Raw genomic sequence first — 72089 nt, forward strand, 5'->3', positions numbered from 1 at the left:
AGGTGCAATATTCTTTGCAGCAATTTCCTTGCATGTGAGGCTATTTTGATGCAAAGCGATGATGGCTACACATCTTTTTTTGGAGGTAACCATTGCTAACACAAGAACACAATGATTGGAAGCACTTCTTCCCTCCTTTTATAGCAATCAGTCTGCTCTTATAATCCAATCAGAATGATAGTGATTTCACCTGAGTGGTACTCATTGACACTTTCCCATGTGCTGATGATATGATTAGTGAAATCATATGGTCATTTTGTGCCAGGGCCAAAAATATTTGTCATATTTGGGGTTTTGTGATAAAGTTCTCTTTTTTTTTTCTTTGCCCAACAATGTGAATGTGAATCAACACCACAACAACTGAAGCAGCAAACTTTGCGAAACACAAAATTCATGTCACTGCCAATACTTTTGGCCATGACTGTATATACGTTAAATTTGTTATATTAAGTACATCCCATGGAATTTCTTTCTTTCTTTTTTTATTTTTATTTTTTTTTATACATATTTGGACAAGCAAACATATGATCCTCTTTGAAACAGTGCCTATTAATAAAGGTGTTACACACAATCAGATGACACAAAATGACAATTTGTAGTAATTTTTACAATTTAAATTAACAATAACACAGATCAGTCAGATAGTAAAAGTAAGTACACCCCTGCATTTATCACACCTTCTAATGACTAGCACTTGGGTGCCAGTGATTAGAACCTGCTTAGAGAATGCAGGTGGAGCTTGTGGTATTTATACCCCTCTCATATCTAGTGTTCCTTTTGCTATTGGGGTGTGTGGTCGGCGTCATCATGCCAAGATCTAAAGAGTTCTATAAGACCTTCAGAAAAAAGGTTGTGGATGCTATGAGTCTGGCAAGGGATTTAAAAAGATCTCCAAATTATTTGCAATACATCATTCCACTGTAAGGAAAATAATCTAGAAATGGTGCATATTTCAAACGACTGCCATTTGTCCAGGACTGGTCGTCTCAGCAAATTTAGCCCAAGAGCAGACATTCTGATGCAAAAAAAGTCACCAAGTACCTCACAATTTCATCACAGGATCTGTTAGTAAGTCTTGCAACTGTTGGTGTCAAAGTGCATGCTTCTACAATCAGAAAGAAATTGCATAAAATTGACCTGCATGAGAGGCATGCCAGGAAAAAGCCTTTGCAAGACTAAAGTTTGCCAATGAGCATATAGGCAAAGACCAGGCCTTTTGGCATAATGTGCTCTGGACAGACAAATCAAAGGTAGAGTTGTTCGGCCAAAGTAACAGGAGACATATTTGGTGCAGACCAAAAGGCAGCTTTGCAGTAGAAGCATCTCATACCGACTGTGAAGCACGGTGGTGGGAATATTATGGTTTGGGGTTGCTTCACTGGTTCAGGGACTGGACAGCTTGCATTCATTAATTCAACTATGAATTCTGCATCATATCAAAGATTGCTTGAAGATAATGTGAGGCCATCTGTTGAAGTTGAACCACTGAAGTGTACCTTTTAACATTATAATGATATTACATTATAATGATGGTTTTGGAATGGCCTAGTCAAAGCCCGGATTTGAATACCATTGAAATGTTGTCGGGGGATTTGAAATGGGCAGTACATGCAAGAAAAACCTCAAACATCTTGCAACTGAAAGAATATTACATTTAAGAGTGGTCAGAAATTCCAGCAAGCCTGGTGGACAATTATGCAAAATGCCTGTAAGAAGTTATTTCTGCTAAAGGGGGCAATAGTAGCTTCTGAGGCTAAGGGTATACTTTCTTTTTCCATTGAAGAATATCACATCTATTGATATATCTGTTGAATAAATGATTGAAAAAGCCATTTTTCCTTGTGGGTTTGTTCAAGTATATCCACTTTATTAATAGGCACTGTTTCAAAGATGAAATATAAATAATAAATAATATACAACCTCAATTCCGAAAAAGATGATATGTAAATGTACTTTGACTTGTATTGAAACAAAAAAATTATAAAGACAAGGTATGATGTTTGATGTTTTACCTAATCAACTGTATAGTTTTTTAAAGATAAACATTTATTTTGAAATTGATGCAATTTAGGACTAATAGCGACATAACAAGTGAAATAAGAAGGTGATGTGAAACAGATGATGCAATCGTCTAATCATAGTATATAAGGAGCCTCCAAAAAAGGCCTAGTCCTTCAAGACCAAGGATGGGTCGAGGCTCGCCAATATTCCAGCAGATGCGTCAGCATATAGAACAACATTCCCCAAAGACAAATCGGTAGGATTTTGCGCATTTCACTTTCTACAGTGCACAATATAATAAAAAGATTCAAGGAATCTGATCAAATCTCTGTGCATAAAAGGCAAGGCCGAAAACCACTACTGAATGCGTGTTATCTCCGATCCCTCAGATGTCACTGTCTTAAAAACCATCATGAGTCTGTAATGGATATCCTGACATGGGCTTGGGAATACTTTGGCAAACCTTTGTCAGTCAAAACCATTCGCCACTGCAGCCACAGATGCAAGTTAAGGTTTTACTATGCAAAACAGAAGCCATACATCAACACTGTACTTCTCTGGGCTCGGTTTCATATGAGATGGGCAGTAGCACAGTAGAATCATGTTTTGTGGTCCAACGAGTCAACATTTCAAATAGTTTTTGGACAAAACAGCTGTCATGTTCTCTGGCCCAAAGAGGAAATTTTTTGGAGTGCGTTGCAGTCATCAGATTTGAAATGAATGTATATTTTCAAAAAATAAATTAAATTCACAAAGTAAAACACCAAATAATGTGTAAATAATGTGTTTCCAATATAGTACAGGGTGAATAGAATTTTCAGATGACTCTTTTTCTCACTCTTTTTTAACATATTATCCCAACTTTTTCGGAATTGCCGTTTGTCACCAACCTTGAGACGGTACGGAAGCAGGAGCGGGAGGCGGGCGAACAGAGTAGGATCGGGAAGTTCCGGAAGCGTAGTCGTAGAATCAGCAAGGGTCAAGCGATCGGGCGAACAATACAAATGGGGATATCCAGAAAGCGTAGTCGAGACAAGAAGCGAGGGTCAAGGATTATAAGCAACAACGAACTAGATAAGCTTGGTAACGCAGCAAACTAAGCTACTGAGCATATACTTCGCGTAGATTCTGGGTGGATGTCTTCCCTAAGTACTAGTGTGTGTGTGTGTGTGTGTGTGTGTGATTGGTGCCAGGTGTGTCTGATCAGAACTCCGGGGATGGTGAGCACATGCGTGCCTGAGAAGTGAGTATTGCATCTTGGGAATTTGAGTTCTGATCGGACCGAGCTGTGACAGACCCCCCCCCCAAAGGGCTCACTCCGGGAGCAGAGTTCTTTCTTGGCCTCCCCCGGGGTCGTGGGCCTGGGAGATGAGGATGAGTGACATGAAAGTCCTTGGTGAGCTGCGGATCCAGTATATCCTGCTTGGGAACCCAGCACTGTTCCTCAGGTCCGTAACCTTCCCACTTCACCAAATACTCCAGCTTGCCCCTCCTGCGTCTAGATTTGAGGATGTTCCTGACGCGGTAAGCCGGTTGTCCATCAATCTCCAGAGGGTTCGGAGGAGTTTCAGCTGGTACTTTGGTGGCTAGAGGACCGTTAACAACAGGTTTGAGACGTGATACGTGGAATGAAGGGGAGATGCGGCTGTGTCGTGGCAGTTCCAGACGGTAGGTGACTTCATTGACCCGCTTGAGGATCTTGAATGGTCCAGTATATCGTGGCGCTAGTTTTTTACAGCCGTGAGCTTGTCTCAAGTCCTTTGTGGACAACCATACCCGATCGCCTGGTTGGCAGTTAGGGTATTCTTTGCGGCGGCGATCTGCTTTGTGTTTGTACGTGTCTGTCGTCTCCTTCAGGCGTCGATGGGTGTCAGCCCAGACACGCTCACTACGTTTGAACCAGTGGTCAACAGCCGGAGCTGCGGTGGGGGTTGCGTTCCACGGGAACAGAGGGGGTTGGTAACCGAGCACGCACTGGAAGGGGGTGAGATTGGTAGCCGAATGGCGTAGTGAGTTCTGGGCGTACTCGGCCCATGGCAAGAACTTGCTCCAATCCTCTGGGTTGTTGGCACAAAAGGTGCGGAGGAATCGTCCCAGTTCCTGATTGACTCGTTCGGCTTGCCCATTGGCTTGGGGGTGATAACCGGAGGTGAGATTCACTGTCACTCCCATCTTCGTCATGAAGCTGGACCACACTCTGGAGGTAAACTGCGGGCCCCTGTCACTGACAATCTCCTCCGGAATGCCGTAATACCTGAACACATGCTGGAATAGAAGTTCAGCTGTCCTGAATGCAGTGGGGAGAGCGGGTAAGGGAATGAAGCGTACGGACTTGGAGAACCGGTCCACTGCGACTAGAATTGTGGTATCTCCTTGGGATCTAGGCAGGTCTGTTACGAAATCTACAGATACGTGTGACCAGGGGCGTTCGGGGATAGGTAAGGGCTTGAGCCTCCCGGCGGGGAGGGTCCGAGGTACTTTACTCTGTGCGCACGATGAACAGGATTTCACCACCTTGTGTATGTCTCCTATCATATTGGGCCACCAGTACTTCTCTTCCAGGAGATGGTGTGTGCGTTGTGTTCCAGGATGTCCCGTACCGAGTACCGTGTGTGCCCAGATGATGAGTTCTTGGCGGTACTCTTCAGGTACGAAGAGTTTGTCAGGAGGACACTTTACAGGTACTTGGGACTGGGGAATCTGCTCTAGTTCCGCGTCCAGCTCCCACTCTAGTGCACTGATAACACATGAAGGACGAATGATGTACTCCTCCTGCTCGTTGACCCGTTCTGTCTGATCAAGACGAGACAGAGCATCCGCCTTTCTGTTCTTGGACCCGAGTCTGTAGGATAACGTGAATTGAAATCTAGTGAAGAATAGGGCCCATCGGGCCTGGCGGGGTGTGAGTCGCTTTGCAGTGCGAAGGTACTCCAGGTTCTTATGGTCCGTGAAGATGACAAATGGATGTGTAGCCCCCTCTAACCAGTGTCTCCACTCTTCCAGCGCTAACTTAACTGCCAAGAGTTCCCGATTCCCCACATCGTAGTTTCTCTCGGCTGGGGAAAGCTTTCGCGAGAAGAAGGCCACCGGGTGAAGTTTTGGCCTTTCTCCAAATCGTTGGGACAGAATGGCTCCTACCCCGGTTTCTGATGCGTCCACCTCCACTATAAACGGTCTGGATGGGTCTGGATGTTTGATGAGGGGTGCAGTGGTGAAGGCCTTCTTGAGCTTGTCGAAGGCGGATTGGGCAGTGGAATTCCATGCCAGACATTTGGGTCTCCCCTTTAGCAGGGATGTGAGGGGGTTGGCGACGGCACTGAAATTCCTGATAAATCTCCTGTAGAAGTTTGCAAACCCCAGAAACCTCTGTAGTTCCTTGATGGTCGTGGGTGTGGGCCAGCTTACTACCACCTGGACCTTTTCTTGGTCCATGGAGATTCCCTCGGGGCTGATGACGTAGCCCAGAAACGTGATGGTGGTTTTATGGAATTCACACTTCTCTGCTTTCACATATAGCTGGTGACGGAGCAGTCGCTGTAGCACTTGGCGAACGTGGTGAACATGTTGTTCCCGGGAGTCAGAGTATATCAGTATGTCGTCGATGTAGGCGATCACATGGCGTCCCAGCATGTCACGTAACACATCGTTAATTAAACATTGGAAGACCGAGGGGGCGTTAGAAAGCCCATACGGCATGACCTGATATTCGTAGTGGCCTGAAGTTGTGCTGAACCCAGTCTTCCATTCATCTCCCTCTCGGATCCGGACCAGGTTGTATGCACTGCGCAAGTCCAGTTTCGTGAAAATGGTGGCCGTGCGTAATTGTTCCAGAGCAGCTGGTACTAGAGGGAGTGGGTAGCGGTACTTGACGCAACATTGGTTTAGTCCTCGGTAGTCGATGCACGGTCGTAAGCCTCCTCCCTTCTTCTCCACGAAGAAAAATCCCGCGGATGCTGGAGAAGTGGATGGTCGTATATACCCTTGGTGCAACGCCTCCTGAATGTACTCTTCCATGGCCTTTTGCTCAGTGATCGTTAACGGGTAGACCCTCCCTCGTGGTGGTGTAGTGCCTGGGTGCAAATCAATAGCGCAGTCATAATCACGGTGGGGAGGTAGTCCGCTCGCCTTCTTCCTACTGAATACCTCTATGAGGTCGTGGTAAACACTGGGGATCTGAACGTTATCTGCCTTATCTGGGCTTTCAATGGAGGTGGATGCTACGGAGATCACCGGGACTTGAAGACAGTGAGAAATGCAGTGAGGTGACCAGCGCGTGATTTCCCTTCGGTTCCATGAAATTTGGGGATTGTGATGTTCGAGCCAAGGGAGACCGAGAACCACTGGGTGTCGAGCCGTCACTATGACATGGAACGTGATCTTCTCCTGATGAAGGGCGCTGGTTCGGAGGTTAACAGGTTCGCTGCAGTGGGTGATTATGCCCTCTCCTATGGGGGCCCCATCAATGGCTTGGACTCGGCGGGGGGTGCAGAGAGGACGAACGGGGATATTATATTGGTGTACGGTCTCTTGGCTAATGAAATTCCCCGCCGCTCCCGAGTCGATCAGTGCTTCTAAAACACAAGAAACCCGTGAGTAACCCAGTATAACGGGCAATACGAAGGCAGACTGAACAGAGTGCTGGGTAATGGGTTCGGAACTCACCCCTGCCTGAAGTGGTCTGGCAGTTTTGGCTTCCCCTCGGGTAGAGCCCTGTTTGAGAGGGCATTGTGGCACGAAGTGGCCCCTCTCACCACAGTAGAAACAACGGTGTTCACGGCGCCGTCGTTCTCATTCCTGCATGCTCACCCGAGTCTGTCCCAGCTACATGGGTTCACTAGAGTGCTCAGGTGTCAGTGCTTCCGCCTCACCACGTCCGGGGCGGCGGCTACATAGTAGACGATCCAGGCGGGTAGCTACGCTGATGAGTGAGTCGAGGGTCAAAAGGTCATCGCGGCACGCCAGCTCCGTTAAGATGTCAGCATTTAATCCCCGGCGAAACATGGCTTTTAGAGCGGGTTGATTCCATCCGCTCCGGGCGGCAACAGTGCGAAATTCGAGGGCATAATCCGCCACACTCCGTGATCCCTGCGCCATGGACAATAAGTCCTCCCCAGTCTCCCGGCCGTCTGGAGAGTGATCGAATACCGTGCGGAAGCGTGATGTCAGCTGCTCAAACGTGCTGATACTGTTCCCTTCCTGTTCCCATTCCGCGGTAGCCCAGAGGAGAGCTTTCCCGGTTAAAAGTTCCATGAACTGGATGATCTTCTGACTCTCCGTCATGTCTGGGTACGTGGAAAAAAACAGGGAGCACTGGAGTAAAAAACCCCGGCAGCGTGCGGGATCTCCATCATACTTCTCCGGCGCTGGAGTGGGAGGGAAGCGTGGGGTCGGCACCGTAGCAGGCTGCGCAGCTTGATTTAACCGAGCTACCTGCTCAGTTAGGTAGGCGAGACGTTGATCATGTTCGCTAAGCATCCGGCCATGTCCCTCGATGGCGTTCGGCCAGCGATTTCCCGCTGCCTCCATTAATAGGCGAAGTATTCTGTCACCAACCTTGAGACGGTACGGAAGCAGGAGCGGGAGGCGGGTGAACAGAGTAGGATCGGGAAGTTCCGGAAGCGTAGTCGTAGAATCAGCAAGGGTCAAGCGATCGGTCGAACAATACAAATGGGGATATCCAGAAAGCGTAGTCGAGACAAGAAGCGAGGGTGGAGGATTATAAGCAACAACGAACTAGATAAGCTTGGTAACGCAGCAAACTAAGCTACTTTGCGTAGATTCTGGGTGGATGTCTTCCCTAAGTACTAGTGTGTGTGTGTGTGTGTGATTGGTGCCAGGTGTGTCTGATCAGAACTCCGGGGATGGTGAGTGCATGCGTGCCTGAGAAGTGAGTATTGCATCTTGGGAATTTGAGTTCTGATCGGACCGAGCTGTGACACCGTTGTGTGTGTGTGTGTGTGTGTGTGTGTATATATATATATATATATATATATGTATGTGTGTATATATATGTATGTATATATATATATATATATATATACACACACACACACACACACACACATATATATATATATATATATATATATATATATATATACATACATATATATATCAACAATTTAGCAACCTTGCTTAAGCTGTGCAGTCACTCTGCATTTTCAAGAAATGCACCCTTCTAGATTTTACTATTCTTCTCCCAGTCAATCAGAAATTCGGCATATTTAAAACACAAGAAGCACAGAGATGCCAAAGGTTTTGGGGATGGTATCTGGAGCCATTGGTGCTCCAAAATTACTATAAACGTGTAATATATTCAAGAGTCATTTAATTGCCATTTTCACAGTTACAATGAGTACACTGGGTATTGAAATGCTTGTGACAAGGCGCAGATTTAAACATTGACAGTACAAACACTTATTGACATTGTCACAGTCTCCCCTTTAGGCAGTGCGCTTGGAGAGCCGGAGGGCGCGCGCGTACATGAGCAAGGTGCGCGAGCGCCCGCTCTTCAAATGTGGACAACCGTGACATTGTTTACTATGGACACGTTCGTTTGTTTTGTTTCTGTTCTGTCTCCTCCTTGTTCTGTTATCGGTTGTTGTTCGGGGATGTGGCGATATTGTTTTCAGCTGCCAGCGCTTAGCACTGATTATGTTCGGGATATATACCGCTCGCATCCCTGTACACCTCGCGGAGTATTATAGTTAATATAGTTAGATAGATTATTTAGGTTAACATTAGATTAGTTCACTTTGTCCACGCTGGTGTTTTCCGCTCCCAGTTCCCAGTCTCGTTGTGAGTTCCGCTTAGCCCAGTTTATGCCTGTTTGCCGATCGCCTGAACCTTTGCCTGTCTTGACTACGTTTTTGGATTACGATTTGGATTTGTCTGCCTGCCTCCTTTAATAAAAGCTCTTAACTGTAATTGCTTCCATATCCTACTCCCTTACATCTCGTGACCTTACAGAATACTCCGGCTAAACATGGAAGCAGCAGGATAACGAAGAGAGCAACATAGCAGTAAATATATGGATTACTGGCGACGTTTCTTATCAGTCCAGTTCCCCCAGAGGACTGCCACTGATCTCCCGTTGGAGACTTATAGGTTGGAGAGCTATCTGCTACTGTTCCTTTTCCACAGAGTACTTCTCTAGCCTGGCGCATCCCAAGCCTGACAAGAAACAGTGGCTTGGGTTCCTAGTGTCCCGGGTTTATGGCCCAGCCCGTGACTGGGCAGAGCAGCTGGTCCGTACAGGGTCCAGTGCCCTCAGTAATGTCACTCAGTTTACGGAACTTTTTGTGGAGGAGTTCACGCAGCCCGGGCAGCTACACAACCTGGATTTACTGGGGGGGGGGGGGGGGGTCAATGGGATGACCCAGGCTGACCCGCCATTTCACCTCTATTACAAGTGGATGGACATGGTAGAATCCACAGCTACGCTACAGGTTCTGGCCAACGTGGTGGAGGTGACAGTGATCTGCATGGCTGAGGGCTGCTGGAAAGAGCTACATGTCCTACATGCACAAAACTAGGTATCTCGGAATCATTTTTCTGCTCTCAGCAATGCTTCAAGAGCAGCTGGCGTAACACGGACAGCTATACAAGAAAGCACCTGCAGAGCTCCAGCCCGAGGTCAACGTGGTGACCTCAGAGCTCCAGCTTGAGACCCTCGAGGAGGTCTCGCATGCTGAGCTCCAGTCAGAGGTCAACGTGGCAACCTCAGAGCCCCAGCTTGAGATCCACGAGGAGGTCTCACTGGCAGAGCTCCTGCTAGAGGTCAACATGGCGACCTCACAACCAGAGCTCGAACCTGAGACCCATGAGGTGGTCTCACCCACCGAGCTTCAGCCAGAGGTCAACATGGCGACCTCAGAGCTCCAGCTTGAGACCCATGAGGTGGTCTTGTATGCTGAGCTCCAGCCAGAGGTCAACATGGCACCTCAGAGCTCCAGCCTGAGACCCACAAGGCAGTCTTGCATGCTGAGCTCCTACCAGAGGTCAACACAGCCACCTCAGAGCTCCAGCTTGAGACCCTCAAGGAGGTCTTGCATGCTGAGCTCCAGCCAGAGGTCAACGTGGTGACCTCAGAGCTCCAGCTTGAGACCCTTGAGGTGGTCTCACCTGCCGAGCTCCAGCCAGAGGTGACCTCAGCCCCAGAGTTTCAGCCGGAGACCCATAAGGGGGTCTCAGAACCAGAACTCCAATATAAGGTCAAGTTCCTGCTAGAGGTCAATGAGGTGACCCCCCCCAAGTCCAGTTCATGTCCCAGGTCAAAGAGATGACCAACCCAAGCACTGCTCATGCCAAGTTCCTGACCCAGGTCAAGGAGACAGCCAACCCAAGCTCTGCCCATGCCAAGTTCCTGACCCAGGTCAAGGAGACAGCCAACCCAAGCTCTGCTCATGCCAAGTTGGAGATCACCTCTCACCATCCCAGAGAGCACAGCACAGGAGGATTTTTCTGATGTGTTCTCACCTTTACCCAGTCTCACATCGCACAAAACTCCAGGGGTAGTTGTTACCATACATACTGGTAACATGAACTCAAGAAAAATATGGTTCGGGATGAACTCAAGGCTATTATGCTTGACATAGGAGTCCCACAGTGACTGAAGCAGCCCAGGGGTTTTGGTTCCCAAAGCCTATGGATCAGTCTTTTTTGTGTGGACTTCAAAAATGTCAATGTTGTGTCTAAATTGACGCATATTGGATGCCTCGCATTGATGAACTGCTCGATCAGTTAGGTGCAGCTTGCTTTTATTCGACACTGGATTTAACCAAACAGTATTGGCAGATTCCCTTGATTCTATATCTATATAATATCTCATGAGAAAACATCCTTTTCCACTTCTTTTTGGGTTACACCAGTTTGTCACCCTTCCATTTTGTGGTTTGGATCCTCAGTAATGTTTCAACGACTCATGGACAGACTCCTCCGCCCGCACATGCCGTTGCTTATTTAGATGACAATCATTTATAGTAATGATTGGCAGTGGCATTTGCAACATCTGAGGGTTATCCTCAGATCTTTGAGATTGGCGGGACTCACAGCAAACCCAAAGAAGTGTGCGATTGGGAGGGTCTAAGTACAGTTTCTAGGCTTCCACTTGGGTCTGATGTAAACTTTTCTGGATATTAAAATGCTGCCATTTCACCAGAAGTAAGATGTTTGAAGAATCAGGAGACGAAGAGCTGGGGTACAGTTAAAGAGATGGTATATTAAGCACGCAAAGACAGCCTGGGCACTCAATAGTCTAAACATTTGATGTTCCCAGTGAGCTTACAGTTGCAATCAAAATTATTCAACTCCCATTGCAAATACGCTGCCAGAAGCTATGCATCTCATTTGCAACAGGTCATACAGCAAAAGGGTGCTCTACTAAGTACTAAATATGCTTGCAGATGAAGGGGTTGAATAATTTTGAGACTGGAGAAATCATTATAAGTTGCATTTTCAGTTGAATTTGGGGAAACCACTTTCCCCAAATTGGGAAGCATTCGTTGTGTCAAAATATTTCAATTGCTTTTGTTTGATTTGATCATTGCAAACAGCTGAAAGTCTATACATTTTGACAATAAACCTGATTTGCAATGGGGGTTGAATAATTTTGATTGCAACGGTATATACTGAGGTGTACGTGTGAAGAGACAAGGACAAGATAAAGAACAGACATAACTTGAGTACTCATAAACTAAAAACAAGGACAAATATATAAAAAAGAGACATGTATGCACTTATGAAAAGACACATATGCATTTACCCATGTACATTTTATAATTACAGGTCAAACATGCATACATTGTATGATCATTTTATGAGGAACAGAAATCACATGAGGTGGATCCACTATGATTAACCACCATTATATGTTCATATAATAATGGAAAATAAGAGAAAAACAAGCAAAAATAATTCCCCCTTTGGATGCCCTTTCTAAACTTTCTATACTGTTCTATACATATTATAAACACTGGCCAGGTGATTACCCATCTACATATCCTAAAATCAGGATAGGTCTTACTCGTTTATCCACATACCAGGCATAGTGAATAAGAGTAGTGTCAGATTAAATAGGCATTAGGCCTATCAATAGGAGTAAGCATAATTGTAGTTTCTGCTACTTGAGCCTGGGTCATGCTCTTGAAGACACACAGACAACAACAGTGAAACATGACATAAATTAACAGAAGAGTGATAATGAACACCTGGAAACACAGTAGAATTTCCCAGCCATATTGCCACCAGGAACGTAGCCAGGCATTTAACCAATCACTGTTAACCTGATCGATAGCATTAATACAATCACATAACTTATCTAGGTCTTTAATGTACTGCCTCAAATTTAGGTTGGACACATCCGTACAGCACTTAGGACCTACCACTACACAAGTGCCTCCTTGTTGTGCTAGGGTATAATCTAAAGCAACCCGATTTTGCAAAATCATCATCTGAAGTGATTATAAAATGTTGGATATGAGGCCTAAGGCTTGTGCAGTATCATTAGCCAGTTTCTCAACTTCAAGAGATAGCGTACGAATCTGAATGAGGGAACCATGACACCATAATTAGGAAAAAGATCACCTATAAATCTGCTCCAAAATGTTTGACTTCAGGTAAGATACTCAACACAAGTACTTGGATCAGTTGACAATGTCAATGAGATACTGAGGGGATGTTTCTTGTTATAATGTTATAAGGACCAGGTTCAGAGATACAATCCTCAATTGAGTGTGCTTTGAACATTGTTTGGTGGCTCACCCTCGGTAGGTGATATTTCTAAGGCATTATGTAGTGTCACCACTGAGTAAGACAAATATGTGCATGATTTTTGATTTGTCGTCCAACCAAAGAGCAATGTAGAGTGGATTTGTTAAAAGTTCTTACAATGCTTACAGAAAATGGTTATAAAGTTAGCTGGGACAAATTGCAGTTTTGTAAAGAAGAAGTGGAATACTTGGGCAGGATGTTGCATGGAACGAATAGATCTCCTGCCCCATGTGGAGGCCGTAAGAACTGTAAGACAAAACTTCAAATGGTAAGACAAATGCTTTCTTTTTTGGGGATGGTAGGCTATAGTAGACATTGGATCTGTGACTTTGCACTAAAAATGGCCCCTTTACAGGCTTTGATATGAGCAGCAGACCAGAGGAAAGAAAACACATCCCTTGTTTGGACACCAGAGGCATTAGCAGTATTTGAAATGTTAAACAGCGATCTCTGTTCTGTGCCAGCTTTGGCTGGGCACGATTATAGCAAGCCCTTTCATTTGTATGTCTCTGAAAAACAGGGATTTGCTAATGCCACGTTAACCCAGCAACAAGGTCCAGGTAAACAGCCTATTGCCTACTTTAGTACTGCCCTTAACAATGTAGAACAGGGTATGCCACCATGTTACCATGGATTAGCGGCAGCAGCCTTTGCTTATAAAAAAGCTTCTGCAATTACTATGGGCCACCCCACTACTTTATACACCATCCATGACCTACACACGCTTCTGATATGCCCAACATTTGTAATTACTCATGCACGTAAGACAGGATATGATGTAATACTCTTTGCACCAGAATTGACTATCCAAAGGTGCCAGACAGTAAACCCAGCAGATGGAATGGTAACTCCATTAGAGGGTGAGCCACATGACTGTCATGTTGTGTCTAACAAACATTTGAAGGCATATCAAGATCTCCAAAATTACAGTATAATGGTCCAACAATAGCTACACCAATTTTTTTTTGATGGAGAAAAGGGCTCAACAGCATGTTTGGGTTTATCAGTGATTTCACCAGGAGACATTTGCAGCATGATAGGTTAAGCAATTTCATGGAAATTTAGACAAACATCAGTAAACTCATCCTCTCAGGTGCAAAAGTTTTATTAAAGAGAGAGATGAATACAGGATAGAAGATGAGAGTGCTCTGAAGCACTTGTCTCTCACATGCACTATATAAGATTAAAATAAGGAGAGCTGGACATCTGCGAGTCTCGAAAAGGGAGTTCTAGGAGGTTTGAGCCAGTTTGGTGGTTTCAAGGTCTTAGCAGATGTGCAGACATTCCTGAAGACAATAACATGTTTGTGTCAGTGTAAGAGGAAAGAACGTTCTGTACTAATCTCCATGACATGACCGCAAGTGGCATTATTCACTGAACAGAGCTATTACAGAGTAGGAAATTAATATTTTCCCTCACAGCCATTAACCTATGAGATGAGATTATAGAGAGATTATAATGAGCCACTTGGAACAGCACTTCCATGTATGTAAGAATTGGACAGTTGAAGAGTGTAAAAGAACCAGGTGTTTTTTTCTAATCTTCCATCCAGTTTCAATGAGGGTGTACTCATGATGAGATGATTTTCTGCTCAACACAGTTGTAAAGAGTGATTATTTGAGTTGTTTTGTTATCTTTCCCTGGTTGCACTTTCACAAAGTGTCCATTTTTAAAGTGGTTAACACATTTGCTCACACCTCTGAGGTTGGGGGTTTGAATCCCACCTCTGCCCTGTGTGCATGGAGCTTGCATGTTCTCCCCATGCTTTGGGGGTTTCTTCTGGGTACTGCACTTTCCTCCCCAAAGACATGCATTGTAGTCCATAGACATGCATTGATTGGCATTTCCAAATTGTCCATAATGTGTGTGGATTGTGTCCTGCAATGAATTGGCGAATTATGCTCCGAGCTCTGTGGAATAGGCTGCAGGCTCCCCCATGACCCTGTATAGGATAAGTGGTATGGAAAATAGATGGATGGACTATATAGTACACAGTTATAGAAGGAAAATTATTTACAAACCACACTATCCGGTGTCCCCCAGATGAAGATGGTTCCTCTCAAGCTTTCTTCCTCATATTGTCTCAAGAAGTCTTTCCTTTCCACTCTTACCTCTGACTTGTTCATTAGGTATACATTTATAAATGTAAAACTTATATCTGGAATTGATATATTTCTAAAAATATGCTTTGTCACAATGTCCATTGTAAAAAGTGCTATGTAAATAACGTTTTATTGAATTGAATAAACGTGCAATTGTACACGTGTATCTAATAACGTGGACGGCAAGCGTACACTGATCAGCCATAACATTAAAACCACCGACAGGTGACCTGAATAACATTGATTATCCCATTATAATGGCAGCTGTCAAGGGGTGGGATATATTAGGCAGCAAATGTCAGTTCTCAAAATTGATTTGTTGGAAGAAGGAAAAAGGGGCAAGTGTAAGGATCTGAGTGACTTTGACAAGTGCCAGATTGTGATGTCTAGATGACCGGGTCAGAGCATCTCCAAAATGGCAGGTCTTGTGGGGTGTTCCCAGTATGCAGTGGTTAGTACCTAACAAAAGACGTCCAAGGAAGCTGGTGACCCAACAACCGGTGAACCAGCAACAGGTCAATGGTGCCCAAGGCTCATCGGTGCATGTGGGGAGTGAAGGCTAGCCCATCCGGTCCAATCCTACAGAAGAGCTACTGTAGCACAAATAGCTGAAAAGTTAATGCTGGCTATGGAAGAAAGGTGTCAGAAAACACAGTGCATTGCAGCTTGATGCCTATGGGGCTGCATAGCTGCAGACTGGTCAGCGTATCCATGCTGACCCCTGTCCATTGCTGAAAGTGCCTACGTGAGCATCAGAACTGGACCATGGAGTAATGAAAGAAGGTGGTCTGGACTAAGGAATCACATTTTCTTTTACATTATGTGGATGGCTGGGTGTGCAGAAATACTACTCAGAATAACAACTCAGAAGTTAAAATCTGAAAGCCAGATTGGAATTCACAGGTAAATACAGATATGATCCACAAAAGTTCTGGAACCAAGATTAACCTCTACCAAAGTGATGAAAAGGCTAAAGAAAGCATCTGCTGATGAGCCAAAACATACAAGCTAATCTGTGAAACATGATGGAGGTAGTGTCATGGCTTGGGCTTACATCGCTAATTCTGGAAAAGGCTAATCTTTATTGATGATGTAACTCATGATGATAGCAGCAGAATGAATTAAAAAGTTTACAGGAACAGTTTGTCTGCTAATTTATAGAGAAATTAATCCAAATTAATCAGGAGGAACTTTATCATGCAGCAAGACAATGATCCAAAACAAACTGCCAACTCAACAAAGGACTTTATCAGGGGGGGAGTGGAAGGTTTTAGACTGACCAAGTCAGTCACCAGACCTTAAAACAATTAGGCATGCATTTCACCCCCTGAAGAGGAGACTGAAGGGAGAACCCACCGAAACAAACAACAGCTGAAAGAGGCTGTGTTAAAAGACCTTAAAAGCATTTTTTGGTGATGTCAATGAGTTGCAGGCTTGATGTAGTTACTGCAAGCAAAGGATATGCAACCAAATCCATCCATCCATCCATTTTCTGTACTGCTTATCCTACACAGGGTTGCAAAGAGCCTGAAACCTATCCCAGGAGACTTGGGGCATAAGGCAGGGGACACCCATTCAAATACTACGGACAATTTGGAAATGCCAATCAGCCTACAACGCATGTCTTTGGACTGGGTGATAAAACTTGAGTACCCAGAGGAAACCCCCTGAAACTCAGGGAGAATATGTAAGCTCTGCACACACAGGACAAAGGTGGGAATCAAACCCCCAACCCTGGAGGTGCAAGGCAAACATGCTAAGCACTAAGCCAACATGTTCCACATGCAACCAGATATTAAACGTTATTTACTTTAATTTACGTCATTTACTGTTCCTATACTTTTGCTTGCCTAAAAATTGGGTGGTCTGATACAAAAGGTTCTATGTTTTATGTTGTTTAACATATCTAGCTGTAAATACAAGGAAATAAAAGATGAAATCATAAACTCTCATCTCATATCCTTCTTTTGACCTCAAACCTAAATGTCTTTGGTGTATAGCACAAACAAATGAATTGGCCTTGCCATTCCAATAGTTTCAGAGGGGACTATACCACCTACCAAAACATTGTTGCAGAACAACTATACCCCTTCATAGCAATGGAATTCCCCAATAGCAGGGGCCTCTTTCAGAAGGATAATTGCCCTGCCATACTGCCAAAATTGTTCAGGAACAGGTTGAGGAACATAAAGAGTTTAAGGTGTTGACTTGGCCTCCAAAATCTCCAGTTCTCAATTTGATCTAGCATCTGTGGGATGTGCTGGACAAACACGTCCAAACCATGGAGACCCCACATCTTAACTTATAGGATTTGGCCCTGGCCCGTCTTGATGCCAGATACCACAGCACACCTTCAGATGTCTTGTGGAATCCATGTCTCGATGGGTCAGAGCAGGACCTACACAATAGTAGGCAGGTAGTTTTACTGATCAGTGGATATGTTACACTGCAAATGTTATTTGCAGAAACAGTCACTGCTTTAGAGCTTTAAAACTCCATAACATTTACATAATGTTTTAGTAGATTTCAAATTTACAATACAGCAGATAGTAGACTTAGAAAAACATAGTGAAATTTCTATATTTCTGGATAAATATGACCTAAAACATCATATAATTTTCAAAAGTCCTAAAAGTAAATAAAGGGAGCCCAGTTAAACAAATGAGTCTTGCTGCATGACCCACTTTCTCTTGAGATTTAGTTCATGGTGAGATATCCTGATATTTTGGGATAAGGTTGTTATGCTGGAATGTTTTCCTTTCTCCTAACAAAACCCTTCTAATCTGTTCACAAAGTATTGTTCCAACAGCCTTCTGGCTTGTCCATGTGATCTTTAGCAAACTGCAAGGCTGTTTGCAACCCTGCCATGCACACCATTGTTGTTCAGTGTTCTTCTGATGGTGGACTCATAAACATTTACATTAGCCAATGTAAGATAGGCTTTTAGCTGATTAGAGGATACCCTGGCTGCTTTGTGACCTTGCAGACTATTACACATCTTGCTCTTGGAGTGATCTTTGTTAGCCAACCACTATTGGGGAGGGTAACGATGGTCTTAAATTTCCTATGTGTCTGACTGTGGATTGGTGGAGTCTAAACTCTTTAGAGATGGTTTTGTAACCTTTTCCAGATGAGCTTCAACAACTCTTTTTCTGAGGTCCTCAAAAATATAATGTGTTCATGTCATGATACCCTTCCACAAACATGTGTTGTGAAGATCAGACTTTGATAGATCCATCCATCCATCCATCTTCTACCGCTTACACCTTTTCAGGGTCACAGGGAGCCTGGAGCCTATCCCAGGGAGCATCAGGCACAAGGTGGGGTACACCCTGGACAGGGTGCCAGTCCATCGCAGGGCACAATCACATACACACTCACACACCCATTCATACACTACGGACACTTTAGACACGCCAATCAGCCTACCATGCATGTCTTTGGACTGGGGAGGAAACCGGAGTACCTGGAGGAAACCCCCGCAGCACGGGGAGAACTGCAAACTCTGCACACACATGGCCCCGGCAGGACTCGAACCCCGGACCCTGGAGGTGTGAGCCAAACGTGCTAACTACTAAGCCACCGTGCGCCCCCTATGATAGATCCCTATTCTTTAAATAAAATAGGGTGGACATGCACACCTGATTGTCATCCCATTGATTGAAAACACCTGACTCTAATTTCACCTTCCAATTAATAATCCTAGAGGGTTCACATAATTTTGCCACTCACAGGTATGTAACATAATTAATTATACTCTTTAAAAAAATGGCCAAGTATAATATTTTTCTCTTATTTGTTTAATCTGGTTCTTTTTGTTTACTTTTAGGTTTATGTTGTTTTAGGTCATATTTATGCAGATATATAGAAAATTCTAATGGGTTCACAACCTTTCAAGCACCACTGTAGTATTTGGATGTATATATAGCAATCAACCATAAAATTAAAACCACCTGCCTAATAATGTGTAGGTCCCCCTTGTGCAGCCAAAACAGCTCTGACCCACTGAGGCATGGACTCAACAAGACCTCTGAAGGTGTGCTGTCATATCTGGCTCCAAGATGTTAGCAGCAGATCCTTTAAATCCTAAAAGTTGTGAGTTGGGTCCTCGTTGGATTGGACTTGTTTGTCCAGAACATCCACAGATGCTCAATCAGTTTGAGATTTGGGGAATTTGGAGGCCAAGTCAGGACCTTGAACTCTTTATTATGTTCCTCAAACCATTCCTGAATAAATTTTGCAGCATAGCAGGGCGCATTATCCTGCTGAAATAGGCCACTGCCGTTAGTTGTACCAGAACGATGAGAAGAGAAGAGTATGGAGAAGGAAAGGAAGGGCTCATGGTCAAAAGCATACCACATCATCTGTCAAACATGTGGAGGAGGTGTTATGGTATGGGCATATATGGCTGCCAGTGGAACTGGGTCACTGGTGTTTATTGATGATGCGACTGCTGATCGAAGTAGCAGGGTGAAGTCTGATGCACATAGATCTACAGTTGCAATCAAAATTATTCAGCCCCCATTGCAAGTCAGGTTTATTGTCAAAATTTACACACTTTCAGCTGTTTGCAATAAACAAATCAAACAACAGCCATTGAAATAGTTCAACACAACGAATGCTGTTGGGAACAAGTGGTTTCCCCAAATTCAACTGAAAATTCAACTTATAATGATTTCTCCAGTTTCAAACTTATTCAACCCCTTCATGGCAAGCATCTTTAGTACTTAGTAGAGCGCCCTTTTGCTGTTATGACCTGCTGCAATAGAGATGCAAAGTTTCTGGCAGCATTCCTGAGGAATCTTAGCCCATTCCTCATGAACAATGGCCTCCAGTTCAGTAATATTCTTGGGTTTGCGTGCTGCAACCGCCTTGTTCAAATCCCATCAGAGATTTTCTATGGGGTTCCAGTCAGGTGACTGTGATGACCCTGTAGAATCTTCCAGGACTTCTTCTGCAACCAAGCCTTGGTGGAATTTGAGGTATGCTTGGGATCATTGTCTTGTTGGAAGGTCCAATGACACCCAAGCTTCAGCTTCCTCACAGACGGCATGATGTTTTCACCTAGGATTTCCTGATACTTCAATTAAGCCATCTGGCTTTCCACACACTGCAGGTTTCCAGTGCTAGAGGATGCAAAGCAGCCCCAGAGCATCACCAAGCCACCACAATGCTTCACTGTGGACAGAGTGTTTTCTTCTTCATTCTTCTTCCTCTAGACATACCGCTGATCCATCATGCTAAAAAGTTCCAGTTTTGTTTCATCGTTCCACAGAACAGAATCCCAAAACTTCTGTGACTTATTTATATGTTTTCAGCCAACTTTTCTTGTGTTTTTGGGTCAGTAGTGGTGTACATCTTGGAGCTCTGGCATGGAAACCTTCTGCGTTTAGTATGTGCCTTACTGTGCTCACTGAAAACTCAGTGCCTGTTGCCACCAAGTCTTGCTGCAGGTCTTTTGCAGTCATTTGAGGGTTTTTCACAACCTGCCTTCTCAGAAATCTGGTTATAACCATTGATAGCTTTCCTTTTTCTGCCCTGTCTAGGATATTTCATACATTTTCTGCCCCTAGTTAATTCATGTATTTCATGTGTTCAGCTCAAGCACACCTGGTGCAACTAATGAAGCCCTTAATTAGTTGAATCAGGTGTGCTTCAGACGACACTTGTTTTGCATATTTATGCTGTTGTGAGGGATACTATAAATTATTGAATAATTTTGAAACTGGATTTTAAATTTTGAAAGTTACATTTTTAGTTGAATTTGGGGAAACCACTTGAAGCATTCGTTGTGCTGAACTATTTCAATTGCTTTTGTTTGATTTGTTCATTGCAAACAGCTGAAAGTCTGTACATTTTGACAATAAACCTGATTTGTAATGGGGGTTGAATAATTTTGATTGCAACTGTATACTTTCTGATTCAGTCAAGAGCTGCAAACTCATAGGTGGTATGTTGGGTCATTATCTACCTGTATTGTGAAGACAATACAGGTAGATAATGACCCAACATACCTCGAAAGCAATCCAGGGCTTTTCAAGGCAAATAAATTAAATGTTCTTAAATGTCCAATGCATGGGGCGGATTGAATTCCCAAGTACAGGAATGGCTGCCAAGATATTCCTGTACCTCAGGCTCCTTTGCTGTCTTAAGAAATCTCAATTCTCTGCAAATTTCAATCCACAGTCCAATCGTAGCTGCTTGGCAGGACCATGAAAGGCAAAGAACCTTCACATGGCATTTGTACAACTTGAAGTATCCAATTATTCAACTATTTGCACAGCTCCGGTGCTCAAACAAGTAAAAAGTATGGCCCAGTAATTGCTCTGAGCACGCCCTCCTCTTGTATGACTTGCTGTTACTGTGAAGAGGCCAAACACATCCAGTTCAACATATGTGAATGGTGGACATGTGCTCAGACGTTCTTCTGGTAGTTCAGCCATTTTCTGACATTCCATAGTCCCACAGAGCTTTCTGCATGTGAAACATTTGTGTAAGACACTGCTGAGACTGCATCTCTTACCACCAACTAGCCAGAATCCAGCAGTGCGTAAAGCTCCCTCTGTAAAGAGGTGACCCTGGTGTTTGACTTGGACGTGGTGGTGACATATCAATAAGGAGGAGATGTAGTGGCGGCCAGGTAAGATGATGGAATTCTTTTCTTCACTTAGAGGAGGGGCTACTTCAGCATGAACTGCTGTTTCATTTCTGGTTTCTTCAGCAAAGTGTGCCGCAGTGAGGAGAGACAAGTGCTTGTTCTCTGTTGTTAGGGACTCGGACTACTAAAGGGAAGTGAGGCAACCCAGTTTTTATTTTTGTCCTTGTAGAACTCTTTGTCCATGATCTACAAGAAGACATCATCCTCAATGGAAAGTGCATGATTGTTGTCCTCTGCAGGAGGCCTAGAACACCGAGTGGACAAAGTGATCTATCTGCTCCACCGGTTGAGCTACCCTTGAAGACTCACTGGATGGCATGTTGTACCTTTCTAATGCTCAGCTTCTCTTTCAGATGAATGTGGCTTTGACATGGAGTAAAGAATGATGGTGTGCCATTCTCTAGAACATTCCCTAAATGCACATCACCTACCAGCACACATCTTAAGTCCAGCCTGAGAGCAAATGGAGTGTTATGAAGCCCATTTATCTGTTGTCTCGGCTTGTGAACTCTTAGGATGTCATGGCCCAGCAGCAGTAAGATGTGAGCATTTTGTTCCAGTTTTGGGATCTCTGAGCTGATAGACTTCAGGTGAGGATGGTTCTGAGCTACCTCTGGTGTGAAATACCAGACATATTGGTTCTGAGCTACCTCTGGTGTGAAATACCAGACATATTGTCTGGTATTTCATTACATTCAATTAGAGGTGGAAGCACCAGTCTAACTCCTCCATCTACAGGCTCTATTTGGAAACCATCCACTCTCCTCCCTGTAGTTTCAACAACGCCAGCACAGGTTTTTAGCAAATAAGGAGAAGCACAAATATAAATGTAAAAGTGTTTAAAAAAAAACTCTGACCTTGCCATTGACTTACTGTTTTTGCTCTGGTCATCAAGCATTGCATACAACTTCAAGGCAACCTAAGGCTTCCATTGGATAAACTCGGACAAAGCACATTTTGGAACGAGACCTGGGTGGAAGACTCTTGCCACAATTTTCAGTGCATGCACTATTTACCAAAAGTACTGGGGATGAAGGTTCACCCTCCCTGCCATGCTCTGAAGACAGGTTGGAGGCCTTTGAGGTCCAGGGTGGTGGACCTGGGAGGAGTGCTTTACTGTGGTCTTCACTGTCACACTCGGTACATATTATTGGGGCTTTGCAATTGCATGCGAGGTAAGAGGTAAGATGCACAACACCTAAAGCAAATGCCATGATCCTTCGGGTAGAGTTTACACTTCTCTATGGACTTCATCCTGAACCCATGACATGTTCTTAATGGATGCAGTTAACCATGAATAGGGCAGTATTTACTGAAGTCACTCTCATTAACAGCTGAACCTGTGCTGGAAGAGGCCTGCTGGAAATGGTGAAGCTGGGGTCATTTCTGGCCTTTGCTTTGTAACAGATGAAACTAGTGAAATACCAGAATGGAGGGAAGCAGGCATCATGTTCTTCCTTGTACTGAATGCCACGAGAGATCCACCTTTCTTGCAGATAGTGAGGCAGCTTTTCCACTATGGAGTTGATACCTGTGGCAGTATGCAGGTATGCTAAGCCAGGAAAATAGCCATCTTCTTTAGCAGCCTGGAGCTCCAATAAAAGGTCTACCAGTTCTCTTAACTTGACATTGTCTTTACTTGAGTTTTAAGGGAAGGCCTCTAGTTTCTTAAAAAGCGCATTTTCAATAATCTAAGTGCGTGTGTGTGTGTGTGGTTGTGTGTGTGTGTGTGTGTGTCACGGTGAGGAGCATGGCGGCTCCGAGCACGCGGCTGTTTGAGAGTTTAACTCGCCGGCACGGTGTGAGGTTGGTGTGCAGGGCGAGTGTGGAGGAGTGTGTGTTAGCGATAGAAGTGGTGGGGCATGAGAACATTGTCTCGGACTCCCGCATGAACAATGCAATCGTAGTTTTTGTGAATGACGTTGATAGGCTAAACAAGTTAGTTCAAAAAAGAATTGTACTTAACAATGAATTTACGATGGTCTCTTCCCTAGGTTCCCCATCCAAAAAGTTTATATTGTCTAATGTTCCTCCTTTTATCTCTGATGATATAATATCAAAAGAACTGTCTAGATACGGGCAACTGGTCTCCCCCATAAAGAAAATCCCCCTTGGCTGTAAGTCCCCACTGGTTAAACACTTGGTGTCTTTTAGAAGAATGGTGTTTATGATTCTGAAGAATGGAGAGAAGAATTAAACCTAGTGTTTAAATTCAGTGTAGAAGGATATGACTACAGCATTTTTGTATCTTCGGACGCCGATATGAAATGTTTTAAATGTGGTAAAATAGAGCATCTTGTCTGGGCCTGTCCTGAGAGAAAGAGTGACCCCGGTGTTTCTGAGCGACTGGGGCAGGATGTAGCTGGGCCTGCTGGAGCCGTTTCCCTTGCGGCTGCAGCTCAGCCCGCTGCTGAAAGCCCCGGAGATACTGCTGCACCAGAGCCCAGTCAGAGCGAACCCCAATCCCAGCCTACAGCCCAGGAACCCACGAGGGCTGCACCAACCCCAGAGAAGCCCTGCTTGCCTGAACTTGCACTGGAGAGGCCTTGCTTGGCCGAACTGGACCTGAAGAAACCTTGCTGGACCAATAAAAACACAGTGGATTCTGGCGCAGTGCTGGAGATTCCATGTGCTGGCAGAGGCAGGTACAGGGGTGCAGAGCAGTCGCTCAGAAGCACCAATCACTACGCCGAGGCAGGCGGATGGGGGAGACGTGAAGATGGAGGATGAACCCATGTTTAAAATACCAAACAAAAGAAAAAAAACAAGGTAAGGGACAAGGGAGCAAACAGGCCAAAAAAAGACGTTAAAGTAGATTAAAAAGAATCAGACAGTGATGATTATATGTCAGATTCTGTTTTTAACTTTGGTTCTCAGGAAGAACAGCAAGAAGTTGTATATCATGCTGAGGACATTAAAGAGTTCCTAAGAAGCACCAAGTGGCAAAAGAACGTTGTAGTAGAAGAGTATTTCCCAGATCGGAAGCATGTTTATTCACGATGTCAAACATTTTAGAAGGGAAGGAGCTTTTATTGACACAGAGATCTATCGACTGAAGAAATTGATTACTAGAATAAGCAAAGAAACTTCTGATGATGACCAGTAGAGTGTTTGGTGTGTTTTATATTAGAATGGGTTTTATCATCTGCTTGTTTTATCTAAACTTTGTTCTTATGACTGGGATTCATATTGCAAGTTTAAACATTAACGGGGCAAGAGAACACGAAAAGCGTGTAAAGTTTTATCTTCAAAGGTGAAGCCATTTTAGTTGGAGAGTGGGGTGATGGGAAGCCCACATTACCAGCTAGTTTGGTGTGGAAAAAGGGTGGTTTTAAGTACTTGGGTGTTTATCTGGGCAGCACTGAGTTTTTAAATAAAAATTGGGAGGGTATTGTTGAACAGGTGAAGGGCAGACTGAGCAGGTGGAAGTGGCGGGTCTTACAGGGGACGAACGCTGATCATCAACAACTTGGCAGCATCAACCCTGTGACACAAGCTGGCATGTGTGGATCAGCCACCAAACCTGCTCTCAAACATCCAGTCTCTGCTAGTGGACTTCTTCTGGGAAAAACTACACTGGATCCCTCAAAGTGTCCTTCATGTGCCCAAGGATGAGGTGGGGCAGGGGGTAGTCCACGTAGCCAGCAGAACTGCAAACTTTCGACTCCAGTTCATCCAGAGACTCCTCACTGGACCCAGGAGTTTGGTATGGAGAGCAGCAGCCTATAGGCTGTTGCACACAGTAGGAGAACTGGGGTTGGACAGAACTTTGTTTTTAATGGACACAAGAACAATAGACTTTGCTGGATTACCAGTTTTTTATAGTGGGCTTTTTAAAATATGGAACCTTTTTAAAAAACAAATCAAGGGGTGCAGAACACCACACTGGCTGCTGGAGGAACCCCTGGTTCATGATGGGCGATTGGACATCTTTGGTGTGACCACTCCTTAATTATCTAGGTCTCCTCAGGGATTGTGATACTCTGGCAGCTGGTGAACATCACAGGGACCGACCTGTCACGGGCAGAGGACTACGGACCCTACGCGTTGTAAATAAGCTCTTACATCGCTGGAGGTCCACCCTAATGTCAGAGGAGCGTGCTCAGCTGATGGACAACAAAACAAGCGAGACTGGTCCTACAGAGGGAGGATCTTTTCCCCAGCTGGGCATCGCTCCAGGGAGTTCAGAGGTGACATGAACATTGAGACAGTGTCCGGTAAGCTTCTGTACAAAGCCTGTGTGAAAGTTTTAAATAAGAAAAAACTGAATGGGAGAGTGGACACCGCATGGCGAAGTGTACTGGGTTTTAATGATGATATTAAAACAGATTGTCATATATCAAGGAGGTAACTTTGGACTTCAGTTCCCATCAGCCACTGCACTGTACTACAATATGTCACATGACCACCTGCACCTGAATCACGTTTCTGTTAACGAGCACTCCTATATATAGCCACTGTTTGTACTGCTTCCTTGTCTCACGCAATTGTCTTCTATGCTTTTGTCCACGCTTCCATATTTAGTTTTTGCCACAGTATTTTGCCAAGTTGTCATAGTGTATTTGTTTTGTTGTTTGTTGGTTTATTAAACTGTTTGAAAATCTGTGATTGCTTCCGCATCAACCTTGAAACGTGACACAGAGTGGAGGGCACTATACAAACCACCGTTAACCAAAAAATTTGCTGACCTTCACTGGAGGATTTTACATGGGATTGTTTCTGTAAATTCTTTTATCTCCATTTTAAACCCTGAGGTCACACAGGAATGTCCATTTTGTTCAAAGAGAGAGACTGTTTTTCATGCGTTTATACATTGCTCAAGGTTGCAGCCATTGTTTGTTTTTAAAAAACAACTTGAGGTCATTTTATGTGGATTTTACTTTTGAGATTTTTATCTTTGGTTTTAAGTACGTTAGAAGAAACAGGTTCAAGTGTCAGCTGATCAATTTTATCTTTGGCCAGGCAAAAATGGCGACATACCTGAGCAGGAAAAAGAAAGTGGCACAAAACACAGACTTCGATGCCATAAAAGTTCTCTCCAGACTGATAAAATCACGAATTCTGATTGATTTTAACTTTTACAGAAGTATGGGGGACTTGGAGATGTTCAAGGCAGTGTGGTGTTGTGAGGAGGCTCTGTGTTCTGTAGTGGAGGGAGAACTTTGTTTTACACCAGCATTAGGCTGATAATGTTCATAACAACTGTTCGTTGTTGTGTTGACTTATTTATTTATTTATTTATTTAATGTTTTTTTTGGTACTCCTTTAAATATTTATTTATTTATATATTGAGTCACCTTGACTTTAATGCGTATAGTGTGACTTTTGCTAAATAAAGGATTGTAAAAAGTAAAAAAAAGTCTCTCTCTCCACACACTTTCTCTTCTCTTCTATTCCACAGTCTGTCCTTTTGTTCATTGTTGTCTTGTATATATGTAGATGCTGACAAATTTGTGTTGTTTTCATGTTGTGAAACTGAAGATAGTCAACTGTTGGGAAAATGTTTATTTTTGGGGTGTGTGTGAGAGATTTTGTGTTGAAAATGACAGGTTCTGTGTTATTGTACCCATCACAGGACTGGGATATGCTGCTTCATCTTGAACCCAGGTTTTCTATCATATAAACAGAACAGACAGACTTTCAAGGAGAGGTGTGACTTACAGTTCTCCATGTAGTCTGAGATTAAGGTTTTTCTCTTCATTTTAATCAGATGCAAAGTAACTACTAACTTGCTACTTGAGTAGTCTTCTCTTCGGATACTTTTTTACTCTTACTCAAGCAATAACAATAATAATTAACATTATTACTTTTATTGTTACTTGAGTAATTATATTTATAAGTAGTTTTACTTGTACTTGTAAAATATTTGTCTACTCTACCAACCTGTATGAAAATAATTTCAATCCAGTACAAACCTAAGAAATAGTAGTTTGCGCCAGTGGAATGAACACCATTGCCACAATTACACAATTGTTTGTAGGGCCATGATAACAGAAATCGCTTTTGTTTATATACAGAAATACAGTCTAGGAATCAGAGCTATAATTCAGAGTTGTTTGTTTTGGTGACAGTATAACAGTAAAATATCTCCGAGGAATACACGGCAATTAGAATGGCTAAGCAAAGCAAACAGGGTAATGCAAGGAATGATGTCATCTCAATCATATATAAATACCTCTGATATTTATGTATGGCTGGCAAATTGTTTCATCTGCACAAGGTACGGTATTAGAACAATAGTTGTTTCCACTTCTATTGTGCTGTCATATATAAAATACTTTTTATTTAGTGAGACTAGATTTCACTGCAATATACCATTAATATTTGCATATAAATTACTTTAGGGGGTTTGAACTCAAGTCATGTTAATATTTGATTTTTCACAGGTGTTTTCTAGCAGCCAGATGGCTGATAACATTACTTCCATTCTTTCATTAACATCAACAAATGCAACATTTATTCGCCCCTCAACATTTTACATCACTGGACTTTACAATATCCCACATGCAAAGTACTATTATTTGTTTCTTTGCTTTGTGTATACTGTCACCTTTTTGGGGAATTCTTTTATAATGGGCACCATCTACCTGGCACGCAGTTTACACACAGCCAAGTATATAGCTGTCTTCAACTTGGCTCTCTCTGATCTGTGTGGAAGCTCTGCTCTAATTCCAAAGCTCCTGGACATGTTACTGTTTGAGAATCAGAGTATATCCTATGAAGCCTGTTTGTCAAACATGTTCTTTGTTTATTGCTTTATGACCCTGCAGTGTCTTACTTTGCTTGCTTTAGCTTATGACAGACTAATTGCTATATGTTATCCTTTAAGGTATCATGCTATTGTTACCAAAGCAGCAATGATTTTCATTATTGGTGTCATGTGGGTTCTATCTGTGAGTGTCAATGCTGTCCTTGTAGCTCTAATTACTAGATTGTCCTTTTGTAGATCTACAACAGTTTATAGTTATTTCTGTGATCATGGCCCTATATACAAATTAGCCTGTAATGATAATACCATAAATTCCATAATGGGCAATGTCTGTACTGCTACCCTGCTTTACTTTCCGTTAATACTAATAATTGCCTCATATGTTTGTATTGGTTTTGCATTACAGAAAATTGCACATGGTGTTGAGCAAGTCAAAGCTATGAAAACCTGCACATCCCATCTTATATTAGTGGCCATGTTTTATCTCCCAATAATTAGTGTTTATACTGTAGCTCTTACCACACGTATAGACACAAATATCAGGATAATTAATACTGCCCTGACACAAACTATTCCACCCATGTTAAACCCCATCATATATACCTTAAAGACAGAGGAGGTAATGCAGGCTATTAAATTACTCTACAAACATATAAGATGAACTTTGCAATGGAAAGAGCTATAAATAAAATTATGATGAATTAAAATGCCACATTAAGTGCACCTTAAATTAAACAAAAGTGGAATATATTTAGTTATAACTGTTTCTGCTATTAAAGTGGTTCCGCCAGTTAAGACCACATATTATAATGTTGATGCTTCCTTTATGTGTAATTAATTTGTATATGAAATAATGCTGATGTTCACTTTCTAAATAAATTGTAATTATAATATTGGTATAACTAACTATTTGAAAAACTATAATTACTGTTCGTGAAAATCTAAGAGAAGTCATTATATGGTACTAATACCCTTGAAATAACATGTGCTTGTGCAGCATTACAACACTGGAAAAATAGCTTAAAAGGTGCCCATTTGTAACAAATTTGTATTGTTAATATATTTTAGAAATTTTCGAAAAGTTGGAAACATACAATCGTATAAAATGTGTCGGTATGCTATTCCATTACAATTTCCCTTCACTGAAAGAGGGGGCCAAGCATAAGCATGTTCCAGCATGACAATGCCCCTATGCACAAAGCAAGGTCCATGAAGACATAGTTTGCTAAGTTTGGAGTGGAAGAACTCAACTGGCTCCTCACACAGCCCTGACCTCTACCCCACTGAACAACTTTGGGTTAACATATGTGTTATGGTCAGATGTCCACAAACTTTTGGCCATATAATGTATACTTTGGTACTTTGCTCCTTGTTGTCTTTGACATTAGAGTAACAAAAGAATGTGCATGCAATTTTTCATTTACTTCACAGCACCACACAGAGGTAGATAGTAGAAAGTAATCTTTTTACCAGAAAGTGCAAGAATTTTTTGCACTCAAATTGAAAATGAGCATAAATTAATATATAAAAAGAATAACTTATATAATAACTGATATTTTGAGCTAAAACTAGGGTTCCTAAACTTTTGGGACAAAAATGCAAAAATGGACACTACATTTTATGTGAACATTTCTTGTTGACTACAATTTATTTTTAAATTCCAGATTTATAACTTATAACTGTAAAAATTGTAACATTTTATCACATGCATACCTGTCAATGTGGAAATTAGTGGTGGAAATTTGGTTAGAAACAGCCTTGAGTTGCACTGAATCACCAAAGAAAAGGCTCTTAACATTTTTCTTTTTATCCTTTTATTGTCATTCACTTTTTACAATAGGGATGGCCATTTTTAAGAACTAATACATTTATATAAAGCATCAAAAACAATTTCAGCAAACAAACAGAAAAAAGCTGTTTGCGTGTGGTAATTACTCTTGATTGCTGCAGTCTGCATTGAACAACTTTTGTGTGTATATATGTATGTGTATGTATGTGTGTGTGTGTGTGTGTGTGTGTGTGTGTGTGTGTGTGTGTGTGTGTGTGTGTGTATAAAGGAAGAGTAAATCAAATACTGGGAAATTTAAAATGAAGTGTTCCATGCCACGTAGGCATCACGAATGGACTTTTAAATAAATGGGATGGATTTTAGGAAGCTCTAGCTCCAGTTAATCTGTCACGGTTTTTGAATGGGTAGATTATAAGTGAAGAATCTAAAATACAACAAAGATGTGCACATCCAACACACATTAATTGGGCTCAGGTGCAGGACAACAAAAATAACAATATGGAAAAAAGAAGCATGATGTCCACACACTGAATTTACAGCTCCAAACTACTTTTTATTGAAAGCACAACATTTCGACCATCAGGTCTTCATCAGTCACAATACCCATGTGGAATAAAATACAAGCAGGTACAGAAGCAGGTAATTATTTTAATTAGACTCACACTCCAAAACACATGACAATCAATAACAAATCATTTGACACACACACACACACACACACACACACACACACACAATAAATAAATAAATAAACAAACAAACAAAACAATCCACATAAGGATAACTTCTGTAAGAATATGACATTAAAGATTCACTCTCTTACTCATAAGCTATAATATATTAGAAAACAGTATAAAAAATACAACAATATCTTTATTATTTAAAAAAAACTACATCTTTGATAAAAGCAGATGAAGAAATACATAAATCACTATAGAAAAGGCTTAATATCAAAATCCACATATAGCCCTAATGTATTTAAAGTATAAATCCAAAAACACTCTCTTTGTAACTCTCTTCTCATAATCACCTCCGCTTAAGGGTTTTTTTTTTTTTACCTTCTCTATACCTACGTACGTATTACAAAGCACTAACATTATGACCAGCTTGTCTGAAATTTGATGCTATAGGGCTGCGCCTATCTCCGGTCCTAATATTGCAATGGTCTAGAAGTTTTTCCAACAGATGCAAGACAACAAGGACACCGAATAAGATAGATCACATGAGTAGAGGAACATGTATTAGTACGTATCAAAATATCATGACCAGTGTGTGGATGACTAAAAGAATTACATCTATGTGTAAAAGCACACTGGGAACAATTACCACACCTATAATTACCTGGAGGAAGAGTTGGAATGCCTAGTTTAACTGCACAAGAAGGAAATTCAGATTTAACAAAAAAGTCTCAGAGATTGTTTTGGCATTTAAAAAATAATTTGGGACCTTCTTTAAAAATACCTGATAATTTAGAATCACTAGAAACAATATGCCAATGCCTATTTAATACTTTATGGAACTCTGCACCTAATGCTGAATGTTTAACAGTGCAAATAGGAGTGTTAAAAATTGCTGTATATCTTGATTGACAGATGTGTTGTCCAATCAGCGGTAAGTAATCCATTCACAAAATTTACCTACCTTTTCCGTTTTGTCTGACTTGCTAATGTGTTTTCTAATTTGTTAATGTGTTTTCGGATTTGTCATTGTGTTTTCTGACTTGTTAATTTGTTTTCGGATTTGTCATTATGTTTATAATTTTTGTTTTGTTTTTGGATTTGTTATTTTGTTTTCATATTTGTGTTTTGCTTTGCACTTCTCAGCCACTGTATAAAACTCACATGTTCAGTCCTTGAATTAAAATAACTCAAAAACACCGTCAACTCTACAGGTGTAGCCTTCGTTATCATAAAAATACCATCAATGTACCGTTTATAAAGCAAAATCTTGGGAAAGGATTTGATCTGTTTAAAATGAAATAATTTTCAAAACTCCCATATGCAAGCAGGCATAATTAGGTGCCATTTAACTACCAATTACAGTTCCGTTCACTTGTAGGTAAAAATCATTCTGAAAATGAAAAAAATTGTCACTTAGGACAATACTTGCTAAATCCAATAAACATGCTGTACTCGGTTTCACATCAAATGATCTTCGTTTTAAAAAATGTCCTAAAGTGAAATACGAATAGAAAGATGTGCTTGCTCTAGTATCTAAAAAATAACTACAGAATCACAATAACACTATTCACAAACAAAGGTTATTGACACTATATTGTAATAAACTAGGCTGTATATAGAGCTCAAACAAGAAAATTATGCCGTTAGTATGAGATCACGTGCAAAAGGAGCTCACAGACTGTGGTTTAGATGTGAGGAGAGAGAGAAGTGAAGATCAAAGCAGCTTTGTATAGGCCTAGAAGATATTATAGGAAACACCACACAATCCCGGCAAATTCATGTTACAACATAATAAATCACTCTACTAGAAATAGAAAACAAACAATATTTTCTATATCAAATTAAGACCAGATGCTCAGCCTCTCTTGAATCTGATATAGCTTGTGCATGTAGTGGGGAGTCACATTCTGTGACTCGTGGTCCAAGGCATGCTGGGGCAAAAGAGGTGCAGAAATCAATGTCTTCATGCTCTGATTTGATTCGTGATTTGAGGAAAGGTCTGCCTCAGCAGGTTCCTTGTAGATTAGTTTAGTCCTGTTGCATATAGCACCCAGGTGAACACAAAGATTATTGGCTTTTTAAAGAAGTTGTTTCTGCAAAGCAGAAGGGCGTGTCCATTGGAGGTTTTTATCCCAGGAGGGTCTCAGGTGAACTCACCTTCCCCGTTCTTCTGATAGGATACAGGAAGTGGTTGCACCTAGTGGCAGCTTAGGTACTCACATCCCCACTCATTCTTCAGGAGTATAGCTTTGTCTTAGTCCTGAGGAGCACGAAGGGTACCATTGCAGCCCATGGTTTGAAGTTTGTGGGGTTTAAATCCTTGGGAGTCTTCAAAGTCTGCCAGAGTTTGCATCCAAGACAACCTGTTAATCCCATGTTCTGTTGATGACCCATGGAGTTCCTGGAAGCACCTAGACAGTTCATCAAAGACTGTGAGCATCTGGGCAGTTTGTATCAGACTATAAAGCATAAAAGCTCTATAAGGACTATTAGCTCAAGCTCTGCCTCCTGCAAAACCAGGTTTCAAACCATGACAACAGTTGGTGTGCATGGTCACTGACCACTTCGGCACACAATAGAGGAGAGGAAGCAAATTGCGTTTGCTATATCTTCTATCCTGTCAGTTCTTATATATTTTACCTTGTACACTTTTATATTTTATGCTTTTAATTTTTGTATTCCTTTAACTGCTCAAAGTGACTTTGGATTTTGTGAAAGCTGCTATACAAATAAAGCCTATTATTATTAGGGGTCATTGGCACCCTGTCCAGGGTGTACCCCACCTTGTGCCCGATGCTTCCTGGGCTAGGCTCCAGGTTCCCCCATGACCCTGAAGAAGGATAAGCGGTATAGAAGATGGATGGATGGATAGATGGATTATTAGGGGTCCAAGCATGAAGTGCTACAATCCTATTGTTATTGTCAAGATTTTTAGGGGTCCAAACACTGAAGTTGCTGGAACCCTGTTGTGTTTGTTCTGATTTTTATTATTCTTTAATTCATTGCAAGTTTATTTGTATAGCGCTTTTAACAATGGACAGTGTCACAAAACAACTTTACAGAAATATATACACCGATCAGTCATAACATTAAATTCACAGACAGGTGAAGTGAATAACATTGATTATGTAATTACAGTGGCACCTGTCAAGGGATGGGATATATTAGGCAGCATGTGAACAGTCAGTTCTTGAAGTTGATGTGTTGGAAACATAAAAAATGTGCAAGTATAAGGATTTGAACGACTTTGACAAGGGCCAAATTATGATGGCTAGACAACTGGGTCAGAGCATTTCCAAAACGGCAGGTTTTGCAGGGGTCATGGGCACCCAAGACTTATTGATGCACATGTGGAGCCAAGGCTAGTCTGTCTGGACTGATCCCACAGAAGAGCTACTGTAGGACAAATTGCTGAAAAGGTTAATGCTGGCTATGAAAGAAAGGTGCATCACAGATTACTGCATATGGGGCTGAGTAGCCACAGACCAGTCAGTGTGCCCATGCTGACCCCTACCCACAATCAGCATCATTACTGGACCACAAAGTTTAAAACATATACACACACAGCATGTTTAAGAAACACAAAAATGCATAATAGGCTTAAGAAAAAGAGACAAAATGTGTGCAACAGTAAGCTATAATGAAAAAATATATCTCACCTATAATGGAGAAATGGTAAAAAAACCAAAATGATCCAGAGCAATGGCGTGGTGAGATCTGCACAGCTTGACTGTTGGAAGTAGAATGCCAGTGAAGGACATGGAAAAAATTTTAAATACCAGAAAGAAAAACATGAAGGGGTATAGCGAGCTTAGGCTGGGCCGGTTTGAGCACAGACACACAGTAGGATACTTAGGTGCAGACATGGGGGTTTTTTTATTCAACAGAGGGTGTGAGGGTGAGAAGAAAGTGTGGTGAGGTGCTCGGGGTGTGGTGTCGTCCTCGGGGCCATAGAGAATGTGCTGCGGTCTCCCAGGGAGGTTGAGGCCGTTTTGGAGGTCAGGAAGCTCTGGGGAGGCAGCCAGGGATCAAAATCCTTTTCTGTTGTATCTTCTGTATATTTAAAAAAAAAAAAAAGAAAAAGAAAGAAAACAGAAGGTTAGCATTGGTTTGGAGACAGTTCTCTCCTTTGTTAGAGGAGGCAGGCACTTTTATATGCTCCCGTCGGCTGCTGGATGGTGGAGAGCTTCTGCGCTGATCATTAGCCACCAGCCGTGTGTGTTTCTGTGACTTTGCCTCGCAGCCACACGCTTACCGGCTGTCCAAAACATTAGTGGTGCTGAAGCGGAGCTGTCCTTTCAGCATCAGTTTCCCTTTCAGTTGTGGGAGGAGCGCTTTTCTTCTTTTGTGCGCTGGCCGCCGGCCTGTCGTCACAGGGGATATCAAAAGGCCAAAAATAGGTTTTAAAAAGGGGATTTCAAAGTGAGCACAGCTGATTCTAATGGGATTTCAAAATGAGAAAAGTAGAGTTTAAGGGGAAATCAAAAAGACCACTGAAACATATAGGGATTTCAAAAGAATGAGATAATTGGGCATAGACTAGAGTCCAACTGTATAAATAGGGCAGTAAGTCTGTGTACAGATTCAGATCACTTTGGGACGTCTCACTGTTTGGATCTCATGCTGCTTTTTGAACAATAAACTGGATTTTTGCTTCTCTCATCCAACGTGTTCTAGTCTTTTACTTTCAATTGTGTTTTTGAGTTTGATTACTTCTGGAAAAAGGTCATTAGCACTTCTAGTTTTTTTTTTTTACTTGACACTTGGTGATCCAAAACTTCTATCACAATCATAGTCAAACAAGCACTAGACCAGTGGTTCCCAAACTGGGGTACACGTACCCCTGGGGGTACGTGACGTGACGGAGGGGGTACGGAAGCAAAATGCTTAGATTTGCTATTCATTTAATTCCGCCTGATTAAATAACATTAAAATTGTAATTCATGTTTTTCCCACGGCCAAAAAATAAACTTGTGCCCCCTCCAGTGTACAAACAGCAAAATTGCAGTGTTCTGAAGGTCAAATACATGACATCCAAACAAATTATCCTGTCTTTCGTCGTCAAAACTGCATCCACTCACAGTCGTACATCAGTGCGAATCTTACCGCATGTCATTTATCGCCAGCACACAGCTATGTGATGAAGTTAAGTAATAGCTCGTAACATTAAAATGGAGAAGTACAAAGATATTGGCCCACAACCATAGTAAGCACCTCTACTTCCAGCGCCGCTGATCCACAGTCCTCTGACAGCAGTGGCCCAGGTCCCTCTAATAGCGCGTCCGTAGCGAGCATAAGTGTACCCACTGCAACTAGCCCAGTTCACACTGATATAGACAGCGATGTATCCGAAGTCGAAACGCCACCTCTTCTTCACCAGCAATTCGCAGAAAAACCATCAAAGAGGCGCAAATATGATGAGAAATATATTTCTTTGGGCTTTACATACACTGGTAGTAAAGAAAACCCCCAGCCACAGTGTGTTATATGTGCAAAAGTACTCTCTCATAACGGCATGAAACCAGCATTTCTGCACAGACATTTAGAAACAAAGAATGCTACTTACTTTTTGCTAAATAAACCTCGAGAGTTTTTTTTAAAGACATTTAAGACAATTCAGGAGTAGTAAGACCCTTATAACATTGTAGGAAAACCTAAATAGGAAGTGTCTGGAAGCATCCTACATGGTGAGTTACAGAGTGGCTAAGACAGGCAAACCCCATACTATTGTGGAGGACTTAATTGTTTCTGCTGCGACTGATATAGCTGGTGTAATGCTTGGGGAAAAGGCCAAAAATAAAAAACAATACAGAGGATACCATCGTCAGACAACACAGTTTGAGAGAGGGGGTATGCAAAAGGATATTAAATGCCTGGGGGGGTACGCCACTGTGAAAAGTTCGGGAACCACCGGACTAGGTGAAACCAGAATCAATAAATAGGAGGATGAAAACAGGATCAAAAATCAATAATCGAGGATCAACAGGGTTAGTCCGGGTCTGGCAGCAAAACAAAGAAATATGCAACACTTTGCCCTGAACAATGACATATGAGGGGTTTAAATAATTAACATAATCAAAGGTAAAACATAAACAGCTGTGAATAATGATGACACGTGAGGGAGACAACCAATAACATAACAAGGGCGGTGACAGAACAGAAACCAAAACAAAACACACGTGTCAAAAGTATACCATGTCACTGACAACCCGTAATGCGTGCTGTTGCGCTTTGGGCAGTTCATGCACTCTGAATGGTTCAGCACACCACGCAAGGGGAATTCCATGACAATAGGTACTCATACGATATATCTTAAGAAAGCTAAGATTTTTGGGATTTGATTGATATAAACCATTTCAATATACAATCACAACAGCAGCTACAATCAACGTTTCTGTCAGACCATCAACATAGTTACAAAACTGAGGCAACTCACATATATGAAGTCCACTGATCGATAACTTTCAGGGGGAAAAAAAAACAGTGTTGTTACATTGGCAAAGGTCAAAACAATCCAATCGTGTAAAAATATTTAGTCCAAAACACATTTCGCCTAGTCTATCCTGTTTGCACATTATTCCAGAATAGCTTTACAGAGTTCTCCTCTGGCTACAGCATGAAGATAGTGTCAATGCTAGTTAGGTAAGTTTAGTACAAAATATATATTATAACCCAGGGCATCTACTTGTCCAGCGCTACCTCAGACAGTGCAAGCTATCTAGCTATGAATAGGTTGTTTTTGTAGTAAAGAAGTTAGTGACTTAAAATTAAGCAGAGCCAACTAAAATGTAACCCCAAAAAGCTAAAGGTTGCTAGAAAAGTTTAAACTGACTAGTAAGGCTGGGTGATATGATATAAAGTTCTGGAAAAAGTCTGTTGAGTTCGAACACAGGCACACCTCATTCTTTATATATACATACATATATACGTTTTATAATATATATATATATATATATATATATATATATATATATATATATATATATATATATATATATATATATATATATAATGTTTTGACAAAGAGAAACCTAAGGGAAAAAGGTATTCCAGAGAAATATTGTATGATGAATAGGAGTAATCATTATACCCTACTTTAGCTCCATCATGTTTGCTACCCATTTGCTGACACAAACGGAATGCAAAGATCACACATTCTTGGGTTGATTTGAAAAAGTTGGTGAACATTGTGGTGAACATGGTGAAACATTTTCCAGATTCCACAAATGAATGTGGTGACCATGCTTATACTTCCCATGCATATTATTTTTTGTTTAACACAAAAATATTTGTGCTTCTCCCTTTAATTACTTGTGGATCTAGTTTTGTTCTTGAGAATCACTAAAAAAAGTTTATATTTATTTTTTATTTTAATTATGCAACAATAATACTCAGTTCTCTGAGGGGATGTCAGCCTCTTCAGAAAGCAGGGTAAGGAAGCATTGAGCATCAATTGTTCCATTATTTAAATATTCAACATTATCTACTGTAACATTTCAGTAGATGCAATTTGATATAACGTGTCTGCTAATACAATCCTAACATTGCCATTCATCATTGCTCTATGTCAATATTTCAAAATGTTACATTACAGACCAAATTTATTTAGTTTATGTAAATTGAAAAGGCTGCTTAAATAGCTTCTATGCATATTGGGCAATTCCATATACATTCTGTACACTATTTTTCTGTTTCTTATGGAGATGTTTGTTTAGTTGTACATGAGTAAAGCAATCATAAATTTGTTTTTCACAGCAGGTCACAGCAGGATGACCATGAAAACCTGAATTTTTCAGGATGACCATGAAAACCTGAATATTAGTGCATCTCTTATTTCATAGTAGTAACATTGCACTACACTTATTAATACATAAAGAATGCCAAGATAAATTTTGAAACTTAAAAAATAAAATAAGTGAAGGGTTAGGATTTATATGGAATTATCATGGTAATCATCGGTTGAACTAATTACATTTTGTATTTGTTCCAAACAGGGTCATGATCACAGCAGAATCAATTTTTTTACTTCCTTCCTGTTTGAATTATTTTTAAGGCATTTCTGGCATGTAAATTTGTAAAAAGTTGGATTAGATTTGTGGGCTATGGAGACATCTCCACCATTGCTGTTGAGTTCTACTTCTTAAAACTAAGATTAAGATCCTACCATATTCACAGTAAGGACACAAGTATTTAGCCAATCTTTGTAAAGTACTTCGAAACAAAACAAGTAAAAAAAATTGTGTCATGGGTAATTAAATGCAATTAACATCATAAAGGTTATGCCGCAAGCAAGAGATCATCATGGAAGAAATTTCCAGTGTTTCGCAATAAGAATAACTATTTGATGAGTTTAGCAGTACAATTATATACAACTTACTGAATTTCTGTATTCTGTAAGCAATGTCATGTAAGTGAATTTCACCTTCACCGTAAATGTTCTTTAATTTATTAAATACTTAAATTCAAAGAGGACAATCCTCAGTACTGCTAAAATATTTGGGAACAATCAATCTTATGATATTCACAATGTTCCTTTGTAATTATATCTGTGATAAAGGTAACCTGAAGTCACAAAATGATGTCTTCTTTAATAGAGATGTGGCTTTAACAGGAATCTTTTCATCAAATGTTCTCTGTGGCTGAATCTTTATGTTTTACCAGCTGCTCCATCCGAGCTTTCTGGAATGGCATCATGCACTCTTTGAAGTCCTGAACCTGTGTCTTGCATTTCCTCCAGTCTTCATGCTCTGCCATGCACTCCTGAATTGCATAATGCAGTGCAGAACAACCTGTCCTAGAGATCAGCTGATCTACCAAATCATTTTCCTCCTCTGGTCTGCTCCGGTCATGGGGCAAGTGTGAAGAATGGGATGCCATTCTGCTTTATATCTAGGTTGGAAGAAATAAGAGAGAAATATGCTGACAAAAAGATGTCCAGAAGATTAATTTTTAAAGTGATATGGCTAGCTGTGGCAATTAAAACATTTACGAGTTTTAGTATTTAGAATTTTTTGCAATAATGAGCCAAATGGGTCTAGGTCCCATGTAACCCATCTAAAAGCACAATCTGCTATTTCAATCAGCTAGATAGAACATAACCTTAAGGATGTCTAATAGGTGACACAACAAGCAGTTAAAATTCTGCTATAAACACAAGATGTATAGAGAAGAACTTAAGGAACATTAAAATTCAGTCATTACGGTGGAAATGTGAAATGCAATACACATGATACTTTTCAGTAGTGACATGTGGAAAAGGTTCCACATAAATAATAATAAAACAAATTATAAAACACTCATTTACATTTTCCATTGATGTCATACCAAGAAACTTGACTGAAACTGTAAGATTTTCAACCTTGTGTTGCTGTCACAGGCAAATATGACATATTCTTTGGTGGTGAGCTTAGGTTGGTACAAATAATGTGACATGTTCATCAGCTGACTACAGCTAATGCCAGCCAAAAAGGTTTAGCCAGTGTCTCAGAGTGTGACCACTACTACACCAATAGGAGTTATAAGAATATGTAAAACTCATGGCCAAAATATGGTAGTGGAAATCCCAAAACATAAATGGAAAAAGTGCTAATGGACAGAAAAAGCATCGTTGTTGCCTCATCCTTATCAAACTTACTCTGAAGAATGTTTTTCTTTATGCAACTGTGTCTTCTCCACAAGTCTGGATCACACACTGGATGATGTAAGCAGAACATAGTAATTTTCATTAATTGTGGATATTGGTAGAGGATCTTCATTGTATAATCTAACAGGGAGAACACATTCTTAAAAAGACTTCATCTATAACACAATCTCTTATAGAATACAGCCAAGATTTTACAGGCATCATCTCATACAGCCTGATAAGATATGAACAGAGATTATGGACAGAGTTTTTCTAATTAAAGTACACATTTTCATTGGGATGTTAAGAAACACATGCTTAAATCACTAGTCAATTTAATGTTAAATAATATCAGTACAACTCTAATATATTAATTAATTTAATACTGTTTTATTATAGCTATATAATTCCTTCAATTCCAGTGCTTAATTAAATTAGTTACTAGATTGGTTTTAGACTGTGCAATTACATTTATAACTGACATTGTACAAAATTATCCCAATAAACTCTTGTCCAAGTTCTATAACAGATAATGTGTTCTCCGTGTCAGAATATATGGTGAGGATCCGCCAATAATAGACCTGCAACTAAAAGACATTTGCAGCAAACAGCCAATAGCATTCAACAAAAAGCAGGTGTGCATACTTCCGGTTGAAGAGCAAGAAATTATTATTTTTTAAATTGCTGATTGTATAAATGAGGAAATGTATTTTATAGGTTCATAATGACAAACTGACTGAAAAGTTATAACCCCAGCATATTTCAATTAATATAAATGTAAATTTTTAAACTAAATATTAATCAAATAAATATCAATTTGTCCCAGATGAGACCGAGCCCAGAGAAGTCGGCAGCGCTTCTGGACAGTGTTGATGTATGGTGTCACGAAATGAAGGCAGAGACGTTAGCAAGTGTAGGTAGGCAGATATAATAACAATCCAAAGGGTAAGGCAAAATCCGTGGTCAATAAACAGGCGGAGGTTGGGCTATCAGGCAAACAGACAAAACTAGGCAAGGCAGAGAATTGAGGTCGAGAACAATAACAATGGTCAAAAGTCACTTTGGCAAAACACGAGAATAAGGCTTGGATAACGGCAGAGAACAAGTCAGCTGAACGTTTACTTCACAAAGTCTGAGTGTTCACAAAGTCCTTAATATACTGCGTATGTGCTGTGTGTGAGATTGGGTGCAGGTGTGTTTAGTTAGTACTCCGGTGAAGGCAAGCGTGTGTGTGTGTGTGTGGGAAGTGTAGTCCTCAGCGGCCATGTTTGTAGTTAGTGGTGCCTCCTGGGAAATGGAGTTGCTGGTTTGCTGTGATATGACATATGGCTTCTGCTTTGCATAGTAAAGCCTTAACTTGCATTTGTGGGTGCAATGGCGAATGGTGTTGTTTGACAAAGTTTTACTAAAGTATTCCTGAGCCCATGTCAGGATATCCATTACAGACTCAAGACGGTTTTTAAAACAGTGACGTCTGAGGGATCGGAGATCATGTGCATTCAGAAATGGTTTTCGGCTTTGCCCTATACGCACCGTTAACCGATAACGCACTGATAATGCACGTCTGTAATTTGACCGAATTCCTTGAATCTTTTAATTATATTGTGCACTGTAGAAGGTGAAATGCCCAAAATCCTACTCATTTGTCTTTGGGGAATGTTGTTATCAAAGTCTTGGATTATTTGCTGACATCTATTGGCAGATTGGCGGGCCTCGGCCCATCCTTGCTCTTGAAGGACTAGGCCTTTTTTGGAGGCTCCTTATATACTATGATTAGACGATTGCCTCACCTGTTTCACATCACCTTCTTATTTCCACTTGTCACATAGCTATTATTCCTAAATTGCCCCAGTCCCAACTTTTTTGGAACATGTTGCAAGCATCAATTCCTAAATAAACGGTTACCTTCAAAAAACTATGCAGTTGATTAAGTAAAACCTCAAATACCTTGTGTTTATATGTTTTTTGCAAAGTACATTAAAAAAAATCACTCCTCTTTTTTTTATTGGCATTTTCCATACTGTCATGTAACATGCAACAAAAACTCCCATTCACGGAATGCTCAGATCCTGGCTCTGAATATTCAAGATGTCAAACTCCAACTATCAAAATTCACACACACCTGTGTGCACATGGCCTAAACACCCTCTTCTCTCCCTCTCACTCGGTCAATGTACCTGTAACAGAGACTCTCACTTCATCTCTCTCTCTCTCTCTCTCTCTCTCTCTCTCTCTCTCTCTCTATCTATCTATCTAATGAACTCTCTGATCAACTCTATCTATCCAATCAACTATCCATCTATCTATCTAATCAAGTATCTATCTAGCTATCTATCTAATCACCTCTCTATATCTATCTATCCATCCAACTTTATCTAATCTTTATCTATCTAATCAACTATCTGACTATCTATCTATCTGTCTGTCCATCCAACTTCATCTATCTATCTATCTATCCAACTTTATCTATCTAACTATTCAATCAATCAATCAATCTATCCATCCATCCAACTTTATCTATCTAACCATTCAATCAATCTATCTATCTAACCATTCAATCTATCTATCTATCTATTTAATCAACTCTACCTACCTATCTATTTATCTATCTATTCAACTCTAGCTAATCAACTATCTATTTATCTATCCATTCAATCTATCTAATCAACTCCATCTATCTATCTATCAATCTATCTATCTATCCATCCAACTTTATCTATCTAACCATTCAATCAATCTATCTATCTAACCATTCAATCTATCTAATCTTTATCTATCTAATCAACTATCTGACTATCTATCTATCTGTCTGTCCATCCAACTTCATCTATCTATCTATCTATTTATCTATCCAACTTTATCTATCTAACTATTCAATCAATCAATCTATCTATCTATCCATCCATCCAACTTTATCTATCTAACCATTCAATCAATCTATCTATCTAACCATTCAATCTATCTATCTACCTATTTAATCAACTCTACCTACCTATCTATTTATCTATCTATTCAACTCTAGCTAATCAACTATCTATTTATCTATCCATTCAATCTATCTAATCAACTCCATCTATCTATCTATCAATCTATCTATCTATCCATCCAACTTTATCTATCTAACCATTCAATCAATCTATCTATCTAACCATTCAATCTATCTATCTAATCAACTCTAGCTAATCACCTATCTACCTACCTACCCATTTATCTATCTAACCATTCAATCTATCTATGTAATCAACTCAATCTATCTATCTATCTATCTATTCCACTCTATCTATCTATCTATCTATCTAATCAACTCCAGCTATCTATCGATCTAATCCACTCTATCTATATAATCCACTCTGTCTATCTATCTATCTATCTATCTATCTATCCATCTAATCAACTCTAGCTAATCACCTATCCATCTATCTATCTATTCCACTCTATTTATCTATCTATCGATCTATCTAATCCACACTACCTATCTATCTAACCATTCCATCTATGTAATCAACTCTACCTATCTATCCATCTAATCAACTCTAGCTAATCACCTATCTATCTATCCATCCATCCATCTATCTAATCAACTATCTATCTAACCATTCAATCTATCTATATAATCAACTATCTATCTATCCATCCATCCATCTATCTATCTAATCCACTCTATTTATCTATCTATCTATCTATCTATCTATCCATCTAATCAACTCTAGCTAATCACCTATCCATCTATCTATCTATTCCACTCTATTTATCTATCTATCGATCTATCTAATCCACACTACCTATCTATCTAACCATTCCATCTATGTAATCAACTCTACCTATCTATCCATCTAATCAACTCTAGCTAATCACCTATCTATCTATCCATCCATCCATCTATCTAATCAACTATCTATCTAACCATTCAATCTATCTATATAATCAACTATCTATCTATCTATCTATCTATCTAATCCACTCTATCTATCTATCTAACCATTCAATCTATCTATGTAATCAACTCTACCTATCTATCCATCTATCTATCCATCTAATCAACTCTAGCTAATCACCTATCTATCTATCAATCTATCTAACCATTCTATCTATCTATCCATCTAATCAACTCTAGCAAATCACTTATCTATCTATCTATCTATCTGTCTGTCTATCTCTCTACCTATCCATCTAATCAACTCTAGCTAATCACCTATCTATCTATCAAATTTCAACTGTCAAAACTGACAGACACCTGTGTGCACACGGCCTGATGCCCCTCGTCTCTCCCTCTCACTTGGTCAATGTACCTGTAACAAAGATTCTCCATCTCTCTATCTCGCTCTAATGCTACAAGCATTGGCACCCTATCTATCTATCCAATTCTTTCCAACAAGATTTCAAGCTATTTCCACCAAACTCAGCATAGTCCTTCAGGCTGTTCAGACTGGTCATGCTTCTATTTTTGTTTCAGAGTGTAACCAAAGTTACAGTAAACTATAAACCAGTAAGTTAATCAGTAAACTGGTACCGGTCTGTGCTGGGCATTCATGCAAGCTCTTTTGCGGTACCACGCCACCATTGTTTAAGAGTCAGACTGTACCTAGGATTTTGGAAATAATGGTGGCATGGGGCCAAGGTGTGTCAAAATTTTTAAAAAGGGGGGAAATGCTCTGCTATATGAGATCAGTGTTCCAGAATGGTATAAAAACCTGTATCAAAATCTCCTATGTCAGTTGATCTGCAGACCAGCTCATGACTTTGTTTCTTTTATAAAAGTCTATTTTTGGTATCAAGACCCCAAGACTCAGAGTGTTTTTCGAAGAAGATTCTACCACATAAAATTGGTGACCCCGACATGATTGGAAAAGAGCCAGGAGAGCCATGGCGGACTGGCCCAAGCGATCTGCATGGACAGGTGGCCACCTGATTAGATAAGCAGCTTTGCTTATAATTACTAGTTTGTGTCGTTCGCTGAAGGTCTGCCTGTGGCGTTAAGAACACTCTTAAAGGCTTTTCCAAATTGAATTAATCAGATTGAGAGAAAGGGGTTTTGATCTCAAAAAAAATAACTGCATGCAAAGTATCTGTGTTTAGTGCAAGTATGAAGCGACTAAGGGTGTTCTCACACCAAGTTCGTTTGAGCACTCCAAACGCTCCCGGAGAGGTTCACATATACACGCTGAACCGTTCCGAGAGCGTTTGGAGCCTGTAACGCTGAACCGCTCCGAGATCCAGGTCTGAGATCACTTGGTACGGTTTGTTTGTGGGTCCGTTTTTGGTTTGATTACTTCATGATATGTGAAAGCAATGAGGTCCCGGTCCACTTTGCGTTTCCTTTCGACATGTGTATCTGGAGGCTTGCCATACCTGCAGCCATGTTCCGTCACTGCTGAAAACAACACAAAACTTTTCAGAATGTCAGGTCGCAGGGTTGTGTGGTCTCAGGAGGAGAGCTGTGCACTTGCATTAAATGACAACTATCCTCACCAACTATGAACATAAAAGTGTTTCTTTTGTTTTCTCAAAAAATTAAGGAAAGAGACTATAACAGAACAGGACTACAATGCCAGGTAAAAGTAAAATAAACTACAATAGAAGTACATGAGCACCCGTGACAAAATGTGTTGAAGTGGGGAGTCCGCTGAAATGAATGATTCCTGTCCCTTCTATGATGACTTGGATGAAATTTTGGGTGCAACTGGGGTCTGAGTTCTTATGAAGTCGTGGTGTGAACAAGAAAGGGTTAGGGTTAATCCAAATTTTTTAACCCAAAATTTAATCCAAGTCAACATAGAAGGGATAGGAATCCTGTCTAGAAACTACACAGACCAGAAGAACTGACTCTGTTACCTGCTTGGACACGGGGACAGGGGGAGTGGCAACTTAGACCAAGAAAAAGCTTCATAGACCCAGCTAAAATTGCAAAAGTATTCCCTATTTTAATTAAGGGTGTACAGGCCCAGTATGTGCCTTGGGACATGGGATCATGATGGTCTGATCGCTCGCATTCCTGTGGATCAAGTGGATCAAGGTATTTAAAGAAGAAACACTGGGCAAACTGCTTGCAATAGGAGACGTGGAAGCATTCCTGGCCAAGATTCTGGGAGGAGGTAAAATGGTAAAGATCCTCACAGCAGCCTACATGAGAGGGGCTGTGGGCAGTCCACAAATCAACATAGCTACTTTTGATCAGTACCGCCCAAACTTATGGCAAACATTATGAAATGAATATCCATCCAGAGTGGATAGGATCTGGAGAAATCATTATACTGGAGAAATCATTATAAACTGGATTATAAGTTGCATTTTTAGTTGAATTTGGGGAAACCACTTGAAACATTCATCATGTGGAATTATTTCCAATGATTTCATTTGATTTGTTCATTGAGTAATTTTGAGTGCAACTGTAAGCAACTCACATACAGCTAAAATATAAGATTTGATTATTAAGAAACAAGTTATATTCAAAGAAATCAACTAATCGAACATATCCTATGTTTCAGAGTGTAACCAAAGTTAATCAGTAAAGTGGTACCCGTCTGTGCTGGGAATGCATGCAAGCACTTTGGAATGCAGTTTTTTTTTCTTCTTTAAATAAGGTAGTGGTACCACGCCACCGTCATTTAAGAGTCAGACCATACCTCGGATTTTGGGAATAATGGTGGCATGGGGCCAAGGGGTATCCAAATAAAATTTAAAAAAAGGGAAAAAAGCTCTGCCGTATAATATCAGTGTTTCAGAACTGCATAAAAACCTGTATCAAAAGCTCCTATGTCAGCTGATCTGCAGACCAGCTAATGACTTTTTTGCTTTTATAATAAAGTCTATTTTTGGCATCAAGACCCCAAGACTCAGAGTGTTTTGTGAAGAAGATTCTTCCACAATATGCACAATCCACTGGACAGCGTGGCGCAAAATAAACTGCGAGACTAAATAGATAATCATTTGATTACATACAGCCATGCAAATAGGCTTACAGTTATGTGTTCCTGCTCTTTAAAGATAAACAATCTGAATATGAATACACTTTAGTGAGACCTCTGAAATCTGAAGAGTTTTCTTCTGTTCGTAAACCGTTTTCTGCTGTGTGTCTATTATTGTTTCGTTCAAGGGCTCAGTCAAATTTGTTAAAAATTTTAGTACTATTTAAAATAGTTTCAAATATTCTCCTAGGAACTGTTGACAGCAGTAGCCTAAGAGTAGAATTTTGGGTAAAATTAAAATGAATTCGCGCTGCGCTGCGCAGTGGGTCACGCAGGTCTCGTGGCTGGGAGAACCAAACTGGTCCACGCAGCATTAACCAGTGGACTGCGCAAGTATTTGGTCCGCACTGCATGGTTCTTCTGAGTAGCTCAATTTGGACCAGCTTTTGAGTTGTTTGACTTCTCATATTTCAAATGCTAACTGTCAAAACTCACATACACCTGTGTGCACACGGCAGGAAGCCCCTCTTCTCTCCCTCTCACGCTGTCAATGTACAGTACTTTTGAAAAAGTATTTACCTTCTGATTTCTTACGTTTTTGTGTATCTCATACTAAATTGTTTCAGAAATTAAAACAAAATCTAAGATAAAACAAAGGCAATCTGAGTAAACACAAAATACATTTTTTAAATAATAATGATATTTACTGAAGCAAAAAAGTTATCCAATAACAACTGGGCCTGTGTGAAAATGTATTTGCCCTAGGGCTGCAACTAACGATTATTTCTCGATTACTAATCGATCTTTAATCGATTAGTTGACTGATTATTTATTCATTCATTCATTCATTTATTCGATTAATCGGATTGGGGGGGGCAAACTTTCAGTACCATTTTTTCCTTTATTTAAAATAAAATCCACAAACTGAGTGTTACAAATTAAACTTACGACTAACACTTTACACAACTGTTTGTACAATTATATAAGACTGAAAAGAACATGATATTTGTGAATGCACGTGAATAACCAAATCGATTAATTTTACAACATCACATTTGAATATATTTTGATACATTTAACAAAATAATATAATATTATTTAAACATTTTTAAAACTTTCCCACGGACCCCCTGCAATTACACCACTGACCACTAGGGGTCCGCGGAAACACTGAACTAGAAGGTAGCGTAAGTGTAGTGCACTGTGTAGTGCATAGTGTAAGAGTATAGTACGTCATTTGGGACACAACTTTAGTATTTACTCTCCGAAGCGTGTTTTCGGAAGGGAAGTAACGTAGTAATCTCCCCGTGAATATTTTGAGGTACTGAAGAAAGCAAGGTTAACTTACTGTCACATAAACCTTGAACTTTAGGTTGATTAACCCAAACATTGCTTACTCTGGGTTTTCCGGTTCCAGAAAAATTATGAGTAAGTTCAATCAACCCCCTATTGGTAACTCAGAGTTAACGCAGGTGCATGGTGAGTATATAAAGATATTGTAAATGGCTCACTGATTTCAGGTGTCACCAAGGTGAGAAAAAGTGAGCCACATACTTTAGCACAGCAGAATTAGAGGTTTTAAAAACATGCTTATGAGGATTATAAGCCAATTACAAAAAACATTAATTAACACTGCTGCATCAGCAGAGGACAAGAGTTGGCTTGACAAAAATAAAGGATCGAGTAAATGTGTAAATTTATAAGTTCATAAATATATGAAAGGCTTTCATTCATTATGATGCAAAAATGAACCTTGATCCTATTACACCCATGCAGAAACATTTAATAAATAACAGATTTACTTTTTGCCCTCAATCAATTTCTTAACATTGTACATAGTACAATGTCTAATAATAAACTCAGCAAATAAAAGAAACGTCCCTTTTTCAGGAGACTGTATTTAAAGATTTAAAGTTTTGTAAAATCCAAATAAGGTTTACAAACCTTTATGGGAAAGGGTTTAAACAATGTTTTTCATGCTTGTTCAATGAGCCATAAACAATTATTGCACATGCACCTGTGGAATCATTCTTAAGACACTAACAGTTTACAGGAGGTAGGCAATTAAGGTCACAGTTACAATAACTTAGGACACTAAAGAGACCTTTCTACTGACTCTGAAAAACACCAGAGGAAAGATGCCTGCTAGGGTGCCTGCTCAGATGCGTGAACATGCAATAAGACTTCTGCTGGGAGGCATGAGGACTGCAGATGTGTCCAGAGCAATAAACTGCAATGTAGATAGTGTAAGACGCCTAAGACAGTGCTACAGGGAGACAGAAAGGACATCTGATCGTCCTTGCCCCAGACGTGATGATAAACTTGCAAATGCCTTGGTGGAAGAGTGGGGTAACATCTCACAGCAAGAACTGACAAATCTGGTGCAGTCAATGAGGATGAGAAGTGAACTGTACTAAGTACTGAAGTACTTAAAGCAGTTGGTGGCCACACCAGATACTGACTGTAACTTTTGATACTGACACACATGTTAAGAAATTTGCTGGAAATAAAGTCAGTTGAATGTGAAAGGGCGTTTCTTTTTTTGCTGAGTTTATATAGGCTTCATATTTTATCAGGTGTAGTCCTTCTAGCCCCAGAAGAACTTCGAGCCAAGTCAAAATGAAACACAAAAACATTCTCCAAGACGATTCCATTATTGCATACATTTTTATTTCAAATTTTTACGAACGCTTCAAGTACGGTTAATTATATGTCATGCTATAAGTGCAGACGGCTGCTTGAAGCCATGGGCTGCGTCCCAAACCGCGTACTTACCTACTATATAGTAGCTGAGATACATTTATTTCGTCTACTATATAGTAGGTAAGTACGCGGTTTCGGACGCAGCCGTGCTCTCGTTTACAGTAAAATGGTTGAGCACTGCCGTGTGATCGTGTCCTGCTGCAAAATGCGGTGAAAACTCCCACATGATGTTAATAGTGTGATTAAGGTGTTTACATGTCTGTAATACACGTCGATAATGCGACTAAAACAGGAATACTCCACATGTCTTAATTCGATTTGTGTTTACTTCGAGTATGATTTTAATCAGATTAAGGTAATAAAAAAATGGTTGTTTACATGGTAGTTTATTAATCTGAGTATTGTCTTAATTGGGTTAATATTGGATTATTGTTGTCCATGTAAACATACTGAAGGTTTGTTAAATAAATTAACAATTCGCTTGAAAAATGTAACGCTCCCGCAAATATTCGTGCGGATATGAAAACACATCTATACGTGGTCTTATAACCCTCTCAGGCCGAAAAAGACTTTGTATAATCCGTGCTTCCTCGTCCATGGAACATTCTTCAAAATGGCATGCTACGCTCCGTTAGCTCTCTGAAACAAACTAACCCTGCAACATAACCAGCTCCGGATTAGGTTATGTTCAGTGAGTAAATTGCTATGGCTACTTAGATACCCCGAAAGTTACCTCCGTTTTTGGAACCGAAAGTTGACTCTTGAGTAAATCACATAACCTGCTTTCTGGAATACCCCCAGGCAACCCTGTGTAGGATAAGCGGTACAGGAAATGGATGGATAGTTCATCGAGACGTTCATTCTTTTGCCACGTGGCCGCTACCCGGCTCAGGATCTTATGGTCAATAATACTAAGGTAATGTATCTATTTAGGTGAACTAATCATTTGTATTTCGTGTACACAGCGTATGCGGCTGTCACGTGACAAAAGAATGAACGTCTTGGACCAGAAGACCCAGCGGAGTGGTGAATTAATCATTGCTGTTTTTCATAATTTGTGCTTGGCTGCATTATCATTTTTTTCCTTATTCGGAATATGATCAAAGTTTGCGGAAGTAGACGTATTGGGGGGACTTGGCTATTGACAATATAACATTTACATTTAATTCTGCGCAAATTAACGAAATTACTTGAATCAAATTAGCTCATTTTGCTGAATGAGATTCAAAGATACATGTCAGTAAACCAATTCGATCTTCCAGACATGTAAAACTTCGAACAGACTAGAAAATACCTTGTTCTACTTGCGCATAAAGTTAGCCGACGCAATTTATTTCTGTAACCTTAACGAAACTTCGAGCACTTTTTTCGCGCTTAATGTTTTTTTTTTTTCACATAACACTACATAGAAATATAAAATTATACATTCTGGGAATAAAACTTAAATTGACATAAATATTAATTTACCTCTGGTTCCAGTTTTATCATAATACTTGCATCTGCTGAGGGGAAGAATTTCGAGGTTGCACAGGAAGCTCGTACAGTGCCTGTGGCGATCCATTCTTGCGCATGCGCATATTTAGTTTTGTTTTATGACCCTGCTTGCTGATATTCCAGAAAGCAGGTTATGCGATTTACCTGGGTAAGTTTACTCAAAGTTAACGGATAACTTCAAGTTTCGGTTCCAAAAACGGAGGTAACTTTCATGGTATGTAAGCTGCGCAGCTTACTCTCTGAACATAACCTGGTCCGGAGCAGGTTATTTTCCAGGGTTAGTTTGTTTCAGTAGCGGGACCTTTTGAAGAGGATCCAATGGACGAGGAATCACTGATTATACAAAATCGTTTTCACAACCAGATTAATATTTGTAATATTTGGTGTGTTACCGTTTTTCGCGAGAATCGTAAATGTAACATTTTGAAACCTTACATCGCCAACATGACACTTCGTGGATCAGCGCTTAACACCGAGCATATTTTATGCAATTTATTTTTTGCCACAGGGAGTTTTCTGTATACAATGTGGGTGATGCACAGCATGTGGAAAAGGCAACGGTGTGCAGTTCCCTGGCCATAAACCATGATGAACCATTGATGAAGATGGCAAGAGGAACCCCAGTGAACCAGATTGCAGGGTGTTACAAGATGTGATCTGCCCACATAATTTCTAATTAAATGACTAATGCACAAACTGAGCAGTTGAGGTTCATTGTTGCTTTATTTTCTGTAACTGAAAAAGGCATTTTAATTAATTGCTTCACCATTCAACAATAATTGACTGAATAATAATAATCAGTAGGCAAATACTTTGTCCACCTTTAGTCAGTGCTTCAGCAATTCAATATCAAGCCTGGCCTTTTTTATGTTCACCTTTTTTCCTACATTTGAAGTTGTAGAAGGTGCATCTCCATGTCACGTTTTCTAATTTGCCTTTGAAGATGGACCTTATTCAGCTCTTTTGCAGGAAGACAGAATAATAATAATTCAATATAATTGATATTATAAATGTCTAATACATACACAGACCACATATTTTTAATCAGGACAACTGCAAACTATTTTTTACACTGCCAAGATTCTGTGTGGAGGTAGATTGACCCCCACTCTGTACAGCAATTGCCATAATCTAAGGGGACAATGACAAAGTTTTAATAATCACAAAAAAAGGAATGCATTATACTGGCATAATGTTGGCTTGACGTTGCACGTTCGATATTCGCAGATATTTACAAATTATTGGACCGTCTCTAAAGTTACATACAACATTGCTATACACGTTTCTAACCTCAATAGCATTTGAAGCAAATGACCTACAGCCACAAAACCAACTGTGTAGTATTCATGAAGGTGTCAGCTATAACGCACACCTTTTAGATTTTTGATATTTATTAAAATAAACTGTGAAATCATATGTAAAAATCGCCAGGTATTTTCCTACCGAATGGGCTCATACACAAAATATATCATAATTTAAAGCTCAATAGCATTTGAAGGGAATGACTTACAGTCACAAAACCAAGTCTTCATGTAGGTGTCATCTATGATGCACACCTTTTAGATTTTTGATATTTAACAAGGTTAACTATCAAATCATGTGTAAAATTTACGATGTACAACCCCAATTCCAAAAAAGTTGGGACACTGTAAAATGTAAATAAAAATAGAATGCAATGATTTGCAAATCTCAAACCCATATGTTATTCACAATAGAACATGAGGAAATGTACCATTTTCAGAAAATGTTTTGGTAATTTTGAATTTGATGGCCACAACACTTCTCAAAAAAGTAAAAAAAAAAAAAAAAAACCAAAAGGCTGGAAAAGTAAGTGTTGCTAAAAAGAAACAGCTGGAGGAACATTTTGCAACTAGTTAGGTTAATTGGCAACAGGTATCTTAGAGAAGCAGAAGTCTCTCAGAATTAAAGACGGGCAGAGGTTCACCAGTCTGCGAAAAACTGCATCTACAAATTGTGGAGCAATTTCAGAGTAATGTGTATGTTAGGTGTACCTTATAGCTGACACTTAGATGAACACTTTACAGTTGGTTTTGTGACTGTAAGTCATTCCCTTCAAATGCTATTGAGCCTTAAATTATGGTATATTTTGTGTATGAGTCCATACGGTATAAAAACAGCACAATGTTTAGATATGATTTGACAGTTTATTTGAATAAATATCAAACATCTAAAAGGTGTTCATTGTAGCTGACACCTAGATGAACACTTTACAGTTGGTTTTATGACTGTAACTCATTTCTTTCAAATGATATTGAGGTTAGAATCATGTATAGCAATGTCATATGTAATTTTAGAGACGGTCCCTTAATTTGCAAACATTGAACATCCAACTTTATACCAGTTCAAAGTTACAGTTTTTAATTCTAAATGAAACTGTATGCAATCAGGATAGTAAAAAGAATAACATGTAAAGACTATAGTAACATTTTGAGTGTTGTGAAATGATCATTCATTATTAAATAATCTGATTTTATATATTGATGTTCGTTAGGTTAGTGTGAACTTGCTTTTACAGTAGTAAATACATTTCAAAACGTATTTACTGACAACCACTATGTTGAAACAATGTGGTTTGAACAAGATATACAACATCAGATATTTAGAGACCTTTTTGTTTAAAGTGGAAATATATTGTTTGTACATTGAAATACTGTACATCTATTCTTCCCTACAGTTTATTTGCAAACAGGAACTAGTATTTATTAGTGCCCAGGCTGAAATAATACATATGTCAGAGGATCTCATGGTAGCCCTTACAAATCTAAGCAACCTCATACAGCATCTGAGGGATATGGAGGCATGTTTAACAATGAAGCTGGAACCAGGACATGGACATAGACATGGATGTCCACGAATTTAAATTTCAACAACCAATCTTACCCATCTAATAGAACTTGGGCTGCCAGTCAAGTTTGCTTCAAATTTACTTGGTGTGTCTCGTGCAACGCTGTTCAGGAGGATGACTGAAAACAAGTTATCTGTGAGAGCTTTGTACAGCACATGTACAGATGAAGAACTTGATGCCCCTGTCATGGAGTTTAAGAACTCCATGCCAGATGCAGGATATCGTATGGTTTGATGGGCTCTACTGGCACAGGGGCAATGCGTACAGTGGGATAGCGTGTGTGCATCCATGCATCATGTGGGCAGTGTCGGTGTTCTCTCCAGGATGACCAACCTGAGATGTACTGCTTGGAGAAAATATAGTGTTCCTTTACATGGTGCACATAGACACCAACTGTAAACTCATCAGGTATGTCTGCAAACCATCCCTAACAACTCAAAACTTAGTATTAATTAACAGTGCTAAAATAACACAACTATAAATAGTCATTATTAATGTTCTGATTTTTCATGTTCTGGTTCTCAACCATCTATTTTGTTTGCCATCTGACTTGGCCTCTATGACGTTATAGTGAAAATTTGACACTTCTAAAATAGCCACATGCTGTATCCATGTACCATGTGTACCATGCACCAAAGGTGTGAAGTCTGTATGTTTTTATTTCTTGATCCTATGGCAGCCCATAGAACCGTATTGTAAAAAGTTGTGAAATGTGGCACACCAATAGACTATGGAAAATTACCATTAAAACCAGTAGATGGCAGCAGAGGACCACTCATTGGCTGACTCACTAATATAGTTCTTTTCACAGGTTTTGTTTTTAGATTCATATTTAGACATTATAAAATTACTATTATAACATTCAAAATGACATTTTGTCAGCGTTTACCATTTCATTTGTACTGAAGTATCAGTTTTTACAATTATTCCATGTTATAAATAATGAGAAAACTGAAAATGGTATTATAAAGACACTTCAGGTAAGCATTTTGCTGTCTATCATTTATTTAAAATATCTATATCTACAATAAAATGTGTGTGCATTTGTGTGTGTGTAAGCATGTTTGGTGTGTATTAAGTATTATAGTTTAACCCTTTCATTTCTGTGTGTTTGTTTGTGTATTCTCCATCATGGATGTGTTCTGGTGTCAGCCATACATTTCAGGTTGGCCTAGACCCCAACAGAATAGAAGTGATAAAGGTCTTAAAGGGCTTGAACACTGATAATTTTTGCTTGCAGCTATGTTTTTATTTGTACCTGTACTTTCATCTGTTGATACAGAAACAATCTCTCTCTACTACTATATATCCTCAGCTGTGTATATTAAAATATATTCTACAGATTATGTACCTAAAGGTTTCAGACAACAACCGCTTGGACACCCATTTGGCCTTTTTCAGAGAGGCAGTGAATACACACAGGTTTTCACAGAGGTATTAATATTATTTGCAAAAAAAAAATCTATTTGATCACATACTTCTTCTGTACTTTTCTGCATAACCTACTAAAGTTATCCATAAAGTATTATTTAGATAACAGAGTTAATTGTGTGTAATTGCAACCCAGCAAAATGTGTGATGTTTTTGTTGCAGGGTGAGAGGTGATCATGGTGAAAATGTGGGAATTGCAGAACTAATGTTTTCAGTTCGTGGCACTGATGACAACAGCTTCATCCAGCTTCATCTACACATTAGTGGTGGTTGAGGAGATCTCCAACCCCCCCCCCCCCCCCCCCCCACTTACTATGTAAAATGCTTTGAGTGTTTAGAAAAGCGCTATATAAATGTAACTGTAAAAAATTGCTGATAAAAGTGTTCACAATTAGAGGTAATTTCACTTTTATGTTGGTGCTTTGACAGCTTTAAAGGTGCGTTCAGTAAAGGCCTGTTCACACCAAGACTATTTGAGTGAAAAAACAATCATCCCAGGTATTTGATCAAAATTCAGTTCCTGGACTTCCGGCTGAGCATGTGAGTGAGAAGACGTGTGGAGTGAGCTCCCTAGCATTTTATCTTTTAATTGTGGTTTTCAGGCAACCTGAATCTTTTCTAAAACATTTGGTGCCTTCTTTTTCAATTACTCTGTTTACAATTATAACCAGAAAGGAGTTATGGCTTCTGAAAGACTACGGAAACCTAAGTCTTCACAGAGCATGACAGTGAGTCATGGCGATAAGCTACTGTTTGACCTGGAAAACCTCTGCACCACTTTGATCGCAGAGCTAACATCTACCATCACAGTACAGGTGAAAGCAGCTATTGACTCAGCTCTGGCCCCAGTTGTTGCGTCTTTTGAGAGTTTTAAATTGGGCATTAAATCACAAGGGCGACGTATTGATGAGCTTGAACAGCATCTGAACGATTACAGTGATCGAATTGTAGCACTGGAACAGACGGTGCTAAAGCTAAATTTGGCTAACAAACAACTCACCAATAAAGCGGAGGACCTGGAGTCCCGTTCACTGCGCTGTAATCTCCGGGTCATTGGTATTCCGGAACGAGAAGAAGGGTAACGTTTATGTCAAAATTTTTTCAGGAGGTCCTCGGATCGGGAATCTTTCCAACCGCACCAATACTGGATAGAGCACACCGTACTGGCCCTGTGCCCTCGGAGGAGCGAGAGAATCAAAGGCCCAGAGTGATGATTGTGCGGTTTCACTACTTTCACGACAGAGAAAAAGTTGTTCGACGCAGAAATTGGAATCAACTTTTCCATCAGGGCTGTAAGGTGTTCATCTTTCCTGACTTCAACTCCAGCGTCGCTAAGAGGAGGGCGGCCTTCGCTACAGTGAGAAACAGCTTGCGTGAGGGAAATGTGCGGTTTTCTCTCAGATACCCTGCTCGCCTTCGGATAGACCTCGGTGATGAGAGGCTTCAATTCGTCTGCCCCCAAAAAGCGGAACTGTGGTTTGATGAACGGTATCCTCCATCTTAAGCTGCCTACATGACAGTTAACCAATTTATTAATACCTTTAATGTGACTGTAAAACTACACAGGTGTGGGCAACCATATCAGTTTCCATGTAAATCTATAAGTTGCCTGAGATACATGGTAATAGTGGTACCTTTTATGCTCGGGAGTAACTTCACACAACAAGAATAGGTATGGTTTACAAGTATCGGATGTTCCAGTGTTGTAGGGTTCTGCCTCCATTGTTTGGGAATGGAGAGAAGTTAACTGATATTCAGAGTAGGATGGGGGAAGGTGGGATGGGAGGCGGGGAGGGATGCTGTGTTCTTGTTGTTGTTTTTTTCCTGTTATTTTTTTCTCTTTTTTTTCCTATTGATATCAACCTCTGTACTTCGTTCTGTATTAACCTAAATTGATGGAAAATACTGAAGCTCGATCAGATTCCTAAGTTGGAATGTGAAAGGTCTGAATTGTCCCATTAAAAGATCCAAGGCTTTGACACATTTAAAACTACAAACACCTGACGTTGCATTTCTTCAGGAAACCCATCTCCGTCTCAGGGATCAACGCAGACTCCAAGCTCACTGGACATCGCATAAGTCCAAGGGATTTTCTATTCTGATAAGTAAGACTGTGCCCTTTTCTTTTGATAAAGTTATTTCTGATGTAAATGTGATTACATGTGATTAAATGTGAATGAGTATGTGATTGTGGAAGGGAAAATTTCACAAATGGCAGTAGTTTTGGTGAATGTATATGCCCCGAATTTTGATAACGCTCCTTTTGCTCAGAAATTGTTGTCAAAAATTCCTGCTTTGAACACACATCTCTTGATATTTGGGGGAGATTTAAACTGTGTTATTGACCCAGTTTTGGACAAATCTTGCGCTGTTACAAAGGCTCCCTCTGCAATGGCAAAGGTATTCTCTGAGTTTATGGTCCAGAATGGTTACATTGATCCATGGAGGCATTTTAATCCCACAGTGAGAAAATATTCTTTTTTTTTCTCACGTACATAAATCTTTTTCTCGCATTGATTACTTTTTTATTAATAACTCTTTAATTTCTCGGGTTGTAAATTCTGAAAATCTACCAATTGTTATTTCAGACCATGCTCCTTTAAGTCTTGACACTGTTCTACTTTCGCATCACGCCTTTTGCCCACCATGGAGGCTTAATTCTCTACTTTTATCCAATTCAGCATTTTGCAAGTATATTTCTACTTCAATAGATGATTTTCTTCTTACTAATCAAACTCATTCAATCTCTTACTCTTTACTTTAGGAAACTCTAAAGGCCTTCTTAAGGGGACAGATAATCTCTTATTCTGCTCATGCCAATAAGAAACGTAAGGATAGGAAAAAAGAGATATCTGATAATATTCAAGCTATTGATGACCAATATACTCTCAACCTGACCCCTGAGCTGCATAATCAAAGGCTTAATTTGCAGGCAGAGTTCGATTTGTTATTGACAGGTGAGTCAGAGAGGCTTTTGTTACATACGTGTGGCAATTATTATGAATATAAGGAATATAAGGTTGGTTGGTCGGCTTCGCGCTCTATTACTCAAATTATGCAGTCCAGTGGTACATTAACCTCGGATCCTGTAGAAATTAATTCAACTTTTAAAAGTTTTTACTCATCTTTATACACAGCTGGAGCTCCTGACAATTCAGGTAACATGGATCATTTTCTTAGAAATATTGATTTTCCCAAAGTTTACACTCCATTGTCATCTGACAACCCCATCACCTTATATATATATATATATATATATCACACACACACACACACACACAGTATCTCACAAAAGTGAGTACACCCCTCACATTTTTGTAAATATTTGATTATATCTTTTCATGTGACCACACTGAAGAAATGACACTTTGCTACAATGTAAAGTAGTGAATGTACAGCTTATGTAACAGTGTAAATTTGCTGTCCCCTCAAAATAACTCAACACACAGCCATTAATGTCTAAACCGCTGGCAACAAAAGTGAGTACACCCCTAAGTGAAAATGTCCAAATTGGGCCCAAAGTGTCAATATTTTGTGTGGTCACCATTATTTTCCAGCACTGCCTTGACCCTCTTGGGCATGGAGTTCACCAAAGATTCACAGGTTGCCAATGGAGTCCTCTTCCACTCCTCCATGACAACATCACAGATGTCGACTCCACTTTCTGTTTGAGGATGCCCCACAGATGCTCAATAGGGTTTAGGTCTGGAGACATGCTTGGCCAGTCCATCACCTTCACCTTCAGCTTGGTGACCATGCAAGGCAGTGGTCGTCTTGGAGGTGTGTTTGTGGTAGTTATCATGCTGGAATACTGCCCTGTGGCCATGCTCTGCTTCAGTATGTCCCAGTACATGTTGGCATTCATGGTTTCCTCAATGAACTGTAGCTCCCCAGTGCTGACAGCACTCATGCAGCCCCAGACCATGACACTCCCACCACTATACTTGACTGTAGGCAAGACACATTTGTCTTTGTACTCCTCACCTGGTTGCCGCCACACACACCTGACACCATCTGAACCAAATAAGTTTATCTTGGTCTCATCAGACCACAGGACATGGTTCCAGTAATCCATGTCCTTAGTCTGCTTGTCTTCAGCAAACTGTTTGCGGGCTTTCTTGTGCATCATCTTTAGAAGAGGCTTCCTTCTGGACGACAGCGATGCAGACCAATTTGATGCAGTGTGCGGCGTATGGTCTGAGCACTGACAGGCTGACCCCCCACCGCTTCAACCTCTGCAGCAATGCTGGCAGCACTCATATGTCTATTTCGAAAAGATAACCTCTGGATATGACGCTGAACACGTGCGCTCAACTTCTTTGGTCGACCATGGCGAGGCCTGTTCTGAGTGGAACCTGTCCTGTTAAATCGCTGTATGGTCTTGGCCACCGTGCTGCAGCTCAGTGTCAGGGTCTTGTCAATCTTCTTATAGCTTAGGCCATCTTTATGTAGAGCAACAATTCTTTTTTTCAGATCCTCAGAGAGTTCTTTGCCATGAGGTGCCATGTTGAACTTCCAGTGACCAGTAGGAGGAGTGTGAGAGCGATGACACCAGATTTAACACACCTGCTCCCCATTCACACCTGAGACCTTGTAAGACTAACAAGTCACATGACACCGGGGAGGGAAAATGGCTAATTGGACATTTTCACTTAGGGGTGTACTCACTTTTGTTGCCAGTGGTTTAGACATTAATGGCTGTGTGTTGAGTTATTTTGAGGGGACAGCAAATTTACACTGTTACACAAGCTGTACACTCACTACTTTACATTGTAGCAAAGTGTCATTTCTTCAGTGTTGTCACATGAAAAGATATAATCAAATATTTACAAAATGTGAGGGGTGTACTCACTTTTGTGAGATACTGTATATAATATTCCTTGCCACAACAACTCCATTATATCAACATTCTTGTAGTCACTGTGGCATTTATTATAAAGCTCTCACCGTTCAGACACCAAAGATAACAGCAGCTCAACATTCATCTTGATACTTGCTTGCATCTTCTTTTTCGGCTGCTTCTTCATCAGCAAAACAGTTTTGTACTTGAGTGTCAAGTTATACTTTTATGTAACTTCAGCGGCTCCAGGTACATAAACAAAAGCATGGATCTCTTTGATCAGCCAGTTTTTGACGCAGTGTGTCAAAAAAAGAAAAAACTAACCCTTCAACGTTAAAAAAAAAAAATTGACTCTTTGATGCTTTGCGTTTTATAAGTGGGTGTGAACACTCCCATTTTTAACCACTGGGGTGTTAAACGGACCGGTGTGAATGGGCCTTAATGCTCTGTGAAAACGCATGTGAAAACGCATTCTGTGAAAACAAAAAAAGCACATGTACATAAGTATTCACAGCTTTTACTCAATACTTTGTTGAAGCACCTTTGGCACCAATTACAGCCTCAAGTCTTTTTCAGTATGATGCTACAAGCTTGGCACACCTATTTTGGGGCAGTTTCTCCCATTCTTCTTTGCAGGACCTCTCAAGCTCCATCAGGTTGGATGGGGAGCATTGGAGTACAGCCATTTTCAGATCTCTCCAGAGATGTTCATTCGGGTTCAAGTCTGGGCTCTGGCTGGACCACTCAAGGACATTCACAGAGTTGTCCTGTAGCCACTCCTTTGTTATCTTGGCTGTGTGCTTAGGGTCGTTGTCCCGTTGGAAGATGAACCTTCGCCCCAGTCTGAGGTCCAGAGCACTCTGGAGCAGGTTTTCATCAAGGATGTCTCTGTACATTGCTGCATTCCTCTTTCCCTCGATCCTGACTAGTCTCCCAGTACCTGCCGCTGAAAAACATCCCCACAGCATGATGCTGCCACCACCATGCTTCATTGTAGGGATGGTATTGGCCAGGTGATGAGTAGTGCCTGGTTTCCTCCAGACATGACGCTTGCCATTCAGGCCAAAGAGTTCAATGTTTGTTTCATCAGACCAGAGAATTTTGTTTCTCATGATCCGAGAGTCCTTCAGGTGCCTTTTGGCAAACTCCAGGTGGGCTGTGGCTTCCGTCTGGCCACTCTACCATACAGGCCTGATTGGTGGAGTGCTGCAGAGATGGTTGTTCTTCTGGAAGGTTCTCCTCTCTCCACAGAGACACTCTGTCAGAGTGACCATCAGGTTTTGGTCACCTCCCTGATTAAGGCCCTTCTCCCCCGATCGCTCACTTTGGCCGGGCGGCCAGCTCTAGAAACAGTCCTGCTGGTTCTGGATGATGGAGGCCACTGTGCTCATTGGGACCTTCAGTGCTGCAGAAATGTTTCTGTATCCTTCCCCAGATCTGTGCCTCGATACAATCCTGTCTCGGAGGTCTACAGACAATTCCTTCGACTTCATGGCTTGGTTTGTCCTCTGACATGCATTGTTAACTGTGGGACCTTATATAGACAGGTGTGTGCCTGTCCAAATCATGTCCAATCAACTGAATTTACCACAGGTGGACTCCAATGAAGTTGTAGAAACAAGGATGATCAGTGGAAACAGGATGTACCTGAGCTCAATTTTGAGTGTCAATGCAAAGGCTGTGAATGCTTATGTACATGTGCTTTTTTGTTTTTTATTTTTAATAAATTTGCAAAGATTTCAAACAAACTTCTTTCACATTGTCATTATGGGGTATTGTTTGTAGAATTTTGAGGGAAATAATGAATTTAATCCATTTTGGAATAAGGCTGTAACATAAGAAAATGTGGAAAAAGTGAAGCTGTGAATACTTTCTGGATGCAGCACTACTTGTGTATGTGTATGGTAGCACTACTTGTATTGTTCTCTACTTGATATATTGCTTTGCTTGTATTTCATCATTTGTAAGTCACTTTGGATAAAAGCATCTCCTAAATGAATAAATGCAATGTAAATGTAATGTCTTCCACTACACATCCAGGCCAGCTGGGATGTCTTTTGTGAGGCGTGGGACAACCATCCCATAAGGACAAAACACAATCTGACACCCAATCAGTTGTGGTAAGTGGGCCAGTTCCAAAATCCAGTTATGAATCCAGAGGTAAATCTGGCATCCGCATAAAATGAAGGCAAATGTTAAATAAGTAAAACAATTTTAACAAAAGTAAAATTATCTACTGTTTTTTTGTTTAGCTTTTTCAGAATGTAGCCATACCAAACACTGAATGGGAGGACAGTGGATACTCTGAGGACCCAAACCTTGGGGTGCATGTTCACAGATGATGAAATAGCATAATTTAAAGAAACCATTGACCCAATGCAGCATTCTTTTGGAGTAGAACTTTATCCTAGCACTGTCTAGTATTTTGAGAGATTAAGTTAATCTGTGCCAAATTCCATTTACGCTTTCTTGGCTTGTTGTACACCATGCTTAGTCTGTATGTGTGGAGCTTTCATTTTGCATATTAACATGTACAGTGATTATTCATGTTATTACTCGAAAGTAACAGTTCTTTATTTTAAAAAGCATACCAGAGTATTTATACCAACAGGTACCAAACATGTTTTCAACATTGGTATACTTTATATTATTTTTTTTATAACACGTGCATGTGGTATGTATATACTAACCGGTATTACTGCAAAAAGAAAAGTTCACCCAAAAAATGTCTTATTCATCCTCACAATTCAATTTCAAGTCAGTGGGAATCAAAATGAGGTGTTGAAACCGCCAGTCTTGATTAGTGGAAAACTGAACAGAGAGCCCAGAAAAGGCAAAGATCAGTCAATCTAGTAATTTCTTCTTCAGTGAGTTCTGTTTTCTTGAGCTGCATGAATAAGACAAATTGAAAATGCTTTCAAATGATCAAAAAATTATTCAGGGACATGTTTATACAAAAAGAAAAAAATCTCATACTGAAGTACTTCAATACATTGCAAGTACTCAACAAACTGAGTCGGGCAATCCTGCAGCATCAAAGCTGAAGCCGCAATGTCGGCCCTACCTCCAGTTAGGAGGATTACCACAAGTAACCCCAGTCCAGAAAGACAATTACCTCCATGTACAAAAGAATGACCTATTATTTGGCCAGCCATTTGTAATAGGTTGCTGTCACATAGTACAACAGATGCAGATGGGACATGGTGGTTTTTTCCCCCTCAAAAAAGATTGTGGCAATAGAACCTTAAGGAAAACATTAACCTTAGCATGAATCGTCTTTAGTAGTTCTTTAAAAGCCATAACAGTCTCTGCATTAGGTCCATTTTTACTGAACTCAATTTAATACACGCACACATTTAAAAGCTATTTTCCACCACTGGACTGAACCAATCTGAGTAAGATAAAGAAAGGAGCAGTTTCAGTTGCTTTTATGGTGTGTCTTTTTTTTTTCTTTTCAATAGAAATTGCACAAAACTTTACCGACGTGCACAATGACTCATGTTGGATCTGCCATCACGTGGGATCATATCAGTGGTTTTCTGTGCCATTGCACAACATCACTGCCACATCAGGCAATGCACAGAATGACTCTTGGTTAGTTCCCATTCTCCCATAGTCTGAATACTATATCTCACTATTCAGGCTGGTGCACCTTTAAATCAACCCATATCTGGCTGTAATCATACTGATAATCTGTGTTGGGATCTTTCTGGCACTTCCTGTAGCCCATTACCACAAGTATTATGGAGTACATCTCAGGTCTTAGGTGTACCCTGGCAAATAGGTGATATGTGCATCTGTGCCAATAGTACCAACTCTGTTCTAGTGTCAGGGTGATCTGTCTGTCAGACTTATGTAGACGTGCAACCCACTTCTCAGGGTTTAGCACCCAGATGTTCCATTAATAGTACTCAATTCCCTCTTAATGATAAGTGCCTATTCACCAAAGTGTGAATGCTATACTAATACTGTGTTATGGGTATGTGGTCAGAGAGCCTTTACAGAAATCCTGAGTGATTTCCTTTGGACGGGATGTTTGTTATCATGCTTTCGTGATCCCCAGTGTTTCTATTCATGTCACTGATACCTGGGCCCCTCCCTCATTTAGGATAACCAAACGTGGTGTCCCTAGAAAATTCATGGGGTACACATTAGCCAACCCGTGGACCACCCCTGGTGCCAGCATAGGGTGGTCTCTATTTTTAGGTGGTGGCACAACAGCTACTTTAAATAAGATCAATGGCTTAACCTATATGCTTCTCTCTTTGGCTAATGACACTGAGGAGGCACTAACCCTAATCAATAACGAACTGAAGGCCCTTCATGAGGTCGTGGTTAAGAATAGGTTGGTCCTAGACCTATTAACAGCCGAGCGGGGAGGTGTGTGACACGGAGAGAACGCCTGTTGTTTCTACATCCCAGAGAACTCACATAATATAACTAACATCATACAGCACATGAAACAGATCATAATGATTCCTCCCAAGGCAGATGATTCCTGGTTTTCCTGGTTCTCATCCCTGTGGGGAGGATGGGGTTACTGGAAATGGCACTCTGTCATGCCTGTCTGTCTGATCGTTCAATACTCAATACACTCAATACTATGTGCTGTGCAAAGAGACACGAGGGGTTTATATAGCAAATGTAATCAGAGGTGAAACACTGGACTGCTGAAACCAATGATGAGACACTTATGGGAGACAACCAATGACAAGACAGGGGCGGTGACAGGACAAAAACCATAACAAAAGCACATGTAGAAAGTAAACAAAATCACTGACATTGAAGACCGAAAAGCATGCAGCTCACGCACCTGGCTCGCGCATGAGCTTGCGCTTTGGTTTTCTGAGCACGCTGCAATATTGCAGCGCTGACTCAAGGGGAAAACGTGACACTATGTTTTTTGTATCATTAAACTAAGAAGCATTTTTCACTGATTTTCGTGTGTCTGTGTAAACTTCGTCCTGAATTCAGACTAGGGGAAATCAGTCAGAGCAGGGTTCAAATTCTGGTTCTGTGACTGGTATAGGACAAGAACTTAACGGTAAATTAATAAGTTGATGGTTTGTTCAGGTCACGGTCTGTGAAATATCATACAGTACTAGAAACTCCATCCACTCTGTTGAAAGCAAGGTTATAATCGTAAACGAAAACGAATGAAATAACGAAAACTAGGTGTAAAAAAACATTGTCGTTAACTGAAATCGAAGTAAAAACAAGGCAGACCAAAAAAAGGATAACTAACTAAAACTGTATTGTCTGTTTGCAAAACTAACTAAAATAAAAGAATTATAGAGTAAATGTCCTTAGTTTTTGTCTTTGTCAATGTCTTTCATAGACCAAATATCTTTCAGAGTTGACATTTCCGACTGGGAACCCAGAAATTACGACATCCCATGTCAAATTGAACACAGCATAGTCCATGCTCCTCGCCTGGCATCATGGCGGTACCGAAAGTCAGAAGAAAGCGGCAGAGTCCTATTTGGGATTACTTTGAATATGACTGTGTGTCAGATAAAAGCAAGTGCCTTGCAGTGGAATGTGGTGAAATATGTGGAAAATTTATTAAAGGGAAAAATCCCACGAATTTGAAAGTACATTTCAGAAGCGCACACAAAGAGGCTAACCTAGCTTACCTTATAAGGTAAAGAAGAACGCCAAGCCCCCCCCCCCCGAAACAGAAGCTAACCCCGGTACAGGGCTACGCAGCATGACGGAGACAACCGTAGGACAAAGAACACTACAGCAGTGCTTTCACCGGTGAACCGATAGCTGCTGGTTAATAAATACGCAGGAACACCACAAGCGGGAGGAAGCATTGGTTAATATGTTTATTGATACTGGGATGTCTACACAACTTTTTGATTGACTTAAAAAAGTTTGCCAGTTTACTCAAACCAAAGCACACCTGGAGCTGCAAAAGTCAACAGCCTTATTGGGGCTAAGATAGATACGGCAAAGCAGAAATTAAAAGAGATCATTAAGGATGCGAGGAAGCTGACCCTATGTGTAGATGGTTGGAGCAAGAGAGGATTAACAGCATCTTTCATGGGTGTGTCAGCTTATTTGTGCCCATATGTACATTTTATGTACTGGTGTTATTTTTTAATACATATTTCTAAAATTGTATGATGTTTTTGTTGAGTTTTCATTACACAATACTTTTTCTGGCCTTCACAAATAACCCATATTACAAAAGACTAAAACTAACAAAAAATAAACTAAAACTAAGCATTTTCAAAAAATAGAAACTAAACTAGCAAACCCGCTTTAAAAACTAATTAAAACTAAACTGAATTTGAATACATAAAGTGAAAACAAAATGAAAATAAAAACTAATGAAAAATGCAAAACTATAATAACCTTGGTTGAAAGCCATGATCATCCCTGTGTGTGTGTGTGTGTGTTTGTGTGTGTGTGTGTGTGTGTGTATTTATGTCTTATATTAGTTTCTGTGTAACAGAATAGTTTAATAAAATCTCACCTGTTCTTAAAGATACGCGTTTTATTGAATTGAACTGCCGATCTTGTTACTATACTCTTAATATAGTGTTTCACTATATTTAGGATATTATTGCTGGTGGCCATGGTGGTAATATCTAATGTATAATTAATAAATACACTAATTTCAACTTATCACTGGATGAATAGTTGATCAGAAACTATTCTGTTTAACTATTCTGATCAAATTCTAAACCCAGCGTTTGGGTAGAAAAAATAATCCAGCATTTTTTTAAGCGTATAATGGTGGAGAATGCAACAACTCAGTCTATACAGCTAATTTTCTCTACACGTCTAATTGAAAATGGCAGACACCCAAAATGGCTGACCAAAGAAAGTCATATCAGTTGACTCATTATGCCCACGAGAATCTAAACAGACCAGTGTCATGATTTTATGACACACTGTTAATAATTTATAAGTAAAAAGGTACTTTTTTCATATCTTGTAAACACTAGGTGCCACCATTCCGAAACTGTGCTGCTACCCTCAAGTCATAAAACATATATTATGTTTGGTCTGAATTTTCTAAAGCTTTACGGAGATATAGCCTCACATCATTGTTGGTGTACTCATCATCAAATTGGTTTGAGTGCTATTCGAAAATGGTTAGACTAATCAGCTTGAATTCCATAACTTTTTATTGGCATGGTCTGAAGATGATCGGATTTGATTTTGGTGAAAATCAGATGAAAGGTCTTGGAGGAGTTAGAAATCTTTTTCAAAAAATTCAAAATGGTGGACAGCAAGTTCAGCAGACCATGGCAATTGGTATCATTGTTCTTGGCATAACCCACTCTATCAATCTGTCAACCCCAGCATTATGGGGCATGCTCAAGCAATGGTTTGTGAATGGAGGGCGGAGCTGGAGAAGGTGAGTTGTAAGGAATGCACAACTGTGGGGACTTCTCTTAATGAATATTCTGTGTTGCAGTGAGACGGGGCAAGGATAAGAGGAAGAGAGACACGGGCTTCAAGAGAAAGAGAGAGCAACCAGCACGGAGTGCTGTGTGTGTGTGTGTGTGTGTGTGTGTGTGTGTGTGTGTAAGAGAAGCTTAAATACAAAAGTAAAATAAAGTGCCTTTTGAGTTGGGCCAAGCCTGTCTCTGGCTTCCCCTTTTCTGTCTGAACTTGGGGAGATTGCAACACTGGTGGTGAAACCCGGGATTTTGGAGAAAGATGCTGTCATGGATTCCTCACCGCTGGCTGAACTCATCACGTACCTTGCCAAGCTCCACCAGACCTAGCATCAAGCCCTCCTCCAGCTGCACTGAGAGGAAGAGCAGTGGATCAACGACCTGCTCAATGCCCAGGCAGCAGATCAGTAGGTGCTCCAGGGCCTTGTACATCAGGCTGGTATTCCAGCCCCGGCGGCTGTGGCCACACCTCATGTCGCCCTCGCCAAGATGGGACTGCAGGACGATTTGAAAGCCTTCTTGGAGCTGTATGAGCGCCTCGCGGTGGTGTCGGGCTGGCCCAAGGGTCAGTGGACAGCCTGCCTTTTGCCATTCCTTACAGACAAAGCCCAACTCGTCAGCACTTCCATTCACTGACCTTCTGTGAGCTCGCCCCCTTGTTTGCATTCGCACAGAAGCTCTGGGACACCTGCTGGAGGTGGTTGCTGGCTGAGGGACGCAACGCCAGGGATGTGATCGACCTCGTGGTACTAGAGCATTTTGTCACCCGATTCCAGAAGGGATGGCAGAGTGGGTCCATTGCCACCATTTGCGTTGCTCAACAAGGTGGTCCAGTTGGCAGAGGACCCCTTGGTGGTGTATCTGGGGGCAGGCAAGCCCCTCCCTTCCTCTTCTCTCTCTCTCACTCTCATGTCTCTCCCTGTGCTTCCCATCTTTTCCCTGTCCCTGCTCCACAGAGACGGGCCAATTCCCCCAAAACCAGTTCCCGAAACCATACTTTCCCTCCCCCTCCCTGCTCCCCTGTTTCTGGCTCCTCTCTTCTGCAGGTGGGTAAATCCAAGGTTGCAGGTGTGGGAGTAATGCCTGGGCTGGGGTGCTGGCGTTGTGAGGAGTCTGGGCATTTCCAAGACCATGTGATGGAGATGGGAGCATTAGTCCAGATACCAGATGCACCACAGTCCTAAATTTGACGCATACCCTCGCATTGACAAACTGCACAATCAGTTAGTTGTGGCTTGCTTTTATTTGACACTGGATTTGATGAAGGGATATTGGCAGATCCCCTTGACACCAATATCTCATGAAAAAACTGCCTTTTCCACTCTGTTTTGCTTACAACAATTTGTGACACTTCCTTTTGGGCTGTTCAGGGGCCCCTGCAACTCATGGACAGACGCACATGCTGCATATGCCACTGACTATTTAGGTGACATTATTATCTACAGTAATGATTGGCAGTGGCATATGCAGCACCTGAGAGCTGTTCTGAGATCGCTGAGGCGGGCAGGGCTCACGGCAAACCTAAAAAAGTGTGTGATTGGCCAGGTGGAAGTATGGTATCTGGGCTTCCACTTGGGCAATGGGCAGGTGTGTACCCAAATTGATAAGACAGCAGCGATTGCAGCCTGTCTGAGATCCAAGACCAAAAAGGAGGTGAAACAGTTTCTGGGGCTGGCTGGCTGTAGATTTGTTCCTAATTATTCGGACATCACCAGCCCACTGATTGATCACACTAAAAAGGGAGCAACAGATCTGGTCCAGTGGACAGAGCCGTGCCAGCAGACTTTCCCTCAGGTAAAAGCTTTGTAGCAGACCACTCTTACATTCTCCTGACTTTTCACTCCCTTTTTATTTATTTATTTTAAAAATGGACAGTGTACATTAATCAACATTTATAAATGTAAATATAATCAAGTTAGCCTGAAGGCTAATTTTCATTGGTAATCCCTTTGCCAGATTAGGGATAAAACAATTCTAATAACACAACCAGAAATTATACACTGTAAAATACAGTTAAACAACACATATGTTATACAATAAGTTTTACAAAAAAAAAAAGATAAAAGCACTATTTGGACAGGACTAGTTTTCCAGGGGGACGTTTCACAGACATACTTCGTGATTTTAATTCAATTCAATTCAATTCAATTTTATTTGTATAGCGCTTTTTACAATAGACATTGTCTCAAAGCAGCTTTACAGAAATATCAACACGGTAAATTTAATTGCGTCCGAATCTGCCAAGTCTGTGTTTTTCTCACACAACCTACTTACTGTTTTTCGGCTAACCTGGTGATCCTCTGAGAAATCTAATCCAGTCCCAATGTAAATGTCTCTGTTTGCCGATTATATATTTTTTCACAACGCTTTTCCTTGTATGTTTTGGCCTACGTGAACTACCGTAGAAGTTCTTATGCACATGTTTTCTGCTTGCAGGCTTGCTGCGTGCAATTCAGTGTGGATGTAAATGTTTTTGCAACCCGGTGGGGAAAAATAAATAAATAAAATCAACAAGAAGAGCCAAATCACATAAATTGTTAAGATTGGACACTGTAATATCAGTGTCAGGTGATTACTCACCTTCATTTCTGCATTCAATTATATAATGTTTTAATTAAATAAGTAATCTTTATTTCAGTGGGTTTGTTATAAGCAGCCAATTCTATAAAATCATGTGAAGTTTATTTTAGTAAGTTTTTTTAATAACTAATTTTAATAAATTAAAATTTAAATCAATAAATTAATAAATGTAACTTTTTAAATGTAAAAATACTTACGCACACAATGCACATGTTCAGAGCATGTGATCTTCTGCAATGCCCAGATGTACAAAATAGACACTCCCACCTCTGTAATTAACACGGAGATGTTAGTCCCGTCTGAATCAGTACATGGAATCACACGCTGGGTGATAAGAATTGTAACGCAAACTATGATTAGAAAACTAGTCACGTCTGAATAGTGTTATAGATAAAGTACTGATATGGGTTGAAAAAAATATATTTTTAATTGTTTATAATAATAATAATAATAATAATAATAATAATAATAATAAAAGGAGCAACATCCGTGTTGATATTTAAGATTATACTTAAATGAGTTCAACACTGAAGGAATGACACTTTGCTACAATGTAAAGTAGTGAGTGTACAGCTTGTGTAACAGTGTAAATTTGTTGTCCCCTCAAAATAACTCAACACATAGCCATTAATGTCTAAACCACTGGCAACAAAAGTGAGTACACCCCTAAGTGAAAGTGTCCAAATTGGGCCCAAAGTGTCAATATTTTGTGTGGCCACCATTATTTTCGAGCACTGCCTTGACCCTCTTGGGCATGGAGTTCACCAGAGCTTCACAGGTTGCCACTGGAGTCCTCTTCCACTTCTCCATGACGACATCACGGAGTTGGTGGATGTTAGAGACCTTGTGCTCCTCCACCTTCCATTTGAGGATGCCCCACAGATGCTCAATGGGGTTTAGGTCTAGTGAGACTTGCTTGACCAGTCCATCACCTTCACCCTCAGCTTCTTTAGCAAGGCAGTGGTCGTCTTGGAGGTCGTTATCATGCTGGAATACTGCCCTGCGGCCCAGTCTCCGAAGGGAGGGGATCATGCTCTGCTTCAGTATGTCACAATACATGTTGGCATTCATGGTTCCCTCAATGGACTGTAGCTCCCCAGTGAAGGCAGCACTGATGCAGCCCCAGACCATGACACTTCCACCACCATGTTGACTGTAGGCATCTTGCAGACACTTGTCTTTGTACTCCTCACCTGGTTGCCGCCACACACGCTTGCACCATCTGAACCAAATAAGTTTATCTCGGTCTCATCAGACCACAGGACATGGTTCCAGTAATCCATGTCCTTAGTCTGCTTGTCTTCAGCAAACTGGTTGTGGGCTTTCTTGTGCATCACCTTTAGAAGAGGCTTCCTTCTGGGATGACAGCCATGCAGACCAATTTGATGCAGTGTGCGGCGTATGGTCTGAGCACTGACAGGCTGACCCCCCACCCCTTCAACCTCTACAGCAATGCTGGCAGCACTCATACGTATATTTCCCAAAGACAACCTCTGGATATGACGCTGAGTACGTGCGCTC

The 72089-nt window shown here is 40.6% G+C and overlaps 2 protein-coding genes across 4 annotated transcripts; one reads left to right on the forward strand and one right to left on the reverse strand.

Annotated features, from left to right (window-relative positions):
- Positions 1–27799: 27799 nt before the first annotated feature.
- LOC128620345 (olfactory receptor 1-like) lies at positions 27800–31031 on the forward strand. Of its 2 annotated transcripts, XM_053645255.1 has the most exons (2): positions 27800–28899; positions 30890–31031. In XM_053645255.1, exons 1-2 carry the CDS (start codon positions 27894–27896, stop codon positions 30964–30966), a joined length of 1083 nt encoding a protein of 360 aa, XP_053501230.1. In that variant the 5' UTR covers positions 27800–27893; the 3' UTR covers positions 30967–31031. The 2 variants fall into 2 exon arrangements, with proteins under 2 accessions (XP_053501230.1, XP_053501231.1); XM_053645256.1 differs by lacking the exon at positions 30890–31031 and having other exon boundaries at positions 27800–28901.
- A 6980-nt stretch (positions 31032–38011) lies between these two features.
- LOC128620357 (cytochrome c oxidase assembly factor 4 homolog, mitochondrial) lies at positions 38012–51478 on the reverse strand. Of its 2 annotated transcripts, XM_053645276.1 has the most exons (3): positions 51407–51478; positions 40344–40400; positions 38012–39598 (listed from the first exon to the last, which is right to left on the reverse strand). In XM_053645276.1, exon 3 carries the CDS (start codon positions 39584–39586, stop codon positions 39332–39334), a length of 255 nt encoding a protein of 84 aa, XP_053501251.1. In that variant the 5' UTR covers positions 39587–39598; positions 40344–40400; positions 51407–51478; the 3' UTR covers positions 38012–39331. The 2 variants fall into 2 exon arrangements, with proteins under 2 accessions (XP_053501251.1, XP_053501252.1); XM_053645277.1 differs by lacking the exon at positions 40344–40400.
- Positions 51479–72089: the final 20611 nt, after the last annotated feature.

Source organism: Ictalurus furcatus, chromosome 16, assembly GCF_023375685.1.
Source record: "Ictalurus furcatus strain D&B chromosome 16, Billie_1.0, whole genome shotgun sequence".
Classification (NCBI taxonomy): Eukaryota; Metazoa; Chordata; class Actinopteri; order Siluriformes; family Ictaluridae; genus Ictalurus; species Ictalurus furcatus.

Bases quoted from the DNA above. Each gene is read 5' to 3' on its own strand.
- LOC128620345 (XM_053645255.1), top strand. From the start codon at position 27,894: ATGTTAATATTTGATTTTTCACAGGTGTTTTCTAGCAGCCAGATGGCT. The intron at 28,900-30,889 runs GAACTTTGCAAT...CAGTATAAAAAA, and splicing joins ACTCTACAAACATATAAGAT to TACAACAATATCTTTATTAT.
- LOC128620357 (XM_053645277.1), bottom strand. From the start codon at position 39,586: ATGGCATCCCATTCTTCACACTTGCCCCATGACCGGAGCAGACCAGAG.